This window comes from Pithys albifrons, chromosome 4, assembly GCF_047495875.1.
Source record: "Pithys albifrons albifrons isolate INPA30051 chromosome 4, PitAlb_v1, whole genome shotgun sequence".
Taxonomy (NCBI): Eukaryota; Metazoa; Chordata; class Aves; order Passeriformes; family Thamnophilidae; genus Pithys; species Pithys albifrons.
The window spans coordinates 69,093,684-69,165,772 of NC_092461.1; the positions used below are offsets into that span (position 1 = coordinate 69,093,684).

General features: G+C 39.4%; 2 protein-coding genes across 3 annotated transcripts in view; one reads left to right on the forward strand and one right to left on the reverse strand.

Moving 5' to 3' along the window:
* Positions 1–3,140: 3,140 nt before the first annotated feature.
* Positions 3,141–32,199, forward strand: TCEA1 (transcription elongation factor A1). 2 transcript variants are annotated; one of them, XM_071554534.1, is made up of 11 exons: positions 3,141–3,280; positions 10,100–10,162; positions 15,235–15,340; positions 23,089–23,176; positions 23,637–23,696; positions 24,126–24,274; positions 26,114–26,170; positions 27,018–27,172; positions 28,708–28,854; positions 29,762–29,833; positions 30,869–32,199. In XM_071554534.1, the coding sequence occupies exons 1-11, from the start codon at positions 3,212–3,214 to the stop codon at positions 30,875–30,877; spliced, it is 975 nt and encodes a 324-aa protein (XP_071410635.1). In that variant the 5' UTR covers positions 3,141–3,211; the 3' UTR covers positions 30,878–32,199. The 2 variants fall into 2 exon arrangements, with proteins under 2 accessions (XP_071410635.1, XP_071410636.1); XM_071554535.1 differs by lacking the exon at positions 23,637–23,696 and having other exon boundaries at positions 3,145–3,280.
* Positions 32,200–36,728: 4,529 nt separating this feature from the next.
* RGS20 (regulator of G protein signaling 20) overlaps positions 36,729–72,089 on the reverse strand; it is a 39,194-nt gene continuing 3,833 nt past the window's right edge. The window contains exons 2-6 of the mRNA XM_071554532.1: positions 57,553–57,909; positions 44,099–44,247; positions 40,395–40,481; positions 39,377–39,611; positions 36,729–38,153 (exon numbers count right to left, since the gene is read on the reverse strand). Coding sequence (XP_071410633.1) covers positions 37,965–38,153; positions 39,377–39,611; positions 40,395–40,481; positions 44,099–44,247; positions 57,553–57,909 — 1,017 coding nt within the window. The 3' untranslated portion in view covers positions 36,729–37,964. The remainder of the gene's footprint in view (positions 38,154–39,376; positions 39,612–40,394; positions 40,482–44,098; positions 44,248–57,552; positions 57,910–72,089) is intronic.

Consider the following 72,089-nt stretch of genomic DNA (forward strand, 5'->3'; position numbering starts at 1 on the left):
AGGTGACTCAAGAAATTTTCAGAATGTTTGTTAGTTAACTTGCAAATGTGATTCTTTGCAGATGAATAGTTGTAAATCAGATTCCCCCTTCCTGCCTCCCCCTTTTTTCCCTTCCTTTTCATTGCTTGCCGCTCTCATCTTACCACTATTTGCCTTTGGGATAACAGGTTTTATTAATTCTCTTTGAGTTGAACAAGTGTCTTTGATGTAGCTGATTAAAGAAGTACTTGTATAATTTAATGGACATTCACAAAGCGAATCAGTAGATTGTGTTTTTCTCCTAGTACCAATTACTAGAAAGGAGCAACCCATTGCCTCCTTTTTTATCTGTAAAACTTAAAACTTCCAGTTTGCTGGGATGTAGTGAATTTGCTTCAGGCCCTGAAGTGGGAGATTTAGCTACTTGGTGTGAAGATGACTTCCCTCAGGGGTCATTCAAGATTCTTTTTTTAAAAGGCTATTTCCTTTCATTAAGAGATGGAACAGATGGAGTCTAAAAGTTGGAGTCTGAATGTTCCTTAGTTGTGAATACCAGCAAACCCTTAAAGTAGCTTGTGTTTGAAATAATTTGCTAACTCTGTTGCAGTATTTAAAATTATTGGAGAGGACCATTAAAAGGCTTAAATATTTGCAGCCTATATAGAAAAAAATATGTAAAAGTAGCTGCAGAATCGAGAAGTCTTAATAAAATGAACTTGAAAAAAACCCAAAATATTTTCTTAGTATTTTTTTAATATTTAAATGCCTCCAGTTGCTAGTTTTAAGTTTTAAAAACTGAAGACATTTTGAAAATGTAGGTAACATTTTGGAAAAGTAAATTAAAAAAAACCCAAACCCACCTGTTGAATAACCATAGAACAACTAATCAAGGTCCATAATAGTGTTTCAGAAATTTTTGAGATAAATCTTGTTATGAGGAATTAGAGCTTCTCTTTGTTACAGCTTCCCTTAGGTGTCTGTGGACTCATTTCTTCTGCAAAGGCTGGGGACCACTTGGCTGATTTGGACCATTTGAGATTCTGTTTGATAGACCTAAGTCACTGTTACACTGAGGGTTCCAATAAAGAGAAGAGGGATAATTGGTATAACGTGGTTACATTAAACCTTTTGCAGTGCTGTTAATGTTTTATTTTGCACAGTTGTGTTAACACATGATTAGAGGAGCTTTTTCAATACAGAATGTTAGTCCTGAAAATGGAGGATTTTAATTGCCTTGGTAGCAGTTCAGAATCCTTCACTACAAACATTGTGTGCTCCTGTTTACCCCTCCTGCCCCAAATTGCTGAAGAGGCTGTTTCATGCCAAATGCAACTAGTCACTAGAAATGTATGTTGTTTCATTTATGTACTCTCTTAGGAGGGCCATCTCTTCCTGTTCAGTGTTTCTATTGTTGAGGTCCTGTGGTCCTGGAAATGAGAGGCTCTAGCAAGTTGGACGTGGGCTCTTGGCATGAGAACGATGTGATTTGAGTTCAATACCATTTAAAAACTGTTGCAAAAGAATGGAGAGAATATACCTTAACAGGTAAATGCAGTGCAACAAACAGTGTGTTGTTTCTTCTTTCTAATGTGTTTATTTAGGATAAAACAGCTAAACACAAAGGAAAAGGTTGCATAGTTTAACTTTTGCTTGGTCTATTTTCCCTATCCTACTATTCTTTGCGGCTGTTAAATGCCACCCTGACACTCAATCCTGTCAGATCTCGGAATCTAAGCAGGGTTGGGCCTGGTTAGTATTTGGATGGGAGACCTCAATACCGGGGGCTGTAGGTTCTGGTCCTGAGGAGTTCACTGTTACCATCCAAGTTCGCTTAGCCATGACAGGTGAACCTTAGGAGTTAAAGGGTAGGGCCAGTTCTGCGCACGCTGTGCCTTACGTAAAATCCACTGTGCAGGCTGGAAGGACACACCCACGTGGGGAGAGCCCTTCCCAAATCTTTATTCGTGAGGCTGAGCCCTGATGATGGCTGTTCTTAGGGCTTGCAGTGGGATGCTATAGAAGAGTTTGATGCTGTGCAGAGCTGCTTGGTTGAGAGCCAGCTAAAAGAGGGACAATCATGCAGAGTACTATTTTTTCAATAGAAGATTGCTGTCCCGTGGGTGATAGAGCAGCCAATATATAGAATTTGGTTAGCACTGGTTCAGTTCATTGCTGTAGTTCTGCTACTGTCCTGCACAGTACACACATGCTGGGCTCTGTGTTACATTACACACGCCGAGCTGTGTGTTGCATTACACACTGTAACAATTAATTTTGGATATATATCCAGAACAAAGCTAATCACAGTCATAAGATCCACAACCAGCATTTATTGCAATAACAACTAGCAAAAAAGCATTAAAAGGATAAGATACTAATTGCAAAAGAGAATAGAAAGAATTAAATACTTAAAGGTTACAAAAGGATACAATATAGTTGAAATATAGTTGATGCTGCAGCAGTTGCTTCCTATCTCTGATGCTTACTTGAGCAGACAGGTCAGGACTACCAGGACCAGCAGAAGCTGGACGGCACTCATGCTTAGCGGGCATCCCCACGGAGCTAACACGAGCTCGGTGGAAGGATGGGTGTTGCTCAGCTCTCTCACTCCTGGTGTTCCTATTTATCAGCTATCCATTGTACTGTGTAGGGCCAGGACGCAGTATAAGGTGATACCTGAGAGCCAAACACCGCCTATTAATTACATAAGTGGCAACAGTCTGTGTGCATGCTCGCCTGTTGGGTAGTGGTCGTAGGACCCCTGCCCACCTATTCTTCCTCTCATCATTAGCTTCCTCACCCCCTTGTACAACCTTCACCATTGTGTAGCCAAGTCAGAGGAACATGGCTTTGATAATGAAGAACATCTAGTGTTTGTATACTATACAACTCTGCCTAGTTTCCCAGCACGTACTTTCTCACCCATGCTCCACTGACCATCTAAATTAAGAGTAGCCTCCTTACACACACGCTAGGCTGTGTTACATTACACATGCTGGGCTGTTACACACACACCGAGCTGTGTGTTACATTACACACACCGAGCTCTGTTCTGTCCCGTGTCCCGTGGCTGTGTTGGTCCCGCCCGGGGGCGGCGCGGCTCGGGCGGGGCGGGGCGGTGGCGCGATCGTGCTCTCGGCGTGCCGCAGCGCTGCCTGGCGCTCCCGTGGCCGGTACTCGACGCGCGCTGCCTGGCGCTGCCGCCGCTGCCGCCCGGGCCGCCGCCGCCGCCATGGCCACGGAAGACGAGATCATCCGCATCGCCAAGAAGATGGACAAGATGGTGCAGAAGAAGAACGCGGTGAGCGGCGAGACGGGACGGGACGGGGCAGGGGCGGGAGGCGAATCGGCGCCGGCTCCGCGGGTCCCGGCCGACCCCGCCTCCCTGCTGCCAGCGGGCCCGGAGCCTTTCCCTTTCCCGCCGCCGCGTCTCCCTGCGCTGCCCGACGGCCTCGCCCCCTCCCTTTCTCCCTCCCTCCCTCCCTCCCTTCGCCCCGCGGGGCTGCCGCGGCTCCCCCGGCCCCGCCGCCGGAGCTAGGGGCCCTCGGCCCCTCGGCCCGGCAGCCGGCCCTGCTCGCCGGCGGAGCAGCCTCGGCCGGGAGGAGGTTCCGGGGCGGGCACCGGCTGCGAACGGGCACGGGCGGCCCTGAGCGGCTGCGGCCCCCGCTCCCCATTCACCAAAGTCGCGGTGTTGGCTTCGCTGGAGGGGGTGTGGGAAGGAAGCCCGATCCCCTCGAGGAGATGCCTGTGGAGGCGGTCCCCTCCAGACGGCGCGTTGTCGCTTTCAGGGGTGAAAGCCGCAGTTTTATGTAGAATGTGCAAAGTAAGATATGAATGAAGAACCCGAATCCGAACTCTGCTGCGGCAGAGTGGCCAGAGGTGTGTGGGTAAACTTCAGAAACAGATCGGGAATGAGAATCTCTTTCTTTCTTTTTCCTAATAAGCACAATAAAGTGTTTCAAGTTAGTCTAGAGAATTACTTGTGCCTCAGAAGGGAGGTAGAATACAGGTTGGTAGAACTCAGCTTCACTCAAGTGTAATTGTCACGTATGCTCTTCATACTGAACTTAGATAACGTATCATGTTTATACTATGCCTGCAAACAAACACTTCAAAGTAAAACCAGAGTGTTCAGCAACAGCCAAATAACTGATTATGGCTGCACATAAAATAGCACGTAAGTAAGTTGTAAACTCTGTTTCCTGCTTCTTTATTGGGTGAGTATGTTGTTATTTTCTGGATTTGTGTAATTGTGGTTGTTGTTCTTCCTGTAAGCTACTATTAGAATACATGAAGTTAAGGGGATTTTTTCTGTATGTTGTGACAGTGCATTAAATGCTTAATAATTCTTCTGAACTCCACAGTGTGGAATTCCACTTTATAGGTAAAGTATTGTTGTTGTTGTTGTTTAATAGTGGAAAGTGTAAACAGCATTTTTAATAAGTCTTACATATTTATAGAAATACTGACTGCATTTTCAATAAGATGTACATATTTATAGAAATACTGACTGCATTAAACCAATGAAATTAGTTTAGAATACAGTCTAACATATTGCAAGTACACAGGAGCCATGATTCAAAATCCTTGATGTTCTGTAGTGTTACCTGATTTAGCTCCGGTACATCTGAACCCTCTACTGACTTATTGTGGTGACAGGAACCTTGTCTAGTTGAAAAAATGTTTTACGACCAACATTTATTAATTTTTTTTCTTCTTTGTTTTATTTCTATTCTCTATGCTTTTCAGCATAAGCTTTTCACTGTTTCACCTTCTCTAAAATTGAAGGAGTGGCTCTTACCTGTGAGGTGTTGAAAGGGTGGAATGTTTAAATATTGTAGTAATGAGAAAGGGCAGACAGTTCAATTGTATTTGTAAAACTTCTGACAGCAGAAGGAAAACGACAGCTCCCAAGTAATATGGGAACAACTGCTGATCCTGGGGAGCAACAAGACCAGGGATGCTGCAGGTGACCACAGGGTGTTTCTCTGTGACCTGGGAGGCTTAGGAGTTTGGATAAAACTGGGGACATGTATTCACATGCCAGTGTGTAACCTAAATAACTTTCAGAGCTCTAGGGAGGGTGAGGTCACTTCTTCTCTGGGCTCAGCGTGGGTCTGATGTGGCCGAATGCAGCATTCACAGCTGGGCTGGGCTGGAGCCAGTGCTGGGCCTTGATTTGTCACTTCTGTCCCAGGAGTGAGAGCGTGGGCAGCACCTGAGGCAGTTGTGCTTTCGTGCTGTATTGGAACAGAGCTCATTACTGCACAGGAGTAACAGCTCTGCTGTTGGCTTGACACCATCTCAAACCTTCTGAGGCCGAGGGCCTGAGCTGCTCCTGTGGCCAGGAGTGGAGATCTGACTGTTTGTCTGAAATGCATGTGTGAGCCATGACAGAAACCATTAGTTGTGTTGCTGTAAAAGTCTGTAAAAAAAAGACTCCAAGCCAAGTTTTGTAGGAGATAAGATAATGGGCAGGCACTTTAATGAGCAACCCCGCTCATCCAGGAATACATCGACGCGCGTGCAAGCAAGCTCTAAGTTCTATAGTTTTTATAATATAACCTGTCCAATCACTACTGTCCACATGTCCAGTTCCACCTCTGTCCCCTCCCAGTTCCCACCCCTGTTGAATTGGGGCTGGGGTCGTTGGGACCCTCTGTCTTCATCCACCTCCTCTTCTTCAGCACACAAAGGTCTCTTGGACGCTCTCCAGGGCTTCGGGTCACACTGCTCCATGTTTATGTTCTCTTCTGATATGCTTTAATCAGGTACCTTGAGGAAGAGACTAAATAGCTGGCAGATCTTAGCTGCCTGTTCTGGAGCAGGGGTAGAGATAGAAGGACTTTATGTTACAAGCTGCTAAATATTAATTCACTAAAATCTACAGCATTACATCTACTGTGTTCCTAAAATCTACAAAATATGAAAATTGAAAAATTAAAAAAACCCTTTCGGCATCAGTTGTATGGTAGGTGAGGGCGTACATCAGTATTTAACACAGGAGGTGTCTCTGTTTTTCTTACTAGTCTTTGTCATTTGTATGTTTCTTCCCTAATTACACAATGTGATTTCCTACTGAGTTCTGCCCTGCAGATAAAATGCTAACTTTAGCAAAATTATTAAAGTAATTTCTGTCTAGAGGTACTGTATTGTCTCACAAAAATGATAAAGAATTGAGAAACATTCTTGCACAAGTACTCACTGGATAATGATGCCCTTGACAAAATCAGGTATTCCTTTCTCCATTTTTACTCATCAAGAATAAGTGTTTGGTCTGTGTCTCTGAATGAGAAATCCAACAATAAGAAAAGAAAAAAAAAACTTTGATACTTTTTCACTCTGAATTTGTCAAAACTCAGATGGGAAGAGATGCTTCATGTCTCATACAAAGGGCGACTCTGTGTCTTGTGGCAAAGGGCTCCTTGGCATTCCTTTTGAAGAGCTGAAGAGGAAGGCCATGCAGAGATCCTTTCTGAGTCAGACTCTCGGTGATTGACTAAGGATTTAATTGTAGCTGTGCAGATTTCATAACTATTTTAGTGATGTGATGATATGTGCAGTTCTTTTGTTTTGAAGGGGTAAATAATGGGATGTGGTATTTAATGTACTGTGAGATACATATTTCTGCTGTTTCTTCAAATGGAAATAGATACTAGTCCTCCTTCGAATACCTGCAATTACATTAAAAGCTGCAGTGTCTTCCTTATACCTTTTGTTGTACATAAGTACACTTTATTAAGCTGCTGTAATGAACAGGTATGAGAAATAAGGCTGCACCCTTGGATTAAAAAAGTCAAGAACAGTTGAATAAGTTTAGAGAAGAAAGTGTAAAATTGTTCATGTTATTAAATGTTTACTTCCATAAGTAGAATAGAATTACAGCTGGACAGCTCTGCTGTGTTCAAGAAGGCACTGCATTTCCTATTGCCTGAAGCACAGCTCTAAAGTATGAATATAGAACACTGTTGTGTGGTGTTGTGATCTGGTCAGCTGAGAGAAGCTGAGAGGAGTAATCTGCTAAATCTGCATGAAGCTGACTTGTGTTAATTTAAGTAACAAGGTAAACAGGAACCCAGCCAACCTAGTACTAGGGGGTATTGCCTTTCATTTTCTGTAAAATTATACAAATGCTTTTTAAGAAAGATTAATAATAATGGTCTTAGTGGCTGGCTTTTTTGTAGACAGAAAAGTCTTACATTAGAAAAAAAGGAATTGCAGGTTGTGCTGTGCAACTTCACTGTGGTTATGAGAAAAAGAGGGGATTTGACTTTTATGGTAAGAAAAGTGGTTATGAAAAACTGCTTAGTTGGTGTGAGTTTAAACTCCATTTAGATTTAAATTTAAAGTATCTAATTCTTGCTGCACAGTATTATTGAAGTGTGAAGGCTTTGAAAGTATTAGTTCATTAGAAATTTCAGTAATTTGCTGCAGAAATTAATATGAAATGTAGGTAATATCTGTTAATCTGTTTTTTGGTGGTTTTTTTTTGGTTTTTTTTTGCTTATTACATGGTTTGTTAACCTCCTGTGTATCTAAAACTAGTCTTAGAAAATGTTTACTCTGGGAATAGTAAAATTGTTCTTACATGTACAGTTGGAAAGGGATATAACAGAGGCAAAGAAATTTTGACTAGATTGTTTCTAAGATGAGGTGAGGTGAAGAGAGTGCTCCTTTGCTTTACAGTGTCACTTTCATACTGAAGTTGAAGAATACAATAACCAGTGTTTATTGAAATTACTGTATAGAGGTTGCTAATAAATCCATTGGCTTGGAGGTCAGTGTTACCGGATTTTTTTTTTTAAATGGCACATTGAATTCTGTCATTAGTTTTGTTTCAGCTAAGAAAATTTCCTTGAGTTTGACTTTGTTTTGTAGCAGTGAAGATAAAAATTAACTTACTTTACCTGGATCTGTGTTTGCACAGAAGATCCTGTGCTTATGGTTGTTTAGAGAAAGCAGTGGTTTAGTGTGCTAACTCAATTTAGCACCCGAAAACACCACACTGTTTCTAAGTCTTGCATCATTGCTGCTAAAATTTTATGGTAAAAACTGGAGAAGTTTTATATATCACAAAATTTAAATAAGGCTTTTTGCTATCATGGCAAAATGGTAAAACTTTAGTTTTATAAGTGAATTCAATTTGTGGAAGGTGAGATTTACTGAAACGTTTGGGTTTTAAGTCAACTTTGAGTCAGAAGTGTTTAGGAAACAGTGTTTGTAGCAGGTATTTGAAGGTGTCCAAAGCTGTGTTTCTTTGGCTGTGATACCAAAGTTGTGCTTTCATCTTTCTCAACCTCTTGGTCATTATTTTATGTGCTGTCTTCAGTGGTTAGAAGTGGAAGACCTGCGGGTGCAGCAGATCACAAGTTTCCTTGCAACAGGTGTCATATTAGAAGCTGATTTGGGAGAATTTGAAAATAAATGCAAGCAAACTGCAAAACAAAATAGGATGAGTTGAGAGAGAGGTAAGGCGGGAAAAGGGATCCAATTTCAAAGATCTGCAAGGTGGAAATTTTTTGGGGTTTATTTTCAAACCTTATGAACTAAGGAAAAAAAAAGGTGGAAGGTAATGAGCTGAACCTGAGTAGATTGGCTTCTTAGATGCAAAGGCAGTTGCCTTCTGGCCGTTCATGGCTCAGGGTCAGCACCACATGCACTTGAATAACAGCCAAATCATCTCAGCCGTCAGGAGGTTTGTGCAGTCTGACAACCCACATGCACAGTAAGAAGTGGATGGTGCAGAGCTTTGCTGAGGTAGAAAATCATCAAGTTTGTAGAAGTTAAAGAGAATTATGGAGTTCACATTTATGAACACTTTTTTTTTTTAAGACCAACATCGCTAGGAATGAGTTGTTAGAGTAGCTGCGTGTAGGCTTTGTTAGTGCCTCACAGTACAGTCTCTGCATTTGACTCATCTGTCTAGAAAGTTGCTGCTTATGCAAAATTAGTTGGTCCTTTCCTTATTTCACTTAGCAGGGGAGAAAAAAACTAATGTCATATGGCTTTACCACACCACTGCAAGTACAGTTCGGAATTATGTTTATATATGTTATATATATATATATTTGCGTTATTGATGGACTCTGCAGAGCTTCTCAACTCCAAGTTCTTGCGCTAAAACAGGTGTGTTTGTTCTGAACTGAAAACTCCTGCTGTTGTCTGGATTATTTCTGATGCTGTTAAGTGAAGTGGCCTTGAAGATGTGTGTTGGTTAGTAATTGTTGTGAATGCCTTGACTGGCATTTGAGTTACATATGTTATGGGTTTAGCCAGGTGGGCCTAAACTTAGGTTTTAAAGTTCAGCTAGGCCTTGGATTGTCAGCTGATTTAAGCTGGGCTGAGCTAGCTAACAGCTGACTTCTTCAAGCCAATAATATTGTATTCCATACCATACTACATCATCTCAAAGGGTGTAAAATCCAGTGTGTGGGAGTGGCTTGGTTAGTTCCATCATGGCTGCACTAAGAGGAGGACATCTAGCAGCTCCTCTGCTATGCTAGGCCCTGCTCCTGTTGCCTCTGCTTGCATTTTGTTTGCATTCAGGGACGTAGAAATATTTTGTTGTTATACTTTCTCTTTCTTGCTGAGTGTCTTTTCGAGTGCTTATGAATTAGAGTAATGGGCTCTGTATTAATTGGGGAGTGGGAAGTTATTCCTTGTTATATATGCATAACTTGTGTAAGTGTGTGTTATATTGTAGTTCTCTCTTAGTTTTCTCTTCTCTGTATAAATACATGTAGTTAGTTTCAGCATAGACCTGGTTCTGAGGGTTTTTTTTTCCTCTCCGTCTTCTTCTCTTCCCTTAGCTGGTTGGGGGGAGAAAGAACCCTTTTTCTCTGTCTTGGACAGTTGGCGTTTTGCCAGCTCAACCCAGGACAATGGGATAAAACTTGCCTAGTCTTTGAGTGAATAGTTAGATTTCCAAGTTAAGACCTGTTACTGCTTAGAGTTTGTGAAGCAGAACATTCCTTACAGTTGTTCTGTGAATAAATAGAGTGATGGTTTGCATCCAACTTACGACCCTGAAGGCAGATAAGAGCATATTGTTGACATTATATCTGAAGTTCTGGATTGCTAATAGGTTGACTTCTATTCTTTTCTTTTTAATTTCTTTCAGGCTGGAGCCCTTGATTTATTGAAGGAGCTTAAGAATATTCCCATGACCCTTGAGTTGTTACAGGTATGATTGTCTTATTGTTGTTAGGTTGCAAATACTAATTTCATAATGGTGAAGGTGGAGCCAACAAATTTGAAAGGAAGTTGTGCTATTTAAGTAGATTTCTAGGTAGAAAGTCCTTGGAAGCATCAGTTTTGCTATATAGTAAATTGGTCCTAATTCACCCTAATGTAGGACACTTAAATGTTTTCTTCCACTAGCAAGTTATTAAAACTTACCTTTCAGTTTATGTTGAAAGTAGTGAATTTTGGCATGGGAAGAGCTGCTTATGAATTTACTTTACATAGAACCTTGTGTTCTTACTCTAATGTGATGTGTTTCCTTCCTCCTGAGGGAGAATGCACCTCATTATAGCCAGTACCATCTTTTCTTATGTAGTTAGTTCTGGTTTTGGATTGTAAGTGAGGAGAAGCAGACTTCATAGCTTCAGGCAAGTTGTATTTGACGCTCTGTGCCCCTAACTCTTGAGTGCTGTGTTTCTTAAGCTAATTACTCCTCCTGGAGAGCACTCTGGACTCAGAATCCCAAGGACCTGAGTTTGAGTCTCATCAGGGACCGTCCCCTGGCAGTTCAATGCCTCCCTGACATCCCATCCTGTCACATCTCGGATGCTCAGCAGGGTCAGCCCCGGTTAGTACCGGGTGCTGTGACAGTCCCGAGGACTTCCCTGTCATTGTCCAAGCTCGCTCGGCCGTGGCAAATGGACCTTAGGACTTACACGGTGGGGCCAGTTCTATGCACGCTGTGCCTCACCTAAAAAATCCACTGTGCAGGCTGGAAGGGCACGTGGGGAGAGCCCTGCCCAAATCTGCATTTGCAAAGTCTGGCCATACATACATACATACTCCTCCTGCTCTTTTACTCCCCTGGTCTGGAGTGATAAAGTGCTACAATCTCTCCCAGCTGCATGCTTGCTCTCACTAATGTTGCTTATATCTACATTTCTAACACAGTATTTATTTATAAATTCTTGAAAAAAGTGCACTGAGTAAACTTTATTTGCTTGTCAAGTTTCAGAGTTTGTCACATAATTCATCAGTGAATGGCATTTGTTTCAAAGTAACCAGATATTCCCTATCTATGAAAATTTTCAAATGGTGAAAGTAGATCTAAGACCTGATTTGCTGTGGTAGCCACCTAAGTTGGAGGAGACTAAAAAGTAACTTTTTTCTAGGTGTCAATTGATGGTCATAGATACAGAATTAGCCATAAAGTTTAAATCTTAAAAGCATCAGTAGCAATTCTTGATTCCTGCATCGTCAGTAATAGCTGAGTAGGTTCTTGCTAGTACTGTTTGTGACAGAAAATAGGAATTTTAAAATGCTGCCATCATGCATGAATGAGCATGGCTGATAGAACTGAGACCATCTCCCCTGTGTTCAACCTCCTTCCTTAAAAAAACCCAAACTCAAAACCCCACAGGAAAAATGCCCCACACAAAACAAGTACAAAACCCAGAAAAACCTTCTGTTAACCTAATTCTTTGGAGTTTCTTTGTGCAGGTCTTAATGCAGAGTGTTTGTGTAATAGTGGGGGGGTTTGGCTTTGAAGTGAAAAATCTCTGCAAGTGCTCTGGCAATTCTGTAAATGCTTCTGTGCAAACCTGTTCTGGTTAATGTGAAGAGTAAGACTAGAAGGAGTCGCTTCACACAGAAAACCAGAACAATTTTATCTGAGAACCATAACAGTGTGAAGAATATACACGTAGATAACTGATTCTATTTTAGTTACAATAACAACCCTAGTAATGTTATCAACAGAGGAAGACTCTTAGTTCTGCAAAACAAACTCAGTTGTCTTCCTTTTAAAGTACTTGTGTGACCCTGATTAATTTATGTAGGGCTGGATATTAATACTCTCCAGTTTTCTGTCATACTTGAAGGAGGCTTATTTGTTCCCATCCATAAGACATGTACCTGTTTTTTAGTGTGAAATATCTGCAGTAAAAGATTGTTTTTAATCTGCATTAGAGCGGCACCGTATGAGTTTGTAAGAAGATCTCTTCATGTTGCATTAAGTCTAAAGGGATCAAGTATTTTAGCATAATGTGCTGATTGTGTTAGGACTTGGGAAGTTTTTATTAAATTCCTACTACTGTATTCAAAACAAGTCTGCTGCATAAGATTGCATTTAGCCGCATGTTCAGACTCAAATTTATTTTATTTTTCCTGAGAGTTATATAGATATGTAAAGCCTGACGTAAACTTTCTGTGTTGGCCTCCCAAGTTTGTTTAAGCAGGGAAGGACTTGGAGCAAGAGCTGAAATCCAAAGTAATCATACACATTGCTCTGGTAGTGGATTATTAGTGTGCTAGTGTCAGGAAGGGTGAGGATGATGAGAACATGGGAACACTAACTTCTATGTGTAGATGCAGGACAGAAGGGAAAAGCATACTTCTACACCCATTTTTAAGAAGTTTTGGAAGCTGGCTACATTGAGAAAAGCACTGCTACCTGATGTGATAGTTTTGTTATTCCTCTGTAATAAAGGAAGCAATGAGTTTTCATGTGGCATGGCTGCTGCTTGTCTGAAATGGTGAGTCCTCTGAACAGTCTACAGGTACATGGAGTAGGAAGGTGCATATCAGTAGTCTGGACTTGTGCTTGTGTCTTGTGTCTTTCTTGCCAGATTTCTTTTCACAGAAAGCTGAAGTGGTTGTAGACAATAATACAACTGTGTTGTATCTAATGAGTTTATGTAAGCGAGTTGATCCTTGCCCAGCTAGGCAGGGAGCCAGTGGCCTTCCTCACACGTGACCTGTCCAGTGGTCTGAATTGCAAATCTGTTTAGCAGCCACGCAGTATTAATGTATTGTGGGTAGTGTGCAGCTCAACAGCAAGTGAGCCAGACAGGCTTTATTTTAACAAACAGGTTTTACCGGAAATTACACACACGTGTGTGGAATGAGGCTGATGTGCAGTCCCTGCCAATGGCTTCATGCCAGTTCACTGCCAAGCTGGCAGACTGGAGGTGGCTGTCCTTCAGTGGCTGATTCAGCTCTGGCCCACGCTGGTGACACCTCTGCTTGTTTCAGTGGTTGCTTTTCTTCCCCAGCTATGTTCCTTATATTTTCTCATTTTTTCATGTTTAGAAAAGACTTGCTGCCACCGTGTGCTTTGGGTTGGGTTCAGTCATAGGATTCTTCTGCTCACTGTTGCTCATGCCCACTGAAGGCTGCTTGTCTTACAGCTTGAATCCTTCAGGGGTGAAAACACCTGTCTTGTTCTGTCTTTGGCCATCTTATGCTATCTCTGACTGTCTTTATTCCATAAGCAGATGTAAAGTACTCTAGAGTTTGAAGTGGGGAAGAATGGAGGTTTTCGCTTAAAAATGACTCTCACAAGAACAGCTCCATAGACAGGAAGACTGAGGAAATTTCAAGTGCTATCAGCTGGTTTGTCATTAAAACAGTCATTTTGAGACTATAACACTGATGTTTTGCAATTACTCATGTTGCTTAGCAGGCAAATTAGCAGATCATTCCTTCCCCTCTCTTCAGGCAGACCAGATCAAGTGCTCTATGAAAGCAAACAAATGAACTGTTTGTATGTACTGCCTTAAGCAAACTGGCTGTTTAGACAGTAATCATAATCTTTCTTGTATGATAGAAGAATAAACTAATATATCCAAATTATATCATTAGTTTTGAGTTTCACTTGAGTTTTTGAGTTTTACATACCTAGGTAAGTCTGTAAGATTCCGTGTTTTCTCTGCTGGTGAGCATAGGCTGTACTTGTGCCCAGGTATCAGTGGAGGGTTGGACTTTCTGTAGATACCTTTTTCTCATTCAGATACAGTATTTTATGAACTTTCAAGGCCGTGTTACTCCTTATTGTCTGAACATAATGTTGAGATTAAGTGTTCAAAATTTCAAGAGAATTGGCCAGTATTGTTAATCTGAGTGAGCAGAGTCCATCTTGAAACACTTTGGTTACAGGTGAGTAACCATCTGTTTTCTTTAATTCAAGATACATGTTTAGATCTAATGCTTAGACCTGAAGTTATTTGGTGTGTTTTCTTGGCTGAAATAGCTACTGAATATTTCAGTGTGTTTCCAGTCATTTAGCACATCCATGGTGCCTCAAAAAGTGTTGTGTGGGTGGTCAGAAGGAATTTACAGGAACAAATCTTTTCCATTTTTAGCAAGCCACAAAGATTTAAATTTTCCTTTAAAGAGGAAGGAAATTTATGGTGATGAACTATCACAAAAGTAGGTAGAATAATTTATATCTAGTGAATCTTGTAAGTGGTAATGCCAGAAAACTGAGTATCTTACGAGCAACTAAAAAAAATTTAGTCATTGACCAAAATATTAAATAACGTCCTTATTTGTACTGTTAAAGGCTTTTCTCTTCTTGTGAATATAAAAGTATGGAAATTTTCTACTTGTTACATGAACATGTTAGTCATAACTCTTCTAAGATGTTGCTGTTGAGCTAAATTTATGTTCTTATCTTCTGAGACTTTTAAAGGCTTGAATTGTGAATTACTCTTCTGTTTGCTCTGTAGATGGCAGTAGTGGCAAAGGCTTCAAGCCTTTTCAGAGAGAGGCAGGCTAGGTCATTCTTTAAAATCTTAAACACACAGAGTTGTGTTACTGTCTAAAGGCAGAACTCTGCGCTAAAGATTTTAAAGAATCTCAGTATTGCCAAAATTTTTAGGAAACTGAAATGTGCTCGCTCCCAGCTAGTATTACAACTTCTTCCACAGGCACTACTAAATGGGAATTCTAAGAGTATGGTGTCAGTGAAGGAGTTAGGAAGCTTCTGTTCATACTAAAATATAAATACAGTCCTTAGCCCTCCTGCCCACTACGACCAGCGCTTCCCCTCTGCTCTTCTGTAAGGAGACAAATGGTGATACTGTTGTATTTTTTTTGTAGAATGTGTTGTTAAAATAAGTTATATAAAGGCTTGCAGCATTTCATCCTGATAATCTTAAAATAAAAAAATCACAAAAGCAAAGAAGAAAAGATACTTAAAAAAATTATGCTCAAATACAGTTTTATATATGTTTGCTTATTAAATTATCTGCGTGTCACTTTCTGTGGTATATATTTCTATTTCTTTTGCAGTCTACCAGAATTGGAATGTCAGTGAATGCAATACGCAAGCAAAGCACAGATGAAGAGGTTACATCTTTAGCAAAATCTCTTATCAAGTCTTGGAAGAAACTGTTAGGTATGGTGAAACAAACTTCCCTGCTCTTGCATGTTTTTGAATGTCTGTAGTCTTGATGCACATCCTTGACACTGCCTTGCTTAAGATACGTTTGTGCTCCTGTGTAAGTGCTGAAACTTTCTGCACTGATGTAACTGGCTTTTACTCTTGGACTGTCACCAGTGCATTACTGTGAGCGGGTATTCAGAGAACAGTCAATATATTTTATTGAAGCTGGGAAGCAGTGGGAAATCAGCTTCTCTGATGTGATTCATATCTGAAGTCTCGTTGCCTGCAGTTGTGAGTGATGTACTGCAGTACTAAGCACTAACAAACCTGTTCTTGACTATTTCCTTTGTCAAATATAACAAGTGCTCTGAAGAACTGGTGCTAAGTCTCACAGGGGAGTGTGGAGGCTTTGAAGTTTTGTTATGAAATGATTTATGAAGAGGAAAAAAAAAGTAAAAATGATGTTAAAAATCTGTTAGAACTTACAGGTTGTGAGAAATAGATCTGCATTTTCTAAAACCTTCATAATTTTAAACAGCTTACTAATTAGTGAGTTAATACATTTTGTTTGATTTCCCCTAAGTTAATGCAGTTAAGGAAACCTTTCTGTTAGGGTGTTTTTTCAAGGGTGTTTGGTAGTACTTAATGTATTTGAAAACATTCAAATCTCAAACTGTGTCCAGATATTTTTGTTCATACACTGTGCAGCATTGTATTTTGTTTATTTGTATCTAAGTTTGGGTAAACTAAGATTTAGGAAGTTGAAAATTTTGAAATTGAAAATAGTTTATGTTATGAACTAAATATTTACCATTCTGTCTAGAAAAATATGACAAATATCAGGAGGTGTTGGTGTCCCCTGCCACTTAACTTAGCCTCATTTTTTAACTAGTTATGAAGTATTTTATCAGATACTTTATTACTGTCTTGTAAATGATCTAGAAAATACTCTGACTATAGAAATGACTAATTTGTCACAACTTTTAACTTCCATGTTTCTAGCAAGAAGCAAGGGCCTCTCCAGAAAACTTTTTTTTAACTTACCGTAAAAAAATTAGAAATAGTAATGATGTCAGTTTTAGAAGTTTAGTTTAGCTAATAGTACACATGCTGATAAAATATCTTTAAAATCATAATGACTTTATTATAAATTATATGCGTATAAAGGATCTTTATATAGGATCTGATCAGAGTTAACTGGTAAATGATGAAAATAATATACATTTTATTTTTAAATTTCCACTGGAATCTTGAAGTCCAACCTTATTATATCAGTACCTAAAAGTGGTAAGATACATAAGGGGTGAAACAGACTTGCATTTTAACTTCAGTTACTTAAAGGCTTCTAAAAGTAGCAGCTGGATTGAGTGATCTAGCTCTTAAGTTATTAATCTAAGTTTAAAAACATACCAAACCCCTATCAATATTTTGCAGTTTACTTTCTTTTTTCCCTCTGAAGTTCAAATTTTTGCTACTGCAGCTTAGTTTAGGCAAAAAAGTAGAGGAGATAAGTCTCTTTTCCAACAGAATTATCAGCTTTGGGGAATGTGCTCAGATGCTGCTCTTTTTAAGGAGTGGGGGACCTGCCTGGTTATTGCTGGTGTGTGACCAAGTAATTTGCTATTTATTTGTTGAGATAGTAAAAATAGTTGTCTCAAATTTTTAACACCTTAAGTCAGTCAAATTTGTCTTATTGTTACTTTGAGCTGACTGATGTTTAAGTGTTCAAACATTGTGAAACATGGGGAGTGTTACTCCTGCCTGAGGAGCAGAGGGTGTTCATAGTCAGTAAGTCTGGAACAAGAATGTGTTGCCTGATGGTCCCAACAGGTCAATCTGGGTGTAGGCTGCTGCTGAAAGGGGTGGTCCTGCTTCCCTTCTGCACAGGGACCTCCTTGCTCCCTGTGCTACAGTTAGTTCTTGAGTGGCCATCCAAGAGACCAGAGCTGGGAACTGACCAGTTGGAAACTCATTGTCTTGTTTATTTTTTCTGGCTTAAATTTCAACTATCATTTTTTTGGTCCAGCCCGTTTGCGGTTACTGTTTTCTGCAGAGGGATTGCAACAGTAACATACGGCTGGGGCAAGGTGGACTTTCCCCTTTCATAGCTTGCCAGACTCAGATTGTTTTAACACAGCTGAGAGACTCTACCTAAGGCTTCTTGCAAGAGCTGAAGTCAAACACGTGAGTAACTGAAAAGCAAATAGCAAGTATTTGGCATTAATCAGAACTGAGTACTGCTCGTGGCAGTGGGTATGTGGCCTTTGTTCATGGACTAATTTTTGCTACAGCATGGATATTATTGTGTGTACATTGTTGTGCCAGGTCTATTATAGTTGTGGGAGTGCACTTATTACATAAAATCAAATTATTCCTGAAAATATAGTGCTCCTTGCATTCAAAACTGAAATAGTTAAATTCTCCTTGGTTGCAATGTAGACATTATAATAAGCACAGTAGGGCAAATGTTTCACCCCTTGTATTACTACTCAGAACTTAAATCTCATAACTGTGAAAGGTAGAGTATAATATGGGTGGGAATCTTACAAAGAACTCTTATTCTGTTTTATCATTAGTTTTGACTTTCTCGGAAGAATACGAAATTCCATATGTTGAGCTCCTTGAGAAATCAGTTTCGATTATGCTGTTTATAGTGCATGTAAAATGGTATGGATCAAAGATGGCAGCAGAAGCGGACAGCTGTTAATCGTACCAAGCATTGTACTGAGGTCTGAAGTCTTTGTGAGTTATTTTTATAAATGACATTTTGAATTTAGGCAAGAATTGTTTACTGTTCAGGCTGCATGTACTGTTTCAGTTCAATGCTATCAGAAGTTAGTTTTTAGGAGTGCATGGGAAGCATGAGAGGAAATCAGAGTGAGTTGTGAATCACCAGATCTTTATGGCTTGACTAGAGCCTTGACAGGTTCCCAGTGGCTGTTCAGGGGGTTGGGGGCTGCGCAGCACGGGGCGTGCAGGCGTTGTCTGAAGTGACTCACTGGGTGAGCCACAGTGCAAGGTGGCTCTCAGATATCCTTGTAAAAACATTAAACCACACAGCCAAGGGTCACAATTTGCATGAGGAACCAAATTTGGCTCTCAGAATAAAATACTGTTCAGTTATAACATGGGATTTGCAAATAAGGATTGTTTTGCCAAGTAGCTGAGTATACAGAGTATGCCACGCAAATAATGAATCTATACATAGTCATTTAGGTTGTGAGGAGTGTTTTTTCAATACTAAAATATCAACAGAAATTCCTTAAGGAATTTAACCTCCATCACAAATCATTACTTGCTGAACTGTAAGAGTATGCAGTGAAAAAGAATGTCCAGACCTGTAAGTAACCTTATCTCCAGCAACTTTATGTACTGAACTAAAAATGCAGAATCATTGTACAATAATCTTAAGTGATCATCTATTGCCAGTATTGAAAAGTAAAGGTGATGTCACAAACATTTTGAAATGCCTATTTCAAAGAAGGACATGCCTGACTAATCTTAAAAGAATGTTTCAGTGTTAATAATACAGGCCAGGCTTCACAGAATTGTTTTACTTGGATTATTTTGTTAATAAAATCCTGTGTTGTTTCAAACCTGAGTTTGATTCTACTAGAGCAAGCAGGTACAGTCTAGGGCTATCTTACAGGTTAATGCTGTCAGTAGGTGAAGTTGTTCAAGGACATCTAGAAACCTACTGGCTTTGATCCAAAAAACATTTCTGGCAAAACAAGTTCTTTAAAATTAGAGTCTAATAGTGTTTAAAAATGTTGTTTACTGTTGAAAAGAAGAGTACATGTCTTTATAAGACATCAAGTGGGAAAATAATTTCAGTAGTTTCATTTTCATATCAAGTATGAGCTGTGGAAATAACCTCCTGGTGAAATGTATATTTGGAACTGTTCATGTACTGGTAGTAGATTTGTAAATTTTTAGGATTATCAGTGGCAAGATAATAACACATGATGCAAATTAAATCATCCTTTATAAGAGTAAAACATACATAGTGAAGAAGTCCATGTGTTATGCTTCTCTGTAACCGATGATTAAAAAAATCTTCTAAAATAGCAAATAATTCATGATTCTGTTACTTATTTATAGATCTTAGTTATTCTTTCCCCCAGTGCTACAACTAGGAAGAAACTTCACTGATCTTACCTTTATTTCTTACTACATCTTGTAGTGGAATTGCTGACGAGCATAGCTGCTTGTGCATCTCAGGATTATTTTGGTCAGAGTCTGCAAAATGGAGCCTAAATAATTATTAAATATGAGGGTCATTGTTAAATTAATAACCATGCCATCTGATACATGTTGTTGTATCTTTTCTCTTTAACTTACTTTGAATATTCAGACAACTTTCCATGTTCTGGTGGTGCTTCTTAATCAGTAACGTACAATATCCCATTAAATAAAATTCTCATGTGCTCCCAGGGAATAACTAGCACCTTTAATTAAGGAAAAAAATCTGGAAAAATTCCTACTTTAAAAATGTTCTTAATTTAGATTTATAAATAAATAATATTATATCTTTATATTTTCTGTTATTTTCTTGTTACTAGCAAATGTCTAGTGTTGGCTTGTAATATAGTTAGAAGAATCAAGAATGAAGCTGTTAACGGTTTCTAACATTCAAATTAATTATGTTATCTGGCTCTATAATATTACATTAAAATTTTTATTTGGATAACAAAACCCACTATCATGTCATGTTTGACCCTGAAGAGATTATTTCCCTGGAGAAGCCAGAAGTACCTTTCAAAGTAGTTACAGGTACCAGATAGAAACTGCATTGCAGTCATCAAACTTTGATGGTCTCATTACAATGGTTAATAGTAGATTCATGTTACTAGTGTGTTCTTTGGATTTTAAAGAAACAGTATTAATATAGACTATCTTCTCTTACAAACAACAAAGCCTTAAGATTTTTTTATAGCTTGCTAAAACTGTGAAGTTATAGTTTTCAATTCTAAAATTGATGACAATTTCAAGTTTTTTTTCTGAAAAAGGGGATTTTTAAGTTTGAATAGTGGTATGGAGTTGGAAAAAAGTCTCTTTAAAGCAACTTGTAATTTATATTATGTAAATATTTAGAATGTTCTACAGACTTCCTGAGGTGAATTGGAATTTTTAAAGATATTTCACAGAAGCGTCATTTTTTTCCATCTTACTTTGTTAGAATTTCTGTGGCTCGTAGTTCCCATTTGCTGTCATTCTTCCTTTCCATTAGAGTGTGGCCACTGAAAGTAAAATAAGTTATTTAGTAGGGACTTTTAATTTGTCAAGGGCATTTCTTTCCTTTCCCCAGAGGATAGTTGAAATGGAGGCTGTTAATTGCATTCTGTTCTTGTGTCAATACAGTATTTCAATAAAATAAGATATTAATGTCAGAGGTTAAGAATTAGTACAGCTTGACAGTGGATCTCCTCTCCTTGGTGCTTTCAAACGATTAATAAGTATGAATAACTTAAACACTTAGGATAATATTGTTAGCGTTATTTTCAGATTTCTTAAACTGGATTTAACAAAAATATCTGTAGACTTTTAAGTGCTTAAAGGAATTGTAGTTTTGAAGACCTACTTGCTGAAGATGGTCCAGTTGTCTCAGCTGCTGAAGAAGTTTGACCTTGGTTGCATAGGCTGGTCTGCAGGTGTTGGGAGGAGCTGTGCTTTTACCTCTGGCTTTATCTCTGTGCCACACACATACCCTGCCCTCCATAAAGGAAAGAAGCCATTGAAGCATTGGGAGGTGTTCTCAGGTGCCTGCCTTCTTTGATGAAATCATGCTGGGCTAAATGACAGTGTTTGATAAATGAACACTGGGTGCCAGCTACATCACATCATATCATATCATAGCGGTGTGTAGGATGAGCAGGAGATACATCGGTCAGCTCTGAATTAGACAAGTTGTGTGCCAGAAAAAAATGTAGAAGTGAATGGGCTGAAGAAGAGATACCTGTTTGATCCATTAGTTTATTTTAAAACCTCTGACAAAGATGACCATGTATGTACAACATTATGAGGGTAAATGAGATAGTGTGCATATTTAGAACATTTTTAAAAATCATATATCATGTAAGCATTTGTTGCCATAGAGAGCAGTCATGGGAGGATGCATGTGAAAAATGGGACTTGTTTTCTTTTAGTATCACGCACTTCAGGTGTCATGGCAAAGAACTTGTGTGATCCATGTTTACAGCTTCATTTGCTTTCTTAGTGAAATTACTTTTTAAAAATAATATTTGATAAATTGGTATATTTATTAGGATTTTTTTGCGTAACATCTTTAGCTTATGAAAGACAGGCAGTCCAAGTACATCATCTACACTAAACACTACAGTGTTTAATTTTTCTTTTTTTTCCTTAAATGGAGAAATTTATCAAGGATTGAATACAGTGTTACAAACAGTGAGTGAACTCTTGAAGGCTGGGGAAATATTCTGGAGAAGCATCTTTGTTTGCTTTGCTGGTTCCTGTACTATTTTGTAAAAGGCATATCTTTTTAGATGCAGCTGGAGACAAGGTGGTAGGTGGGTGCCTCGTCTCTGGTTTTCTTTTTGATGATGATGATCCTTTAACAAAGTGATATTTGATTGGCTATATCCCTTAAAAGTAAGGAATATAGGAATATATCAAAATCATGTTCAGTTTAATGTTCCTATTAAAAACCACCAGTACGGTAATTTTCTACTGTAGGAAAATTTAAAAAAAAAAGTTCGGTATTTAATAAAGAGACTTGAATTTGTGTGTTACGTTACCACCAAGTTCCTCTGAGAAGTGTGGGGATGGGGCTCTTCTGGAAATAAGGATACTTTTTGATGCTTAAACAAGGATTTACATGCCTAGTTCAGGACATCTTTCTGTGCAAGACTGAGCCTTAACAGATTTCCTTCCTTTTCTTAATTTGTTTTTAATGATTTTTAAAGTTTTTAATATGTGCTTATTCTAGTAACATAGGCTACGAATTTAGAAATGTAAGTAATGGCAGCTTTATAAGGGTTTAGAAGGAAGAATTCACAAAATCTGTCAGTGAGTGATACCAATCTCACTAGGCTTTCTTAGTAGATAGTGGAGAGCCAGCCTTTCTAGAGAGCAAATCAAAGCAGGAACTCCATTTAACTACTCTGAAATCCTCTGTACAATAAAAGGGTTTATGTTTTTTGCTATGCTAGAGTTAAATGTTGTGATTGCCCTTTTTCATAAAGACTTAAGCTTTTATTATTTATAAAATCATAGTGAAACAGGCTGTATGGGAAAGGCAAATTCAAATATATTTAAACACTAAGGCAAAAAATTTAAGATCTGTTACAGAAAATACTGTCTGTGTGTCTGGAAAACTCCTTCAAAAATATGAAAATTATCTTTATATTTTGGCAACCCTGCTAGTTTTCACAGTGTAACTAGAAAGAATGGCATGTGTTTACTCCAGAGACTTGATGAGAAGTTACTGTGTACCTACTACAGCAGTTTTGGCAAAAATAAATCTTAAAATCTACATTTTCATCGTGTCTTCACTGCCAGTTTAAGCAGATGCTGGACTTGACCCAAAGAATCTGAAGTGTTGCGGTGTTTTCATTTTGCTGTGTTGGGAGGGTGTTGCGGAGTGGAAGGCTGTGCTGTGAGAGAGGGTCGAAGCAGAGAGTGGGAGCTGATAGCATTTCCAACTGGTTCAGGAGAAGTCATGAAAGATGTTTTACCACTGCTTTAAATCAGTTACTATTTCTGGGTAGAAGAGAGTTTCCCATGTTTTGTATTTCCAGATGGACCTTCTACTGATAAAGAATCTGAAGAAAAGAAAAAGGAGCCTGCCTCTTCCTCACAAAACAGCCCCGAAGCCAGAGAAGAAAGGTGCTTGATTCTTCATGATTGTGCAAATAATCTCACTAAGTATAAAATAATACTAAACTATTTGGTTCAAATTTGTCATATTAGAGACAGCTACCATGTTCTTTTCTGAAAGTCATAAGGTTTTCTACAAGAAATGGTGTGTTGTTAGGGAAGTAAATTGTGCTACCGTTGACATGAAAAATAAAAGAAAGCCTTAGTCAAGATACGGCCAGATGAGTTTATTGTTTATTCCATCTGTCACATCTGTCAAATATTCTGTCCTCTCTCAGTTTCTAGCACTGAGCTTTGAGAACTGTCAAACAACTTTCAGTTTTGGGGTAATTGCATATGCTGGAGGTTTAGAATACTTCTTTTCTCTGTTAGCTTTTATGTTTAATAAACAATCTGCACTTCTGTTGGTAAAACCCAAATACATTATCAGAAAAAGGATAAAGCCAGTTTCTTCTACTATACATTTCAGGTTTTCAACAGCCATTTTCAAATTGAAATTTTGCCTCTATGTCCAGATGGAATCTGAAAAGTTAAGTTTCCAGTTTGCAAAACTACATTAATTGGAAGGAGGAGGGATTTTGACCCTTCAATATTTGCTGCAGAGTGAATGTTGGTGCAATGTATCTTCACTGTTTTTTAAAGTAAAGTTCTGTGGGAGGAAAAAAAAGGATTTCATGTTAATGTAAAGAACTGAGAATTAAAGCTTATATGCAACATAATGGAGTGAAATAACCTGCTGTGGCTCTATTGTGTGGAATACCCTGGTGAATAGTTAAAAGACACTTTAAAAATTGTATTGAGTCTAGAGCTATAAATAACTTTAAAAAGGTGGCCTGTGTTCTTATATTGGAATACCATCAAATGGATATAGCAAAAGACCTGTGTTTTGCCCAGAAACAAAGTTATTTGAAGAAGGGAAAAAAAATGTTAATGTTGGTTTTCCTTTTGCCCTTTTTAGCAGCTCAAGTAGCAATTCCAGCAGCAGGAAGGAGGAGGGTAGTGCTCCCTCAAATTCTTTCATCCCTTCTTTTCCCCGAGCTCCAAGCACTTCAGACTCTGTACGAGTGAAATGTAGAGAAATGCTCTCTGCAGCTCTCAGAACGGGAGGTGAGCTTTGTAAACTACGTTTTCAAGGTTGTCTGTTTTCTTCTGCTCTATTTCTGTCTTTACCACTCCACTTTTCTCCTCCCCTGCAGGGTGGAAAAAACCCTGTTTATGTGTGTTTGTGTGCATATATCCATAGACCTGTTCATCCAGTTGCAACTAACGAGTAACCTGGACAGCATGAGCACAATGTCAAAATACATTTTTGTTGCTGATGATACAAGACATTTTGTGTCTCAGCTCATCTGATAACTTGCTGATAGGGCAGCTTCTTTTTCGGAAGGTTATTGCCTCTAATGCCTCATTTAAATAGTGTTGTGGAAGCTATTTTATTTGTCTCTCTCAGTCCTTTTGACTGGGAGACTGCCACAATATACATGACTGCCTTTCTTACACCAGAGGTTCTGGGAACCTTTAGATTTTGGTTTGTGAACATTGCCCTTCTGTCTTAATTTATTCTTTACATTTTATCAAGATACTTGGATTAATTGATTCTTGCACTGCTCTTATCTTCATGCCTTTGGCATCTGTAAGTTACTTGACAGTTTTGATCTTTTTTTTTTTTCATCTCTCATGTGCCTTTGGATGTCTTTAAACTGTCAAGTTGAATGATATACTAGATAAGAAGCAAATTGAATGTTGGACTTCTCAGTATTACCTAATTTTTTTCTGGTTGGTCATTCTCTTCTGCGAAATTTATGACTCAGCTCCTGTTTCTCTGTTCTTCACTTAGTGTGACTTGACCCAGTGTAAGTAGACTTCTGAATCATCCATGTTTACCTCTTTCACTCTTTCATTCTTTCTTTTAATTCATATAAATTCAGATACAGACAACAATGAAAGCTGACTAAATACCATGAATTTGCAGTCCTCTGGATATGTAGTTCACAGACTTCTAAAGAGATTTGTGACCAGAAAGTTGCATATAGCATCTTAGTATTCATAATTCTATGTAATCTTAATTTTAGCTAGTTTTCCAAGAACCCTTTTTGTTGTGTTGCTTTCTACAGCACACATAAACTTACTATCCATGGTCAAAAAATAAGGTAATTTTCTGGTTTTATGGCCTTTGGCATGAGATCAAAGGAGAAATGGTGTTTGAATTAACTCATTGAAGTATGCCCATGTTGGAATGAGGAGGAAAACACTGTCTCTAATCTGTCCTCAAGCTGTCTTGGAAACGCAGCTGTCTTTGTAAGAGTTTTGGTCAGAAACAGTAAACAATTATCTTGAGACATTATAATTCAAGTGTTGCATTGTCTTCAAGACTACCATGGTCATTTCTTCTAATTTACATGTTTTAGGACACATTTCTGCTTTCAACTTTTAAAAAAATCTAATAATAGTGTTTATGTTACTTAATTGCTATGTTCCTAATAAAATCTTCCTCTTGGTTGCATGCAAAACGTTTATTTGCTTATTTTTGTATTGTGTGGACTGAAACAATTGATTCACCAAAATACAAAATGTTTCCTAATAGTCTGTTCTATGCACAGGTATGTTATAGAGATGGGTATTTGCCAAGCCTATTAGAATATTTTAAATTTTTATGTATAGCAATTTTTTTTGTTTCTACTTGTGTTTTCAACTAGATGTCTGGCTTTGTGAAAGCTTTTTAACTTTTTTTAACTTCTGTTGTACTTCATTTCACTCACTGTTGTTCTTCCAATTAGTACCTTTTGAAAGGATAAATATGGAGCAAATTAAACTTAGCTATACAAAAAGAAGATTCGCTGCAGGTGTTTCATAATTTGCTGAGTTTCAGAGTGCTGAATAGGCTCTCAGGGATATGGAACACTGAGAGTGTCAGGTTGCTAATATTTTAGTATTTGTTTTCCTCAGATGATTACGTTGCTATTGGTGCTGATGAAGAAGAGCTGGGTTCTCAGATTGAAGAAGATATCCTTTGTTGTATATCTGTGTGCTCTAGAACAGGAGTGTGTTTTGAAAACACTGATACTTTTAAAATTAACTAACTTGATCTATATATTGAGTATTTTTTAATTTCATGTAAAATAAAAATAGCAAACTGTGTTCAGTACATCAGTACCTAAATTTAGTGTTTAAAAAAGAGCCCAGCTGAAATGATTTGCCTTAAAACATGTAGCAATGTGTGTAGGTGAGTGTGTGGGGGTTTTTTCAGCTCAGTATGTTTTCCTTGCAGCAGCAATCTCACATCTTACTGAAGCATTCTTACATAAAATGCTGGGCTCTTCTATGTTATTTAAAAATATTTTCTTGTTACCAGTCTTAATCTTCTTGTAATATCTTCCTTTAGTTTTCTGCAAGGTTATTTCTAAATGAATTTGGAGTTTTTGAAAGGGTGGTTCTGGTAGCAGTATTTGAATAGTTCCAGAACAGAGGTCTGGGTTTCTTTGTTTTGTTTTTCTTTTTAAAATGTGTTAGTGAGTTGTCATTGTTTGAATATTTGGTTTAGAAATCAGTTAATTCTCAGTATGAGGTCCAAGAAACTGGGCATAAGCTTACAGATGATTTTTCACAATTTCAGTTGAGGTCCTACTACTGAAAAATTCAAGTTTCACTGATCATGTGCTAAAATACAATTAGGCATCAGAAGGACGTGAAGTCTTCTGTGTTGAACAGGAAAGTTACTGGTTGGGGTGAAAGGGAGTACTTGATCAAGAGCAGAGAAGTACATTGCTTTAGAAAAGTTGCCCCCCAAAGTGAATCCTTTATAATGCTCTTGTTTTGCTTGTTAATATTTTGTTCCTTAAATCCAAAGCACCTATTTTCCAAGAACTAAAAAACACCGATATGAAATACAAAAACAGAGTACGAAGTAGAATAGCAAATCTCAAGGATGCAAAGAACCCTAACCTAAGGAAAAATGTATTATGCGGAAACATTCCTCCTGACAAGTTCGCCAAAATGACAGCAGAGGTAAGTAAAGCATAGGTCTTGAACTGTTTCCCTATTGGACTTACATCCTAGACTGTATTTACTAGCCATAAAAGTAATTTATATAAGCTGCCCACCTGAAAGACTGTGGCTTGTTTGTGGCTCTCACAGTTGGAATTGCAGGGCTTTGTTGGGGCAGAGGCCATGAAAGTGGTGTCTGTTACTGGATCCTAAATGTCTGATTCTTGTCTGTAAGTCAGGAGACAGGTAAGCTGCCTCTTGAGAATTTCCTGAAAGGTAGATTGTTGTGCTTTTTTTAAAAGGCTACACTGTTATACTGGTGATAGTGTTTTAAGTGTAGGAAGATGTAAATATGCCTGGCTGGTGACTCCAAGCTGCTCATCCATTCATATTTCTGGATAACCATTAACCTGTCTTGCCAATTGTTTTTCAAATCCTGACCTCTGTTGTTACACTCCTATGCAAGGTATTGCTCTGTGGTTTTAAGGATCTGTTCGTTCTCCTGTTGGTATTTTCAGTGTTTATTTAAAACTTACCTATTTCTTGAATATTCCAAGTCATTTTGAAGGAAACTCATAATGATAAATACAAAAAGCCATAAATGACAGGGGAGAGAAGCTAGGAGAATTGTCCTTTAAGTCAAAATAAATTTTAAGTCATTGAAAGAACATTTTGGACACTTGAATAAAAATTCCCATTCAGATGATTGCTGTCCTTGCAAATCAAAATAAATCTGGGAAGTCAAATGAAAAATTAGATTTTACAGGAGAGGAAAATGAAAGTGCAGTTAACATTATGTTTTGGTCTTGTAGTTCTGCTTCTATATGTTGGATTCTACCCCCAAATCAGGTACAGAGGAAACTGAAAGAAATTAAATTTATGATCAACTAATGAAAATCGTGATTATTCTGAAAGTAAATTTTTTGTGGTGTTTTTTTTTTGGTTAAGTTTTTTTTGAGGAAAAATGGAACAAATTGTTTTCTAGATTACTAGACAGTGTGGAGATCCTGTGCACTTAGAAGGAAAAAGAAAACTGATTATTCTGAGCTCTTTGGTTAGTGTTTTACATGTGGTAAATTATGCCTGTACTGTATTTCTCAGTACAAATATGGAAATAGTCAAAATAGTGTAGATTTTTTCCTGTAATAGTTGTATGTAGGGCAATCAGATAATTATCCAAGGATCTGACCTAGAGAGGGGATTTTTTTTTACCTCTCTGGAGAACTTTTAAGTCCTCTGCTCTGTTTCCCATATCTCTGAACTCAGGAATGCATTTGCATAGAAATGTTTTTAGATGTTTGACGTTGTAACTTCTACTGATTTTTTTTCCCCAGCTGCATTAAGAAAAAGAACATTTTTAACTTTTTGTAGCTTCTGTGCTGTGAAATATTCCAACTTAAGTCATGTAAAATTAAAAATGTGTTGAAATTCATTGCCTTTCAGTAGAGTTGTTGTTCATGGATTCTAAATAAAATATGGTATTGGCTCGCACAGTGGTAACTTGTTTTAAAGATAAAACTCTCTAGTAAACTCTGCCTGCTCTTTGTCCTTAACAGGAAATGGCAAGTGATGAGCTGAAAGAAATGCGCAAAAATCTGACCAAAGAGGCTATCAGAGAGCACCAGATGGCTAAAACAGGAGGTACCCAAACTGATCTGTTTACATGCGGCAAGTGCAAAAAGAAGAACTGTACATACACCCAGGTGTGTGGTTATTCACACTCTTACTTTTTAAAGCTCAAGGCCTATATAAAAGATTGTCAGAGGAAAGAAACCGGAACTACAGAATGAACTTTTAACAAAATGCTGGCAAATTACCAGATGTAAAAGTAGCTGCATGTACTTAGGTGTGCTTACATAAAGAGTGTTTGTTGTATTTATTTGTGGAAGATTTTATGTACATTGAAGCAGAGTATCTGTATAGACTGAAACTTCTGTTTCTTTGCAATGCTGAGTTTTTGCTAATTCTTATCACATCTTATTATTACATTTTCTTGTGGAGGAGAGATAACTTATGTTTATAATGTGTGTAAACTTTTTTTTACTGAGGGACTAAGTAGAAGAAAATTATATATATGTATATACATGTGTATATTTTTATATATATCTAATGTACCATTTGACTAACCCTAGGCCCTGATTTACAGTCATTCCTACAACTGCAAAAAGTGGGGCTTGTTTAACAGTACTTCAGGGAATCTAATTTTCATTATAAGATCAGCTACATTTATAATTTAATATTGTGTTTGAGATGCTTTAAGTAGAAAGCTGTTTTGCAATCATTAGACTTGTAACCCTTTACATTGGGAAATACATGTAAAGCTGTACTGAACATGTAATTTTAGTGCAGTCTTTTCCTAGAAATACATGCACAGTTTCAGTGCTGAAATTGGTATTTTAGTGCTACTGAATCTCAAAATCTAAGTTTATGATGGCTTCATAGTTAGAGAAAACCCCAGTTTCAACTGATGCATAAAGTTAACTGGTATTTTTTTCAAAATTTGCTTCCTTAATGTAAAACTTTAATTTAAACACTTGCATTGAACACACACTAACAGAAGTTGAAGATAATAATTTTTCTTTTCTGCTCTGGCTCTTGCTTTTGCCAAAGGTTCAAACCCGCAGTGCTGATGAACCCATGACAACATTTGTTGTCTGTAATGAATGTGGAAACAGATGGAAGGTAAGACTGTTAGACTGCTCTGCATATTTGGTAACAGGCAGCCACGCTATGTGGTTAATTTTGGTTTACCGACTTTCTGTTGACTTTTAGTTATTTCTTAGCCCATTAATGATATTACATGTTGTTACTGCAAAATATCTTTAAATTAAAAATGTATTTTTGACTGAAGGTGTGAGATCAAACAAGTAGGGCAATGGCAAAGGGGAAAAGAAACCAGGATGTTGACCTAGTCCTTGGAACATTTGCCATACAAAGTAGTGATAAGTTAGTCACTGTTTGTTTTCTCTTTCTTCACCCAAAGATCTTCTAACTGGTTTTAATATCTGCATTGATGAGTGCAATAGGCCTTTTTAGGCTTTTTGTTGTTGTTGTTTTCCCTGGTTTTTCCTACTCTGAAAAGAAGGGCGGGGAGGTGTGGTGGATTATAAGAAAAGAGATGACTCCTATCATATTCCTGTGTCAGCATAAGTGTAGGGCAGTGATAACTTGATTTATTTTTCTAATGTTCAGGAAATGGGAATTTGTAAAGCCTTTGAGGAACTCTGGTAGTCCAATAAAGTGGTGAAACATTGAAATGCAGACCTGTAATATTTACAATTTAAGATGTGGTAGCATGCACTAGGAAGCATGATGCCCTCATTCTGTTCCCTTTGTGTGTTAAGAATGCTGCAGCTCTGCAGAGCCACAACATGGCATCCATTAAGATTGCCACATTAAAAAAATACTTTGTTCATCTTGTTTTACATACCTTATTACTGAATATTGTTCAAATTGATTCCAAGATATTCAGATATAGAGCTTAGAAATTGTTAGATGCAATACCTGGAAAAGTTAATTTGTCCTTAAAACCTTCCATAATGTGGCAGTTACAGCAGTGTCTGTATACAGGTGCCTGAGTGAAGGATGGGCTACGATATAAGCAAATGCTTTAACTTGTAATTTCCCTATCCTAAGTATGGTGTCGTATTTCTGTTTCTTCACTATTTAGAACTAAGCTGTATGAAGATCTCATTAAAAATTCTTTTCTTTTGACAGTTCTGTTAGAAGAAGAAATTGTCAAGACATCTGGACCAGTATGAAAGAGGATTTTGTAATTAGCTTTAAAAACTAGGCTAAGCATCTAGCTTCCTGCAAATGAGAGGGTTTTTTGGTTTGGTTTTGTTTTGTTTTTAAAGCAGCATAAATGCCTGAAGTTAGCCTTTGTTTTGACAAAACCATCATTTCCTTAAATGCCTTCCTATAGCTGGTAGTCAGTAGGGCCAGGTTACTCAATTGTATGGTGAATTTTAAAATATTTTTTCATTTTTATAAGTAAGTTGACATTAAACTTTTACCAATTAAACATTTTGGTAATTGTCTTGGGTTTTTTTCTAACTCTGTGAATAATGTACTGTGTTTTTTGTGTTCTGAAATATACATGCTCCTCCCAGGTGTATTTTAACTCTCCACATTTGTTCAGTTGTAAGAATGGAATTTGTTTCTTGCTGCTGTGTTTACTAGCTTTGCAAAGAGAAAAGTTATATAAATTCTTCATTACATTAAACTCAGTTGTTGACTAAATCACAGTTTAGTTAACTCTCTAGCTTGTATGTATTGCTTCTGGACTAGGACTAAATTTGTGGTCATGGGGTTTGAAAACCTATTAGTAGATATGATGACCTCTTTTGCAGCAGTTGGTTAAGCTTGTTTATGTAACCAGCTTCGATCAATGCAATATATTTTATTGCCCAGAGCATGTATTTTAGATTCTGTCAGTAGGTATTATTTCTAGGAATGTCTTAAAATAGTCAGTCAAATCTGATTTGAGTATTCAGTCTTGCTTAATGTGCTTGACAACCAAATTTGGTTTAGCCTTTGCAATAAACAAAGGCATTGTGTGTAGACTGAGACTGTCCTATTAACACCAACTAACCAATTCATTACGTTATAAACTGGCTGGGAAGGTTATACTTTATTCCCTTTATATAAATGGCATTTATTTTGTTCATGAACTGGATTTTGAGATGTGTAGGGTATCTCATGTCAACCACAGAGCTGCAGGTGGAAACAAATTATTAAAGTTATGATCTTTTCCATATGTGGAATTACATATATACTGCTTTTTTAGAATTTGCTTTTTAATAGTGCACATGTTTAGAAATGCTTTCAAATGTGTTTGGAGGAAGGAAAAGAAGGAAAAACATGTCAACATCTTTACAAGAGATTAACTTCTTTCATTATACCTAATTTTATATTACTTAATTTATTGAGGAGGTCTATTCTGGCAATGTATAAAATACTCATGAGGGGATGGGAAGAGTATGTGTGGATCCTGGAGAATAAATTCCTTAAGTATAAAGGGAAAACAAGATTTTCTATGTTGAATCTTTTTTGTGTGATGGCAGTTGTAATGAATGAGTTGGAAATACTGTGATGACACTTGAGCTTTGTGAGACAAGCACTGATTGGTAATACTTTATAGAGCAAGCTTTTCCAGTCAGCTTGTGCAAGGAAGGAAACACGGCTTTTCTGCTGAAAGGAAAAATTATTAAAGTAGAAAAAGTTTTGTTACAAACCTTTTTCCAGGCAGAAAATGTCTCAGCATTTAAGGTTTCTTGGATAACTTTTTATATATAAACATTTTAACTCAACTTATATTAATGCCCTTCAGTAAACATTCTTTTTTTTCTACTTAACAGGATGAGTTTATTTTTAGCCTGTGTGTAGATCCTTTGGCAAGTTTGCTTCCTAGGAGGTACTTAAAGATGAACAACTGATTTTTTTATCATGTTGTTTAGAACTACAGACTAATGACAACACTATCCATTATAGTGCTTTGTGTGGGGACCTTTTTAAAGGAAAAAGTCAAAAAAAATGTGTCAAAATGATTGCAAATTGAATGCCAAGTAGACCTAAATTTCCACAGCTGTTCACAACACATATACACAGGGCAGGCATAGGTTGGTTTGCACAACCTTGCTTATGTTACATGTCCTTTAATCTTTATGCCTGATTGTGATGCTAGGAGGAATATCTTTGAGAAAACTTAATAATTGTATTTCTGTACTCAGTTGTATCTGGACTTCATGAAAAGAATTAGAACTGTGGTAGCACTTTCTGTAATGTAGGTGTATCCAATTGGAGTTGAATAAAAACATGGTTTCAACTTATGTTAGCTTATGGTTGAGCAGCAGCCTTCACCCCTTTCCTCTTCCGTCCTCAGGGTAAAAAGAACAGTTTCTTTTGCCCGGTGAAAGATGAAGTCCAAGAACTAGATCCAAAAATACTTCTATTCTATTCATGCTTTATTTTGGTTAACCAAATTCAAAAAGAAAACCCTCCAATTCTGAGCTTTGGATATACCTCTGCTCAACAGTTGCTGCAGCTTTCCCAGCTGCCCTCCTCTACTGGAGAGGGTGCAAAGTCTGAAGGATGTATAGGAAAAGGATGCAGAGGTGGGAGTGGGACTATGTCTCTTTTCTTCAGCTGGCTGGTTTGTTGGCTGAACTGCAGTTGTGCTGTGACTGACCCAGTACATTCAGGTACTTTATGCAGTGAAACATACCTGCAAAACTGGTGATGAATCTCTCCTGTCTGAGAGTAGCAGATTTGGTTATTACCTTTATTGATACTTGAATTCTCTCAGATGGAACATAGTTAGCCTATAAGTTAAGCTAGTTCTTACACTAATCTAATAGAGAGAAAGAGGGCGCCACATTCCTTTTAAAGCGTGTGTGTGTGTGTGTGTGTGTGTGTGTGTGTGTGTGTAGTTAAGGATCCCATCTTTCTTCTCTAAGCAAGGCTAGAGGAATCCTGCTGCTCAGAAGACACAACTTCTGTGTCCTTCGTCAGAAGACTTTTCCTTATATATAATACATTTCCTCATAGATTCTGTTACCTCGTTCAGGAGAAAGTATGGGTTTCCAAATACCTTGTACTGACTGGTACTTTTTGACTACCACTAAGTAGAAGGTAAGTATCTGCCCAGTGATCTTGGCTTTTGTGAGTCCCACTCTGCAGTGCTGTTGTACTTTCCAAGCATTGTGAAGGAAGTATCTAGTTTTTATCCAGGGTGCTGGATTGCACTTGGGGTCATATACGTGAATTTTAAATCGCAATTTACAACCCATACTAGCCTGGGCAGAACTTAAATTCATCAACATGAAATCTTCCTTCATTCTGCAGAATGTGGTTGTATTACCTTACAAACACATGTCTTTGGAAAGAGGTCTTGAAATAGTAGTCATTCATATCAACAAACCCAAGGAGTTTCACCTCTTTAAGTACAATTTCACACAGCTGTATATTAGCTTCTGTTTCACTAGATCATCACTAGTCTTGAATTGTTCTACTGTTTTAAAAGGTTTGGGATAAATTCACTTACAACATTATGGATGTGCCCTTCCAGCCTGCACAGTGGATTTTTAGGTGAGGCACAGCATGCGCAGAACTGGCCCCACCGTTTAAGTCCTAAGGTCCATTTGCCACGGCTGAGTGAGCTTGGACAGTGACAGTGAAGTCCTCGGGCCTGTCACAGCACCCGGTACTAACTGGGGCTGACCCTGCTGAGCATCCGAGATCTGACGGGATGGGATGGCAGGGAGGCATTGAACTGCCAGGGGACAGTCCCCACTGAGACTTGAACTCAAGACCTTGCCATGTGGGGAGAGCCCTTCCCAAATCTTCGTTCACAAAGTCTGGCCATACAATACAGGTATAGAAAATCTTTCGTTAATGTCATTGAAACAATACTCATAGCTTTTATAGCAGAAGACACATGTTCTTAAGACCTGCTTAGAGCAAAGTTGTTTAAAAATTACATAACATTGTGATAGTCTTTCTCATCAGTTTATCTTTTTTCAGGTATTATTTGTAATTAGAAGCTGCATAAGTATATGATGGTGTGATAAATTTTAACTTTATATAGTCGAGCCCTTCAGAATACATATATGTATGTTTTTTTTCTTCATTTGTGTTGTGCTAATGACTTTGGAATTTAAAGGTCACTGTAAAGCACAATATGTTGGCTGAAGGAGCCCATGCAATTTTAATAGTGCTTAGTAGGCTAGTGAAAAGAGCAATCTTTGACAGTATGCATGGTCTGTGGGAGTTACTGCTTTATGATGTGCAGACATTGAAAGAAGAATGCCAGTGGACTGGAAAGTTGTTAGAGCTTAATGATATACTGCAGTTAGATAAATGTCAAGGCAAACCAACCATGCTCATTTTCAAGCTAGGATAAATTGATTTTGTGTTAATGTCTTACTTGATTAATTATAAATAATATCCTATGTCAATAAAATTATTTTCTCCTGCTATTCATGTAAAAGCTTGTCTATGGTAACTTCTCCCTTTCCAGTGCATCTCGCTTTTGCTCTGAGAACCTTGTGCATCATGAGCAAGTATATAGTAATGAAATGTAGTTAAAAACCTGTCTTCTCTGTGGATGGTTTTTTTGTTTTCTTCTTCCCCCTCCTCCTCCCACCTCCATGCTTTCTATTAAATCCAGCATTATATAGCAAGATATTTAGGGGAGTGGTTGTTTGGGTTTTTAGGAGATACTCAGAAAATCTAGGAATCTGCATTCTGCCATTGGTGCAAACTTAAAACACAGAATTAAAATTCGTTAAGATATTTCAGGAAAAGTATTCTTTGCAAATGTCAACATATTGTAATGGAGAAATAAAATTGCATAGAGAATTTTAATTGCTTAGAATTTGTAGCACATGAAAAATAAGCTTAAAAATTACTACTCTCTTATTTCAATAATTTAATATTACCATAGAACTGCCCAAACCAATATAGTTTTCTCTCCCCTCTAATTTCATTGCATCTTTTTTCTTTCTTTTTCCTACAGAATAATAGAATTTATTGTTTGTTATGAAGTATGAGTGTTTGTTCTGTCTTCCAGCTTTTAGTGAAGTATCTTTTCAGGGAAGAGAGATAAATTAAATCCTCCATTTCATGAGATGACATGCTTTGAAGTTTTTGTGATGCAGGCATACGATCTTTCCAACAAGCTGAATTTGACCTAGATAAACTTAATTTGTCAGCTTAGAGTTTAGAGCACTCTTACCCACCCTGATTAAAACTACAGCATCATTAGTTTGGCTGCAAGCTCCCCATGAATGCTGCCTTATGGGGAGATCTAGTTTGTTTTGTTGAAGTTACGATTTATCACGTAATACTTCATGTAAGCTGAAATTGTATTGATAGTGCTTTGGGTGTGTTTAATAAAAATTCAGCTGAGATAACCAGCATTGATAGGTTAAGAAGTGGCAAACACTAACTGAACTGTGTCTTAAGCTGTGGTATATGGAAGGGTTTCCTCTTAATTTAGTCATCCAACATTGTGCTACAGAGGGCAAAAGCACTGTGATTTGATCTGTCTCGAGGGGTTTTTTGTTTACTTTTTTGTGCTGACATGTTGAATAGTGTTTTGTTGTTGGAAGATGATGAAAACTGGTTATGAAATCATAGATGATTTGGGTTGGAATGAACCTTAACCTAGTACCAGCCCCACTGCCATGGGCAGGAACACCTCCCACTAGACCAGGTTGCTCAGTGTTCCATCCAACCTGGCACTGAACTGGCTGACAGTATTGTTAACTTACCATGTATTGGGTCTTCTCCTGCGGTGCTGTGTAATGAAAAATCTCATTGTTACTTGTTTAATAATGCGAATGCAGGAAGGGGAGAATATGTCTCCTGCCAAGTGTATTGAGGAAACAATTAAATAGATATCTTAAATTCTATTTTGCTATTCCCCTTTGTGTTTTTTAGAGAAAGTCCCCATTTTACACTCCCCATAGTGTTGGAATAAGGCAAAGAGTAGGTTTGGAAAGGCTACAGTACACGTCATTGCTATGCATGTTTTGTTCTTCCCTTCTAGGGTTTTTTTTTCCCTTTCTGTTTCCCACATCTTTTCCTAACTATATGTGTCAATTGGTTCACTTAAATAAATATACAGGAAAAAATTACAATTCAATGGAAGTCCACTATAAACTCCAGAGTTTAATATAGTGGAATTGTAGTGAATCTTGTAATTTAAAAGGAAAAGACATTAGAATAACACAGATTATGTGGATTCAGCTTACTTTCCTCCTAGTATTTCCAGTGTTTTCTGATTTAGAGATATGATGAGAAATGAAGTGATACTTTCTCTGGTGATACTGTAAATGAACATGATTACTGGATAGAGCTGGTGCTGTCAGACAGTCTTAAAATCGTGCTGTATCAGAACACAATAGTTCAAGCTTCCTGCTTTTATTAATTAAATGGTGTGTTTATCTCTAATAGAAACCTTACAAGATCTGTCAGATGATGGGAGAATTTAATATGTACAAAACCAAGATAGCTGATACTGCCATCCCCTTTGGAGGTAATAGTGTAGGATTTTACATATACTTACTGAGGGAAGAGAATAATATCTGACAATTCTTGTGCTTTATTTTGGAATTTGAATGCCCAGGCATGTCTTTATCTGAAGTAAAGTATTCAGCTTTATAAACATCAACAATATGAACTTAGTGGTTTCAGCAGATTCCAGTAGTAAAATAACAACTCTTCAGCAAAAGTTTTTTTTATAGGCAGCATTATTTTAACCAGTAACTTTCATAAACTTGAGATTGCCGTGCTGATTTCCATCAGCACACTGTGCTCACATTAAATATACCAAAACAAGTGGAGTGTACCTATGCCAGGTATGATGGTATGAGTAACCCAGTATTGACAGGAATATTTTTACTTTGGTCACCGTGTAGATGGGGCAACTGGTTTGGTTTTCAAGACAATTCTAACACTCCTCTTAAAAATTAGTTTTTATGCTCATTTGGCATTTGTACCTCAGGCATACATTTTAACAATTTTCCATCTGAATTGGTTGCTGTGTTTGAAAAAATGCTGCATTTTTTGAACAACACTTTGTCTTCATTCTCTTCATTTCCTTTTGCAAAGTACCACTAAATTTGATTAGAAACTGTATGTAGCTAATTGTGACAGAGCCCGTCACTGTGGATTGAAATAATTTGGTCTGTAGTAAAACTTGCCTAAGTTATTTTCAGGTAGATATCTGATTAATTCTAAATTCCCTGTGGATTTGTGTAGCCCAAAGTTTTGTTTGTTTTAAGATAAATATATTTAAGAAAAAATTCTATGCTTCCATGGGTTTTTCAGATAAGGACTGAAGCAAGTCCTTATAAATAGCAGAGTTCATAAACCGTGGGTAAGAGTCTCTGTGCATTAAGGTGTAGATTTGAAGCTGTGCATCATCAAAGGTGTGTTGTGAGGGTTCCAGCATATTTCGGTTAATAACTTCTCTTACTCTGGAGTCCAGACTGACCTGTATATTAAAATAGAGAGTCATGTAAATAATAGTGTTGAATAGTACAGGTGGGGTTTTAGGTTTCTTTTATTGGTTGAAAAAGCCATCTTTTTTAACCACTTCAGCTGGTGTCCTCCAAGAGTGTAAAAACTGCTAAATATACTTAGGCAAAAAATGACAGTGTTAAAATTTGGAAGTAGTAATATCTTGAGCATGGGTAGAAAAATGTCCTCTCTAAGGTATTGTTTGAAGGCTGCTTGCAATCCCGCTATTACTGAAACCCAAGAGAGCAGTGGGTCATTTCCAAGCCAACTTCCTGCTCTGTGGTAGAGAGAATTTGTAATTTTTTGTGGCGGTTCATTTCCTGGAGAGTTAGTGCTGTTGTAAAGAGACTGAATTTGGAACAAACAATATGACGCAGACGGAAAATGTGACCTGGGAAGCTGGTACTTAATCAAATTCCTGTTAAAAAGCCGGGTGAATTGATGCAAACCACAGTATGGCTATGTAATGATTCCATACAACATACAAGTAATGTAACTTTCTTTTCTACAAGCCTCTAGTGTCTGTAGAAAGACATTAGCATTTACAGGAGTAGACTGACTAGATTTAAACACGATTTTTAAAAGTATGTAAGTATAGTTTGCACCAGAAACAACTGGTTACAGTTTTGCAAGGATATTGGACGGTTTACAATTGTAGCCTGCTTGGCAGGACTTTTATCAAACTGAACTGAGGTGTCTGAAACTTGACATTTGCTAATGGCAAAGTGACAAGTAGTTTTGAAAATTTTCAGGAAGTCATTGTGTTTGTTCTGTGCTATATTTTGTCAGCTGCTCTTTGAGCAATTTGTGCTTTGAAAATAATACTTTATTTGTGGTTACTGTGCTTTTGGAGAGACGCACACACCCCCTTCCTAGTGCAATGAGAAAAGAAACTGATTTATCCAACAAATAAAATTCAAGTTAAGCAAGGATAACATGATCATCTGTATATTTGTGCCTCAAACTAAAGATTCCATGTCAGCATGCCAGGGTAGCATAGGAAGTGCTTTCTTACAATCAATTAATGTAGTTCTGGCCATTCACCTCCTCTTGTTTCACCTCCCCTAAACCTCTATTTGATGGAAGTGGAATGTGTGTGGCAGGGAAAGTTCTCCCTGAGTACTGATGTAGCTTTAAAGAAGTTAGAACTAGCTGTGCAAAGTAACATCAAAGAATGTATTAGGGAAAGTAATATACCTCTTTTGGAGAAAGGATAGAAATATAATCTTCATAAATTAGTCTTGCTTTTTCTTCAATGACACTTTTGTTGGATTCTTGCTTTAGTTCCTCACAGGCCATCCAGAAAAGCATGTTTTCCTCACTGAATTCTGTTCGTAGAAATTCTCGAAAAGCATTTCTGCCAGCTGGCGTAAGCATCAACTTGTCAAATGACTGAGCCCAGGCATTTACTTCTTCAAGTGTAGGAGCAGGGCTTGAAGAGGATGAAGAGGACAAGAAGAGAGAAATGAATGATTGTTACTCAAGCTATTTGCAGCTGGCAAGAGGCATCTGCCATCATGATGGAACAAAATTGTAAGGTTCATGGGGCTCCGATTCCTCACTGGAACTAACTAAGTGCAAATTCTAGTAGATACATTTATAAGGTATTTTTTCAAAGTGTGCTTATCAAAAGCTCTGATGCAGATGATTGTCAGTGCTTTGATGCAGAAATTGCAGTTTACTGCTCAAAGTAATTGCAACAAAGAAGTACTTTTGCAACAGCTAAGCATTTTTCTATACCTAATAGTCCTTGTTGTTAAAAATTGGATGAAAATATGTACAAAGAAGCAATGAATCAAACTCTATAAAGGTACCCACCTGTGTATTACCATTTTACAGGTGCTTTTACCTGTGGAAGCAATCCTGAAAAGACTGTTGCCTGACTCTTGGAAGGATCTGAGCTCCTTTTTATACTTAATTATTTTTGTAAGTCTTAGCACTGCCAGTTAACCTCATTACATAGCTGCTGAGCGGGAACAGGATGCATTTTCAAATTGTTTTAGAAAAAAAGGAAACTGTTTACAATGCTGGTTTTGAAGTGGGGGTGTGGTTACATGCTGGATATAAACTAAGTAAATATTATAATCAGACCTTTGGAGCTAAAAAACTGATGACAAGTTGTAACAGTTACTTTCATGTTTCAGGTAATTCACTGTAATTACTTAGTTTAGTTTGTTTCATTTTAGTTTGACAGAACACTTAATAAAGATCATACCTCTCCTCACAGTTTGGAACACCCTCTGCCTGGAGTTCATGAGATGTTCTCCTTGCTCTCTCTTCATCTTGATTTCTAACAGTAAGACTGCATGGTAGCAAACAAAATTTTAGTCAACTTTGTGGAGAAAAAGGCTGAGCATAGATGCTTTTCCTTTAATATTTAAAACAAACCAACAACTAAATGGACAAAAGCTAATGATAGCCACATTACCCATAATTATACTCTGACCTTAATTTTACAGTTGTATAAACCTGGCAAACTTGAATGTAGCTGAATGCTGTTCGATGTTGTGTGTGTGTGGCTCGGCTTCACGAACGAAGATTTGGACAGGGTTGTCCCCATGTGGGTGGGCCCTTCCAGCCTGTGCAGTGGATTTCAGGTGAGGCTCAGCGTGCGCAGAACTGGCCTCACTGTTTAAGTCCTGAGGTTCATCTGCCACGGCCGAGCGAGCTTGGACAGTGCCAGTGAAGTCCTCAGGACTAGAACCTACAGCACCCGGCATTTCCCAGGAGGTCTCCCATCCAAGTACTAATCCAGGGCTGACCCTGACTGCGCAGGCTGGAAGGGCACACCCACGTGGGGACAGCCCTTCCCAAATCTTCGTTCGCGAAGTTTGGCCATACATACATATACATAGTTTAGATGCCTCTAGTATGTAAAAATTTCTTTTGTAGTTGTAGATGATTGTTTTTCATTTGAAACTGGATTTGAGAAAATGCATATTACTTTTTAGGGAATGGAGATGACATTCTAGTACATCTAGGCCATAACTTAGTAAGAAATGCATGTGCCTACATGCATGCATTCATATAATCTGTGAAGGTGCTTAATATATGTCAAGCAGAAAACCTTCCAGTGAATATGTATGAAATAGGTCCTTCAGCTGAAATATATCAATACAGTTATTATAACTTCTAGGAAAATATCCAGCTTATTTTCTTCATTTGTATCTTACCTCTCATCTATGCTAATATTCTAAGTTTGGTTGCCTTAATCCTTAAGAATCTCATTCGTCTCTAATGATTTTTTGTTTAACTAGTTAATTTTTCTACCCTTTCTGCCTTTTAAACTCTTTGCTAAGCCTTGCTATTTACTGGGTATCTTCTCACACTTTGTCTGCTGTTAGTCCATAATCTGTGGGGACCTGGTTTTTTCTTTGCCAAGGCAGTCCATGCACTGAAGAAGCAGGAAAGGTTTCCTATTGGAGAGCAGATATTGCTAACACTTTTTTTTGGAAACATCTGAACCATACAATTAACTATTTAAATTTATCTTTTCAGGAAAAAAAAAAAGTAAAGCTAGTTCTCTATTCTTTTAGGTTATATAAGTCTCAAGCATTTACTACCCTTTTTACTAGCCTTTTTTGAATATGTGAAATGATCTATTATGTATTCCTCACATACAACAAGAAGTGTTATTCTTGTCAGAGCTATTTTTGGATTGAGGGGAACCAACAGATCCAAAAGAAAGGATTACAGTCTTCATAGGAAAATGCACACAAGGGGAAAAACACAAACGAAGTAACAAAAACTTCCCTAAGAGAACACACCATGCCTCAGAAAATGACTTACCGGCAGGCTCTTTCCCTAGAAATGTACAAGTAAATAATAAAAAGACTAGTGCAATTCTGTATCCTCCCAGGATTTGGAAGAGAAACAGTCTGGAGGCTTCAGTTTTGACTGTAGGGATGAACACAGGCTCTGAGCATCCAGCTGAGGAACTCATTTAACTTCATTCTAAGTCTACTATTAAGAGTATGCTGAATATTGGATGTTCAGCAGCTCAGCTGCATGACTCATGCAGACTGTTATTCATAATTTTTCTGTTCCAAGTGCATAGGCTATTTTGAGGAAAGAGTCTATGAATAGGGAATATAAATAGCTTACTTGTGGTTTGTTTTGCATTTCTTGCTACTAGAAAACAATTGTTCTCAAAAAAAAAAAAAACAAAACAAAACCAGGAATTATCTTAAAGCTAAAACAAGCCGCTCTATTTCAGAGCCTGTATTGGTTTCCCAGATGATTCTGAAATGCAAATAAGAATTTTAAGCATCATGAAATTTGGGTACTTTCACACACCCTATTGAGTAAATTGCTTTCTTTGAATTGTTGGATTAGTGAGGTGCACAGAAAATGAACATGCTGGAAAATATTAGATAAAATGGCAAAAAAGCACTTTATCAACACTTTAAAAGCGAAAATGCAAATTTTGTGTACTCTGACTTAATAGATAAATGTGTTACATTTTTTCCTTTTTTGGATACACGTTTGTGTAATGAAGCTCTATACTGAGCCACTTGCAATTGCACTGAACAGCTGTTGAGATGGCACTGGAATTCATATGGGATGCTTTAACATAGATGGCATGCTGCAAGGTAGCTAACTCGGATCCTGCACAGGCACAGTACTTTATTTCTCTTTAAACTCTACTTTAGTTTACCTCTGAGTACCTGCTGAAAAGCTTTTTAGGATCAGAGCCAGACTACTTGGCATTTTGCAAAAGAAAACCTCCAAGCAGCCTTTTGTCCTTGCAAAATATGCACTATTTGCATTAGGGAGGGCAGAATTTTGGGTTATCTTTGCTTCTGCTGGGCTGAGCAAAGAAATAATCATCTTGCTCTTCCCTTGCCTTCTAACGGTGTTCTCCAAAGCATTTGCCACAAGGTGCTATTGGAAAACAATATTGGTGCAATAGATTCCTAGCCAGGGCTCTAAGGTTATTTATGACTTCTTTCCTTCATCTCAGTGCCAGGCTTGCTTGCTCTGAAGTGGTTGGGTGGTGGACAGTGAATTTATAAGAAGCACTCTGGTTGCTGTCAGTGTTTTGGTTGAATTCCTATGGCTGTTTAAGGCTTTTTATTTATTTCAGTGTGAGGTCTGTCTCGCCCATTAAACAGATACAGGACTTTTGAGTATGGGAAGATTTACTTCAGTTTTGAATGAAATCACTTGGATCTGGAGGAGCTGGTAAGAAAGTGAAGGTGAACACATCATTAGTTTAAGGAATCAAGTGATTCCTTCTCCCATTTTGCTTTGATTTCCTGATAAATTTTATTCCTTAACTCCCAGTAATGGGAGTTCTTCTGAATTATTTCTGCTTAACTCCTCATCTTCAGCAAGTACTGGCAATGTTTAAAGTCTCTGATCCCAAGGATTATCTTCATATGAGTTGTAGATGCCATGTGTTGGCAGCACTAATTAATAACAACAGATCCAGTTGCCTTTGAGGGGAAAAAGAACAGTGCTGGGCACCTGTTTATTCATTTTCTGACCTACAAATTCTTCCACCTTCTAACTCCATGTAACACTGTTAGTGTTGTGTGTTAAGTCCCAAGTCTAAATTCAAAGCTGTGATACATTGAGGTTTTGCTTTCAGTTTTTAGTGGAAGCCTTTGTGACTCTCCAATGCTGGGGAGAACCAGGTTCTGCACAAAACAGATCTTCCATGACACAGTATTGACAACAAAAGTACAACAGAGATACTGTGCAGATATTTTTTGAAGTCTGTTCTTTCAGTGGCAGGGGAAAGAAAGAGTAGACTGCAGTAGATGGTTGTGTCTAGTAGTAGAGCAGTCATCTCTCCTAGACCCAGACTTGTAGAATTATACAGGTGGGTTTTTTGGGCATGTGTTGTCCTCTACAGTAGCTATGTGTTCCTTCCCTGCTATTCTGTTCCCCAGAGGCTTTAAGGAGAGGGGTTACCATGAGCAGCTGCAGCAACAGCACCAACAAAAGCAGCAGGCATTGGACCCTTGATTTGCTGTGCTGCGCTGAGCCTGTGCAGTGCCTGAGGTATCCTGGGTCGTAGACATCTGCCGTTTGCGTATCTCCGTCCTCTCTGATCCCATGGGCTGCAAGACAGCAAAAGAAGTGGGAAGTAAGAAATCTTTCTCTTTTTTTTCCCTTTTGTTTTCTTTAGAAGTCTTACCAAGAAGTACAGAAGGCCACAGCTCCAAACTGAAAAGCTAAATGCCTGATTTTCCCCCATGGAAACTCTTAGGTGTTGAATCCTTGGGAAGATTCACTCATTTAAGTGCTGTGCTGGAAGGCAAAGGGCTAATGGGTTCTGCACGTGGGTGGGAATACAATGAGAAGGGAGTGGTGATGCAGAGAGCAAAACGTACAAGTCAGGGATCTTGAAGAGCTCTTGGCACAGTGGTATATAAGCCTAGGAGTTGAAAAGATTTTCCTGAATTTTTTACTATAAGGCCAGTCCTAAGGAAAATGGTACAGAATAGAGGTAGTTGAGGCTTTCCCCCCCCCCTATTTTTTCCTCTCTGTTTTTTCTTTTATTTGACTAGCCAATGCACAAGCAATGATGCTTGAGTGACACACCTGAGCTCTCCTGAAAGGGCGGCCTTTGGTGAGTACTGAGGATGTCTCAAACCTGCTGGCTGCCCTTGCAGCCAAGGAGGAAGGGCCAATGCTCATTTGTCCACTGTAGATCTGACTGCCAATGTTTTTTGAAATGTTTTTCTCTCAAGAAAGAATAAAGTTCTTGTGTGACTATGAGGAGAAAACACACAGCTAGATGATGATAATTACTGTTGACCCCCAAATGAAGACAGCATGAAACAATTTTTAGTGGATGCACTGATTGGGGTTTTTGCACTGTTCTAAGAAACCTTTTTGGAGACTGCATTTTGCAGATTGTGCAGAGAGTTGTGTTGATAAAATGACAAGTTCCCTTGAAGTCCCTGTCCCTTTCTGACCTATTTGTCTTTGAACTTCACATTTGCTCTACAACATTTAATAATGCTTTCCCTGTTATGCTGAGAGTTAGGCAATATGTAAGTGACAGGTGTCTTTTATATATGAAATGCCAACTTGTACAAAGATGAGTATGTCTTCACTTTATTTGTATTTAATTTTTGAATAAATACATAACTAGTCATCCTCCTATGTCACGAGATCCCTCTCTGTGTAGGTTTGTTTCAGGTTGCTAAACCTTCTTTTGAGGTAATGACAGTTGCAAGGGAATTAAAATTAGCTGCTACCAATTTTGAGTTCTTTTTTAAATTGATAATAGAATATCAGAATCTAATGAGATGAATACTAGGGGGTTAAAAGTTGCCTTACTGTCTAAAATGTTCAGCCAGGTTTAGGAAATACTGTTGTAACTTGAGAGGGAATGTACAGATGTTTTCATGGACTTGACAGAAGTGTCAGGAGAAGAAAGTAGATTATTTTAGCAGAGTGCAGCATTACATTTTGCTGCACTTTGGCTACTGCATGTGTTTTTTTAATGGTGAATTTCTTTCTGTCTTATAGAGCTTAATAGTTTTTGTATTTGTAAGAACCACCCACTCTCCCAAGAGACAAATGCCTGACATGGTGAGCAGAAGATGCACCTGTTTTGCAGGAGGAATAAAATACAAGAACAATACAGATAGAAATTATAACCCATTTTGAAACTCTGTAGACCCAATAGGACAAGCAATGCCTAAATGGCCAGAAATATAAATTCAGGAAAAGAACATAGCTTCCAACATCTCCCCCCTCAAAAAAAAAAAAAAAGTGGAAGAATAAATATGAAATGTAGAGTGAATTTGTAGATTCAGATCTCTTTCCTTCAGAGTTTCAGATTCACAGGAATAAAGAAAATCTTAAGTATTAATTTCCTTCCAGATACCTATACTTTTTTAATACAGCATTTCACATTTCAATTAGAAAATGATACCATAATAAAGCATTATTGAAAAGATAATATATCTAACAGTATTTCAGACTGCTTTGGACAGTAAACAATTATTACTGAATGGAAAAATGCAACTTGGATTCAGATGTGCTGTTTATATAGCCTAATCCATACATTGTTTCTTTTAAGATGTTTTATGTAGATAGTTCACACATTCATATCTCTAATCCATAATTGAACTGATCATGGTCTGAGTAGAAAATTTGGTTCATGTTGTCTGCCTTTTCCAAGGAGAAAGGTATAGGATGGGGAAAATAGGAAGAATACATTCTTCCTCCCTGCCTCATTCTGCTGTGACTTAACAGATCTTTCAGGATCTAATCTTACCATTTCAGGCAGTTCTTTGGAATTTTCTTTGACATCTTTAATGAAAGGGAGGAATGTGTAAGTACCTGTATGGCAAAAACTGCCCAGCAGATTCATGTCTTTGTTTCACTTCTGAATCACTGAGCATCTAACTATGACTTGTACAGAAAAACTATAGGAGTTTGTGTTGTTAATCTAGACAGAGGAACTGAGAAGTGTATTGATCTTCTGATCAGCAGAAACTTATGATGTTTTATTGCCCTCTCTTTCATTCAGATATAAATAATGAGTTAGCCTGGGCAAAATACAATCTAGGCTCAATGTTATATAGTGGCAAGGTAGACAGCTGAGCAGTGGTGCGGGTTATTACAGAATTTTAGAAACTCCTTTGGAGCAAATAGTATTAAAACCATGTCAAGACGCTTCAGATTCACAGAACAAGCAATGAATAAGTGATCCATCCCAGCACTGCTTTTCTTAGCTGTATTCTTCCCTGCTTTTATCTTTTTAATTTTTCAAATACAATGCTGGCTCTATCATCAAGCACATTGTTCTATATACATCTTTTACTACATGGACCAGATCCCATTGGGCACATACGAGTGATTAATCTGCAGAATTGGATATCTTGCATCAAGTGTAGTGTTTTTTGGTTCATCCTCTAACTAGACTTGCAAAATAAAGTTGTGCTTATGTTTGCAGCATAATTTGTTGCAAATGTATAATCTAGTTTTGTAATTCCAGACATGAGGCCTGAACGCACAGTAAGACAGTCTCTGCCTAAGGATATGTCAAAATTTCTTACCTAGATTTATGGATATAAACTGGCTTTGTAGATTTCTTTAAAAAACAAACAGACAAACAAACAAACAAAAAAAGAACAACAAAAAACCCAACAAACCAAAAAACGGAAAAGGTAAACCAGGGAAAACCAAACCCTGCAATTTTGCAGCTGTAGGTGGTGATACAACTCCCTGTCTGCTGCTTTTGCTCTCACATAACCTGCTCCTTGGCTGAAATAGAGGCAAAGGCACAGATTCTCAGTTTGTGTTAAGTCATCTAAGGATTCATTTTCAAATGAAAGTACTAAGTATGGAGGCTATCAGAGTATGACTGTACACAAGGAAGCATAATGGTCTTGGAAGTAGTATGGGAAAAAGAGAGATGAAGCAAATTGAGATGCAGTGAGCTAATGACAGCCATTAGCAGGACACAAACAGAAAAGCCTTGTTTTATGTATGTAGATGTCTTTCTGCTACTTCTAGTATATCCTGGATGTCACTACGGGATATGGAAATTTTCCATCACACTTTGCTGCTTCCTGCTGCAACCACCATAGCTGTGTAATGAGACTTGCCAGGCAGCTCCTCAAATTAAACTGTTCTGAGTTGTGCTGTGTGCAGGAATGGGTAATAGATTTATCAACAACTCCAGTGAATATTATTTGTAGGATTTAACAAAATTGCTGGCTCCCTTTTAGTACAACCCACATTAGCAACAGTTTAAACAATTGCTTAAGTGACTTGTGGATCTGTGGGAATTGAGGTGGTTAATTTTTTTGCCTTCAGTAGACTTTAGGGTGCCCAGGGCAAAAAGGAGAAGGTATTTTTAGGCCTTCTAGTAAAAAGGTCTACTATTCATACAATTATCTGGTTGTTAATATGGAACGTCAGGTGGTCTGATTGGGTCATGCAATAATTGTAAAACCAATTAGAAAATCTTGTACCTGTGTTCTTTGCATCAGTGATAAGAAGCCCAATATATATTAGTTGAACAATTATTCACCTCTGGCTCCTGCTGCTATAGCACATGGTACCAGTGATTGGTGACCCCTTCAAGTTTATTATCCCACAGTACTAGACCAAAGATTACCAATTGTAATCAAAGTGAGTGAAAGTGTGACTCCTAATTTTGCAAGAAGGCTTTTCTTACTTTTTAGGCTGATACCGTGGGTGATCGGGTGGTTTTCATAATTAAAGGTCTGAATTGTCAACAGCATTTTGATCTAATTGTTTACCTTAAAGTTGCTAAAGCAATGACATGTATTGATATGTATGTTTAGCTAAAAAGTTCTCTTTTCTTATCCTGTCTGAGAATACCTTCAGCAGACCCACAAACGGTAGAGTGCAGAAGTAGCATGAGGGACATGGCTGTTGTTCCTTCTCGCCAGCTGCTGCATTTCATAAGGAGTGTAAGAGGTAGCCTAAACTTCTCTCTACAACCTGACTATGATGCTTAAACAACCATCTCTGTTTACTTAAAATAGTAGTGCCATGTTGCAAAGAATGCATGTATAGAGCTAAGCAGAGAAAACATTAATTGCAGCAATCAGCAGGAAGACTTTGGAGCTTGAGGAACCCTGAGAACTGACGTGTGTATGAAACTAAGTGCATTCAAGGGTGAAAAAGGGTTTAGACCAATTATTTGGCTGTAGAACAAAACAGTGCATTTGTGAGGAAAGCAAGGTGTACAGCCATCCTCCTACACCTGGAACTGTGAGGTAGATTGCTCAGATCTAACATAGGACTGGTTTTTAGTCAATATGGCATTGAAGTGGGAAAGAACCTGTGATTAAACAGATTTTACCTTGTAGAGAAATTTTATAATGCAGTTAGAAAATAATTAATTAATTGGCTCCATTTTTTGTAAACGGTGCAAATGTTGCTCTACCACTTTGTTAGCAGGTGTGCATTTTGAAACTGGCAATTGGTAAACATGACTTCTTGTCACAGCAGCCTCCCAGTTGCTTATTTGGTCAGCTGACACTCTGAGATAAAAGCCAAGATGGAGATATTCTTTCTAGGGTTTTCGTTATGGTATTTAGTTTTAAATGGATTTTTTAATGACCAGTGTCAAGTATTTTCTTTTCCTTTCCCTGGACAACCAAATCTAAATATGTCCCAAGAAAGAGGATGTTTTCTTTGGAACATCAAGATCTTGTTGTGATGAGAGAAAATTCCATCCTAGTTTTTATTCATTCAGTTTGAAAATATTACTCCTAATTCCATACATTGTACATTAATGCTAATTATATGTACATGGTTGAAAAATGGCATTTTTCAACTGCTGAAAAACTAAATCGCTTCACTATGGCCAGTGAAGACAAGGGAATTTTTACCAGATACCAGCTGAGAATCTGATCTGGTAATGTGTTTATGCTGCAGAGAAAAGTGATATCATATCTTGAGTTGGACTAAGCAGAGGTGTTCTGAATTGTCAGAAATACCTTTCTTCCAAATCTGTTGTGGGTTTTTTTTTGTTTTGTTTTGTTTTTTAATAAAGAATCCTTCTTCTGCTTCCTGAATGCGTTTAAACATCTGGTTACAGTGAGAGTTTTACTGTATCACTGAAAGTGACTTTTCCATCTTACTAAGGGAATGCAGAGTCAATGCATATCGGTGTGCATGAACTATAGTTCTCTGTTTCTGCTCTCACTGAATAATTTTGTATTTATTCTTTGGAAGAACTGCTAAGTTTCAACTATAAAATCAATTTTAGGGGTGAATATTTTTATTTCTTCCAAGATAGTTTAAGAATGTTTAGATTTGTAAAGATATCTATTTAAACGATTAGAGATACAGATCTATGAGATGCTGTTCTTGAGATCCCTGCTAGTTTAGGAAGATCAATATTTCTCAGGTTCAAGCTCAAATCACTGCTCTGCTTTTGTTTAGGTTTTGGTCCTTTGGTTTTCTGGGTTTTTCTAAGTCACTGGAGTAATTATCAAATATTGCTTGTCTTTCTTTAGAGTATCTCCTTCATGCCAAAATAGAAATTTCACTGCTCTAAACTCCCTGTACCTCCTTTATTCTCTCGGATTTCCAGACCTCTCAGAAGGTGCTATGAGAACAAATTGTATGAGAACCGTCTGTGCTGGGTGTTCTCTGCACTTTGAGAACTGGGGTCTGCCTTCCCTGTTCCCACCATCTGGAACAGCTACATGCCTTGTTTGAAAATGGGTTAGAGAAGAAAACACAGAGGATTAGAAAACTGGAGATGGATCGCTATCGTGTACATGTTTTCTAACGAACCCAAAAGTACTTTTAGACTACTGATGGAATGACGTGAAATACGTTTAACAAAGGACTTAAACCTCTACCATCTCATACTCTGTTTGAACTCATCCTGGGTACGGTTATAGGCAATAATAGCTGGATATAACATGAAATATTACCTCCATGTTCAATTGTCAGTTTTGACTGCCCAAAGTAATAACAGCACCCTCAAAGACACCTATGTCTGCTTGCTGAGGGGTTGGGTAGCCATAATTTAATAGAAAAAAATATTCCTTTCTGGTTCATGTGGATAGGGAAGGGCTAAAAGGCGCTATTCTGCTGGTTCTCAGGTAGTCAGTGGGGTCCGATATTGCTACTATTGAGTCACTGTGAGGAATCAAATCCTTGAATGGGACAGTCAGTCAGTGTCCAGATGGCAAGAGAAGTTTCTGTTGCAAAGGTCCTCACAGTGGTGTTGTTGGCTGGACTGGATGAGACTCTGAATCATGAGTTTCTGCACAGTTCATACATCCAGTTATCTCATGCTCTATGGGGCTGCTCCAGCACATGCTAAATCTATCCCTAGTCATTATCTTGAGCTACATACAAAATATCTACCTACCTAAATTGTGTGCACAAATCTGTCCTATGTGGTCATTTCTGCATGTGCAGGAAGTTTCTTCTGGCTACTTAAGTTTCCTCTGACTACCTGCAATTTATGCAGAACTGGACTGATTCTGGAACCTTGGAGTCTTTGGATATTCTCCACCCTAGGTGTTAATTAGCACCTTGAAACATGAAGAAACTTGTCTAGCCAGAGCTGGTCCTGCCTGGAGGAATCCACAGAACTGTCCAAATTCTGCATGGAAAGCACCAATTAGGGGACTAGGAGTTGAGTTGATCAGCTTGTCTCCAGTTGATTCACTGTTTCAAGTCAATCTAATGTAGCATCTATGCAGATGCCTAGATGCAAAGTTTCTGTACCTTCCAGGGAAAGAAATGTCCTTCTCTATGTAATGATAATAACAAATAAAGACCAGTGAAACAAAAATAGAGGAAAATTAATGGCACATGTTCTTGCTTCTTATTCAGCAAGATAACATCTGTGAATCATATAAAAAAGTACCTGCTCATATTATTGAATGCTAACAAGTAATTAAAAAAAAAGTCCAAAGATGTAAGAAAGCACCTGAAACACTACCCACTTTTGACAACAGTGAAAAACTACTGTATGCCTTAAGAATAATGTTGAGGTTGTGAAATAAACATATCTGTCATGCCTTTCCATTCCAAAGCATGCTTATCTAACATTCAGATTATGAAGCATTACTGTATGTAATCTTATAAAAGAGTGTAAAGGTCAGAAGTGAAAATTATTTCCCGAGTTAAAAACAGCTCAGATGATATTTGGCTTAGTTGTAACATTTATAGTATTTGCTAATCTCTCAGCAAAAAGGTGGGCTGCCAAGAAAATAGCATTCCCAAGGGAGGAATATTTAAAATATAAGCCACAAATGTCAAATTTAAAAACAAAACAAAACCTCAAACAAATAATAAAAATAACCAAAACCAAGCACAAGAATACACAGAATATTGTAGTCAACTTCACACTTTTATCCCCATTTTATGCTAAAGCACAATGTCATTTTCTCAGCTCAAAGTGCAAAGATTCTATCACTTACACATAATTACTTAAACATAATTACTTAGACATAATGTTTCCTTCTTGTATGTGTTACAATCAGGCAGGTGTGCAAGCTTTTAACTTGTCCCCAGGGCTGATTTGCATGGCCACAGCATGAAGCTTTCGCAGGAACTCCCCAGCCTGAGAAGCCCTGTGCTATAACACTAGCTGACAGCCACTTGGAGTGAGTGCACAGATCCAAACTCCATTAAAGCAATGGAAACCACCTACTGGTGTCAGCAAGCTTTAGGTAAGCTTATATATCTCTCACAATTGCTGCTTTCTCTTCAGATCCTCCCAATAATGATAACCAGTGAGTTGGAAGAGAGATTCAGTCCTTATCTAATGTTATAAGAGACTTGCAACTGGGGTCAAGCTCCAAGTAAATCTCTGAATTTATATTTTAACAATTCAGATATATGTGGAGCTGTAACATACTCCCACTGAAGCCTGTGGCAGTTTGTTGTCAACTGAAATATGAACAGGAAACTTGATGCTCATGCTTCTTCCTCTTCATTGACAAATGTGACAAGCAGGCTTTCTGCATCAAGCAGCATACTATTTTGGATAGAGAAGAATTCTAATATATGTTAATGAACTTGCCCACACATGTGCACATGCTTTAGGCATAGTTGTTGGATTACCCACTTAGTAAGTTAAGAACAAGAGCTCTTTGAAAGTTATTTTCAATTATTTAAGATTTGGCTTATTGTGGTGGAGTGACTGAGATGGCTGAAAGTTTGTGAATAAAAACCAGAAGTTAGCAGAAAGGAGACTGAGAACCACATGGAATAAACCTTTTTATGGAATAAAACTTTTTCTGTCACTGCTGTGCCCAAGTCTGTCAAAGGCTTAAGTGGATAAACTTGCAAGAGTGTTATTCTTCTGTGAGTTTAACTAAAAATTCTGGGATGCTTTTATCTCAAATGTCCAGAAATTGAGCGTCTTTACTTGTTTTACTTAATTTATTTTTCCAGAGGAGCAGCATCTCAGAGAAGCTGAATTTATCTATCCAGTTTAAGACATTACTTTACACTCAAACTGAATGGCTAGAAAGTGTACCACAGTCACATAGTAACAGGTAATGGTGCCTTTATCATGTCACCTCTAACTGCGGTATTTTTTCTAGCAGTGGCTGAGATGTCTTCTGCTCTTTTTCTCTGGTATTCAGCACTGCCCAGTTGGCCACTACATCAGCCCGCTGTCTACAAAAAACTTCCTGCACTAAAGTCTTTCTCTGAGTAAAATCTGACTTTCTTATTAAGAAACTAGTTACTTGAGGTTTCAGTGGGATTTTTTTTTCTTAGAAGGAAAAAAAAAGGCCCTGTATCTCCTCTGGATAAAGAATTTCTTTACTTTAGATTTTATCACAAGAGACTTAATTGAAAATGTTACTTTAACATGTAATTAGCAGAGTCGCTCTCTGCCATTATTTTTCCTGTAACATGGGAAAGGCATAAGAGAATTCTGTACCTGCTGCATAGAAAAAGCAACCTGTTGTTCCAGTCCAGCCAATTATGTGGATGCTATGACAATGGAGCAGTATGAATATAAGTATGGATATAACTTTTTCCCATGCTGAATCCTTTCACAAACTAGGTCATTGCAAACTGCAGTTAAATCAGTGTCAAGTCCTTCTCTGCACAACACAGGCTATTGGCTTTCTTTGCCTTGTCTTCTGTGGCATTTGGAGTTGGCCTCTGGATGTATGTCAGTCAGACTGGCTGATCAGCTCTCTTGGAAGCAAAAAAAACCAAACGAACCAACCAAAAAAACCCCCCAAAAAACCCAAAAAACCGCAAGCCCAGGCTTCTCCAGTGCTGGGAGTTTTACCACTGCTTCAACCCTGCTTTTTCTGGCTGTGATGTCGGAGAAAGTATCTGCTTCTAGTTATTTTTAAGCAGCTTGCTTAAAAAAAAAAAAGTCATTCATCCTAATACTTTACAAACCTCTCTACTATGCAGTGAAACTGGTGCATGTAGAAGATTACTCTGCTCACTCCCATCATCTCCTACTGAGCATTTGGTTGCATTGTGCTTAATTATGAATGGTCTCCGAAAAGCCCATTTTACTGTACTATGAAGTGACTCATATCACACAGAAGCTCTGACAGCTCACACCGGGTACTGGAGGCACATGGTGCTGTATTAGTTGGTGACTCATTTCATGTTGTACTCGTTGAGATCTGACTCATACTGAACTGTGTGAGGAGCTGACTGATATTGTACTGGTCTAAAAGCTGGTTTGAATTGGGATGACTCACCCTGGAGTGCATCAAATGGTGATTCACATACTGTTTCCTATTGATTCCGATTGTCGCGATTCACTTCAGATTGTACTACTCTGGCATTTGGCTTCTCTGGAAGAGCAGGCACAGTCATAGTGACCCTCTACCTTGTGAGCTCAACTATAGTGCCAACTGGCACAGTGTCAGCCAGGAGCAGTGTTACTAAAGTCAATTTAAAGCTGTAGTAAGATCAGCATTTGGCTTAGCACACCTTCCCTTTAGCCATGACACTTTGAAACATGTACAGCTAGCAAGTGAGGAGTCATGAACCTCCAGCTAAGAACCCTTCTACTTCTGAATGCCAGGAGATCTGCAGAGTATTTCCAAGATTGCTGCCTCCTTTGTCACTTTTCTTAGTGACAAAAAGATGGGATGAATTTTTATAAGTGACTGAGTACTGGTAGTTTCTTCAACACTTCATGTTCATCAGCTTGAGACCTGGACTCCAAGAGCCACAGGCACCTTATATATACACTGAAAACTCCTTCCTGGTGCTTTAAGTTCAGCCATCAGACTTCACTATTTACTCTAAAATATGTCCACTGTTCTATCCAAGGGGTAAAGAGCTGTGTAATAGCCAAGGTAATGCTTCCATGATTGACTATTTGGGACCCAGAATAAAGATACCAAAGTAGATGTGGATGTGAGAGGTAGAGAAGAAACTAAAGGGGAAATGAAATAACTGTTCTCTCACCTTTCAGCATTTTATAAAACATAGTGTTAGTTTTACGTTCATTTGCTTGAACATGCTCTGAGTTTAGAAAGACGCTCCTAATTTTAAACTGACTGCAGCTAGGACTTTGAGCTGATGCTGATTCTGATGCTCAGTTTAGTTGAACTAGTGGTTACTGGGTTTTGATCCCATAGTATGGCAAGGGTGTAACTAGCACCAGAGTATGTGGTTCTGGAGAGCACTGAATCTGGTGCTGATGTTCTGTTTGTGCAATGGGCACAGAGGTACAAGGAGACTCCTCACTGTTATGTCATAGCAACAGTGTGGTATGAAAAGTTCTGATTTTACATTTTTCAACAGCAAAAAGGAAATAATGGAACAGTTGCATCAAGTAAATTACATTGGTATTAAATTACTGTAACTCTTATTAGAATGTACAGGGATAATCTTATTTCACTTTCTGCTTCTGTGTCCAATTTTCATTACCTGCTTTTTCTTACCCACCAACATTACCTAATGACAGAGCTCAGGAAGAGCTCTTTCTCTCTCCTGAGGATGCATGATGAAGCAGGGTGATATTGGAAGAGTCGCTATGGAAGCACTCGCCTGTTGCTGCTCATCTTTCTAACTTTGCAGGGGAGCAGAAAGCGCCGAGAACGGACGCACCGCGGGACTTCCTTCACGGCGGGATGCGGGGGAATGGATGCTGCTTTATCTTCGGTGGCAGGAGGGTCCCTGAGCGTATGGCGGGGCCCGCGTCGAGGTGTTACCTGCCCTGATGCCAGGGAGGTGGCGGGGTGCGGGGTGCGATCCCGCCCCGGGGAGGGGTCCTGCCCCCGCTCCCGGAGCCGCGGTCAATCGGGTGCCACCCGGGCTCTGCCCTGGGGACGCGGTGGGAGCCACGTCGGGAGCCCGTGGAAAGGGACCAGACGGGACGGGATGGGGTGAGGCAGTGCGAGCCCGAGCGCCGGGCGTTCCCGTCTTGCAGCCCTCGACCTTCCGAGAGACCAGGGAAGCGCCTTTTGCGCCGGCTCCCTCCGGTGCCTCCCAGGGAGGGTGACCGCATCCTCTCTCTCGCCCTCGCCGCAGGGGCCACCGCCGGCAGCGCTGCCCGTCCCGTACCATCCCGTCCCGCTGCCCCCGGAGCGGACCCAGCTGCGGCGCGGGAGTCGGCGCCTGCCGGATCGAGGCACTTACGAGCGTTACTTACGGTGTCGGCGGCGGGGCCCCGCTGGGCGTCCTCGCCCGCTTCCCCTCCGGTCCCGGCGGGATGGACGACCGGGAACGGCGGCTCGCGGGCCCCACGCATGCGCCCGGCCCCCCGTGGGCTCGTCTCACAGTGCCGGCCGCGGGTGGGCTCCGCTCGCCGTGGCCGAAGCCGGAGGGAGCGAGGCGGCAGCCCGCGCTCCCCGCCCCGGCCCGACGGGGAGGGCTACGCCGGGCCGCCCCTGCCGCGGCCAACACCGGGGGCCGCTGCAGCTCAGGGCCGGTTTGCAACGCGATTAAACGCGGCAGCGCCCGCACCGCGGCGGCGGACTGAGGAGGGCGCGGGGGCAGCCATGGGGCCGGCGCCGCGGGGAGAAATGCCGGGGAGACCAGCGTGGGAGTGTGTGAGGGGAGTGTGCGAGAGAGTGTGTGTGTGTGTGTTTGTGTGTGTGTGTGTGTGTGTACTGACGGGAGGGGGTGGGAAGGGCTTGGAGAGGCGGCGGTGCAGCCGCGGGGCTCGGTACTGGTGCTTCAATGTTCACAGATGCCTTACAGGAGAGCCGGGCTTCTCAACCCGGCGCTGGAACACGGTCGCATTTTAAGTGACTGCAGGCATACACATCTTCCCATTCCTCAGCTGCCTCCAGCGGCTCACAGCTCACCGCCGCCGGGCTCTCCCGGGCTGGCTCTCCCGTTTCAGCGGGGCAGCTGTGACCCGGCTGCGGCAGCCGCTGCGCGGGTGAGGGCGTGTGCCGGGCTTGGCTCTCACCCCGCTCCTCCACGGCTGCCCTCTCAGCAGCGGCTCCCTTACCAACATCACCACGTTTGGGGGGATTGTCTCACCAATAACGATCCGCCGCCTCCACTCCCCGGGCAGTCCCACATGCCGTCTGCCGGGACAAGGGTTAAAGGGACCACTGCGGCTGGCTAGTGCCACCGCCGTCCCCGGGCAGGGCGACAATATCTTCCCGTGAAACCCAGACTGATCCGGTGCGTGAACGCTCTGAGCGTTCCCGGTTCCCGGAGCTGGACTCCCGGTTGCCGTCGGGGCTGTTCTCTTCCCGCTCGCGCACCACAGGAGCCGCCTCGCTGGAGCCAGCGGACCCGGGAAACGCTGGGGGCGGCAGACGGGGAGCGGCGGGCTTCGCCTGTAGAGCCCGGCGTTCTCAGCCGCGGGAGCTCGCTCTGCGCCCCCGAGACTCCCACGCCGGTGCCGGCTGGGGGCACGTGGGCGGACAGCGGCTTCCCTGGTGCGGGGAGGAGGAGGAGAAGGAAGGGGCGGACGCGGCCCCACGAGCGGTACTCACGGCGCCGGGAGACTCGGGGGCAGCGCGGGGCTGCGGCGCTGCTCCGTAGCACGCTGGGCATCTCCGGCGCTCCGTGGGGAGGCGGCTGGGCGGCGACGGCGCCGGGGCTGGGGCGGGGGCCGGCGGCGGCTCAGCCCAGCGGCCCCGCAGCAGCGCGGCAAGCGGACAGGGGGCGGCCGCCCCGGGCCCGGCCAGCAGCGACGCCAACCCCGCGGGGCAGTAGCGGGGCCCCGGGGCGTCTCGCCGGGCCGCCGAGACGAAGCGCTGGCAGGGCCGGCGGGCGGGGAGCTGCGGTCGCAGGAAGGGGCTGGAGAGCAGAGCTGACAGCGGGGCGAGGGGCCTGGCAGGCCTTGGAGTCTACAGTGTGCGGGGGAGGTGTGGGAGCGGGGGTTTGGGGCGGGAAGAGAGAGAAAGAGAGAGAGAGAAACACAAAGTGAGCATCACCCGAGGGGGCAGGAGGGGACCTTGCACAGCCCAGCAGAACCGCGGTGCTAATCCGAGGGCTGGAGGACTGGCAGTCTTGAACACCCACCTCCTGAACCCGTACTCCCCGCATGCATGCTCTGTCTATTTAACTTTTCTAAACCGGCCATTTAGGTGGGGGCTGAAGGAGACCTCTCTTACCCAGACAGTGCCCCTTGGGGTTCGGGGCTGGCCACAGTGTCAGAGGAGCACGAGGAAGATGTTGGCCACTTACTGCCTACACGAAAAGAGCACCCGCAAAAACAACCCCCACCCAAAAAGCCAACCGCAGAGGACGGACGGAGCTGCGGCAGCGGCAGACGGCCGAAGCGACGGGAGGCGGAACGGAGCAGAGCCGCTCCGCCTGGCCCTGTCCAGGGTGCTGACCCTGCCCCGCCTCCTTCCGCGGTCCCCGGGCAGCTCAGCGAGCCCGCCCGGGTCTGCAGGCGGCAGGGCAGCGTGACCTTGCCCTTCTTCGCTGAGTGCCACTGTCCTGCAGAGTGGGAGCTGCCTTGCTGGAGCATTAGCCCTGAGCAGAAATGGACAGAAATCACCGCCATGTGGGCTCTGCCTCTCTTTTTTCTAACGATTTCTACTTGTTCCTGTTCAGGGCTTCATTTTTTCAATCGGGGTCCAGCCCTTCCCAAAACATTGCCCCTTTTTCTGGCCTACAACCAGACATGAAAGAGACAGGGAGGAACTGAAGTCTGCACAGTGTGAAGAAAGTCCTTCCCACAGTGTTGGCACTGCCCTTGAAGGCCAAAGGCACTGCCACTGCAGTGGGATAACATGGCTGTGGTGCCATTGATGCTAGGGGAAGATGCTTGTTAGAGCTGAGACTAGCAGAAAAAGCTAACATTCCAGCACAGAAGGAGAGTTTGCTGTTGCTTAGCAGCAGAGAGTTCCTCTAAGTCTGTTTGCAAAGGTGAACTAGGGTAGAAATTGGATGATGTTCCCAGGAGAATGGATAAAGTAGAAAGGTTTATTCCCACCCCACGACCTCAGTATTTCTCCATCACAGTGGTAAGGACCCCTTATGGAAATCTCTGCCCTTTTGGTCATGGCATAAAGCACACAACTGGGATGTTAAATAGTCGATGCTGAACCACAATTGCCAAGGCACAGAGAGAACCTATAGAGGTATTACAGGTTTGATAACTAGGGTTAAATGATACTACCTCTTTCCTTGGCAGAGAAAAGGGAAGAAAGTCTCAGTAAGTGTACCAAGGTGGTTGTTCATGTGACTTAAGACCAAGTTCAAAACACCTGATAACACCACTGGCCTTTAAATTCAGCTCTTAGTCACTCTAACAAGGAAGAACAGTAATTTCATTCAGTCTGGTGAGTAAATGTGACTCCTCTAAGACCTCTCTAAAATACTGTCCTAGATAGCTTTCTAAATCTTAGCAGGAATGCTTGAACAAGTTCACGTTTAAAATGCTGGGATAGTGTGACCTCTTTGGAATGTGTGCTCTTGCTACATCATCCTTTGCATTTCTCTCAGGAGAGTCATGATCTCTTGTCGGCATTTGGAATAAGACAATCTTTAAGGTCCCTTCCAACCCAACCATTCTATGGTTCTTACTAACACCTTAATAAAGACGGATACTTTTTTTCAAAAGTTAATGACATGTAGTGATGGTGCACAGTATTGTATAAAAATATGCTACTTATGATCTTAGCTTAAAAAGTGTTGGATAAACAAAGCCACCTAAGCTAGCTGTCTTCCAGTGATTGGTGCCTGTAGGCAGACATGTCTAGCTGTGTAGGCAGGTACCTCTGCATCACAGCATGTGTACACAACCACCTACATCCTGAAACAGTTGAGTGGTGTGGAGGCCTAATATCCTTATGAAATGGGTAACATAGTCATCTTTTCTCCCTGAATGACGGATGCACGCTGAGTGACACAGATTGAAACCCTTTCTCTCTCTGAAAGGATAGTGAGCATGCATTTCTGATGTACAAAAGAAAACTCCCTTAATCTTCAGAGTAGCTTGCTCTGCATGTGTGTCTGTGACCTTACTCTTGGTCACCACTACTGCTCTACTTTGGTCAGGTTAATTCAACTTCACTAGGACAGAGAGAAAGCAAAATGTGGACATCTTGACATTCTATCTAGGCATGGCTTTTTCTTCTGTTCCAAACAATATATTATGGAAAATGGAGCGTTTACATGTGAACTGTGTATTTAATAAAGTTATCCCATGTAGTGGCACGTTTGTTTGGACCATACAAGGTAAGTAATACATCAGAACTCAATTTCAATATTGATATTATCTACTATTTTATGAGGCATTAGGAAACCCTCCTCCACCATTTACTAGACTTTCCTGAACATTTCACATTGGTCTACATAAGCTATTGATAAACTTTTAGCAGGGAAGTCTACCAGAATGCAGTAGTTTTATTTTATTCTATATCAGAAAGGAATGTTTTTATCTGACCTTGTCCTTGCTATTTAATATTGTCGCTTTGTACATTTCCTAGACTTTACCCTCCCTCTTTCCATAAACTTGTCGTGTTAATATATTTTCCCAATTTTGCCTTTGTGGAAAGGAAGAAACCTGTTATTGTTTTTATTTATTTTATTTTTTACTGAAAGCTGATGGCACATTCCCCCTCCCCCCCCCCCATTTTCTTCTCATGTTACAAGAAAGGTAATATGTATCTGTATTTTAATAACATTATATTCCAACATTCTTGCAGTCACACTTCAGTGGGTGACATAATGCACATATTAGCTATTTGGGGCCTGTTTGGCTTTAAGGTGTTAGGGCAGATTGCTGACCCTCATACCTGAACTTCTGCTCCTTGCCCGAGGAGAGATCATACACATTTGTATGGTGACTTATGGTATGAGTTTATTTCAGTATTTCCTGCTGACTTAAACAGAGAGTTTCTAGACTGTTGAATGGAGCTGATTCATAGTGAATTAGGGAGCAATTCAAAGAGAGTAAGAAGCCATTTTTTACTTTTTTCATTGACATGAAAGTGCACTTGTTACAAATCTTTTTGAAGACTGATAGGCTTTTCTGAGAGATGAGATATTTTCAGAAGGAGAATGAGTTTCCAGGGACATTAGCTGAACTTCAATTTTCCATATATATCAGCAATATTCTAGTATTTGCTTTCTTTTATCCCTTAATAAAAACTAAAAATGTAAAAAGGAAAAATAAATAACAGATGCATTTAAATAGCCATATTTTGAAGTGAACATAATACCAGTGATATTATGGGAATCAGTTTTATTGAACTTTTAAATATTTGTATTTTTTTCAACATCAGTTTCTTACAGAATAAATAATTTTTCTTCACAGATCTATTAGTAATTGCTTTCAAATAGAAGATGTATGTTCAATGTTGATGGGTGGCAGAATAAACTGGAGTCTTCAAACATGTAAGACCAACTGTAGAACAGCACAGTTCCACAGAGCATTAGCTAATTTGTCCTATATGCAGGGATGCCTGTTAGTACTTAATTTTTCATCAACATTAATAGTGATGCTTTAATTCACCAGTGGAATTTATTTTGTGTAAGCCCAAGTGTGAAAGTTCCCCTGTGAAGTTCTTCCCAGTGCCACATCATTCATAATGTCACAGGGTGTCTCTTAGCCTTTTGCTGGAGGATTAAGTTTCCTCAAGATCTGTTGCTAAAACCTGTGATTGCAATTACAGTAGGACTAACACTTAAAAAGTTATCATAATGGTTAGACTTGGTTTAGATCTCAGTTCAGGCAGAATCTTTTGCAATTGGTGACCCTGCTTAGTGCTTTGATATTTATTTCAGCACCATAAGGTTATTTTCTAGGGTGATTTATTTTCTCAGGGTTGTCCAGTACCATATGTATGTTTCACCAAAACTCTTAGCTTCAGTATTTATATCAGTCAGCCTCTGCTCCGAAGCTGTGGGAAGTCTGGGAATCGGCCTCTGATGTCTCCACTTACAATTCTGTTGCTGTTCCACTCCTACATACCACATCTTTGTTACTTCTAAGACAGAGGAAACTTAAAGAGAAATAACATTTGAGATGGAATTAAGTATTAGAAATAAGGGTATGTTTTCCAGTAATAGGACTGAATGTTGTGTTTCAGAGCATCAGACTCAGCTCAGCAACAGTTCTACTCCCCATTGTGGCCCCAGTCCAGCTGATGGGTGCAGATTCCATGGGGTTTGTGAGCCCTCAGATGGAGCTCTGTGGCCCAACTTATGTGCTTAAAATCCTTGGTGACTCAGAGTTTCTGGCAGACTGACAGACTACCCAGGAAGACGGTGGCTTGGTCAAAGAAGGTCTAATTAGAATTGCAATATGACACATACAGCAAATGAAATATTTGCTGAAGTGCGACTGCATTGAGAAACTCTGTTTTTCATTTCATTTGTCATTTTGACAAACTGAATCTTCACTATATCCTGTCTGAGCCTCTCACTGAAGTGTGAAAGTAAATAATTAAAAATGTAATGCCAACTACATTTTTTTTTAAATCATGAGGTTAACATACACCTCTAATCCTATTGTCTTGTTTGTTTGTTTGTTTGTTTGTTTTCCCCAGAAACATTTTATTTATTTGGAATCATTAAAAATCCTTACAGGTTAAGCCTGATTTAAGAAGAAATACATCTTCCATCAAGACAACTTTCTGTTAGAGTATGTACAAGTGACATGCTAGATCCTGTCCCAAATGTCTGAGCAAAATATTGACCAGAAAAAGATTAGCTTCTCCATGCAAAAATTGTTTCCAGACGACAGAGGAACACTCATTACAAGCTTCCAGAAGGTGTCGCTGTGCACCTACAATTTGAATGGGGAACTTCAACGTAAGGATTAGCGCCAAAGCACTATTCCTCCTTGTGCTATTAGGGCTCCTTTTCTCTGTCCATAATGGAAATTAAATGAACAATAGAGAAAACTATCACTCTTTTTTCATGATTAGAAAATTAAAAATATCTTCACAGTACATCTGTCACTTAAGAGTACCTATTCAATCATTGCCTACAGGAATATTCCTGGTATTCTGGGTCAGACATAACCTAATTTTATCAGAATTGCTACACACATGTGCTTGGTGTAATAAATACAGTAAAATTAAAGAAGAAATCAAAACTGACATGACTGCAATTTTCAGGTTTATAAAGCAGTTTGTAGTTACATTCCAGAGCTGATTCAGAAAAGGAGATGAATGGGGCAATTTGGAACGAATGTTCCTGAACAGAACAAGGTTTCAGAGTAGTTGAGTAGTTCAAAATGAATCTGAAAGTCTGTTTGCACAATGTGGCTGCACGGTAATATTCCAGCTTGACAAGATTCCTGAGGGAGGCACTGTGATTTCATCATGCTTTGGACCTTATAAAATATGGATGAATTTGGAAAATTATTCAGCCATGTTAAAAGCCTAATGGGAGAAAATATAGCTCACTTATAGGATGTGGTGGAAAACATGAGAAAAAAGAAGAATAAAAGAGTAAAGAACAGGCAATGAGAAATTGCTAAAGAGTACAAGGTTAAAAGGCAGTATCAGTAATGAGCATGTTGTATGCTGATAGATGCTGCCATGAAGAGCAAACTCTGTATTTGTCTCATTGCAGACTAGATTCAAGTGGTGACCAGAAGTATTTATCCAGCATCTTAAAAAGACATATGAATTATGATGAGGGGAAAAGAAGCTGATTTGATTAGGCTGACAGTGAGGAGAAGGTGTGAATACATTCTGGAAATGGGAAAACTTCAAGTGATATCTATCCGGCATACTGATTTATCAGTGGTACTGAACACTTTTAAAAGAGGTCAGGTTATCCCTGTTATGTGAACCTGAGGCTTTCTTGCAAAATCTAATACTAATATTTCTTTCAGAGATGCCCATGTAGTACCCTCCTGGATTAGAGAGACTGTGATTGCAGACAGCACAAATTACTGACTGAATGTCATGTGTGGGGTGATGGCCCCTGATAAGGCCTGATGGGTTGAAGGAGATGTCTCAGCCCCCTGGAGGGATGCTCCAAGCAGAAGACAAAGGCTTTCAAACTGATAAGATTAACATAGGGTGGAGTGTTAAGAAATAGCATGGTCTCCCTTTGTGATATCTTCTATGACTGTTCAAAGGAGCCACATCCCCTCAGGCATCTGCATCACCATCACCTCCCCAGTAGATTGACTTTTAGCCTCACAAATCACATGAAGGAAAAAAAAGGTATAAAAAGTGTTTGGAGTTTTAAACTCCAGTAGGAGAGGGAAAAATGCCAGTGTCTCTGTGAGGGTAACTGCTGCAGCTTCTCCTGGAACAATGCAGGGGTGAGAAGACCATGTGCTTTCTATTTTTTCTAACTTTACTTTCTTAACTTTATTTTCTTCCTTTATACATTACTTTGAACAGCTACTTTGATTCTTACTTTATAAGCATTTCCTTTACTAAATGTGTTTTGCTACCTTAGTACTAATAACAGCAAATTGCTTCACACTTTGCTACTTTATATTGGTTATTGCTTTTTGCTATTCTTACTTTATAAGACTAGCTCTGTTTTGCAACTACAGTAACTTGCTTTACTTTCAAGGTGCAGTTTCTTTTTTTTTTTCAACATGTATGTTGATAAGAAGCAGCTCTGCTCTTTCCTTTTGCTTTGTGTTACAGAGAGAATGGTATGCAAGATATTTTATTGTCTTATGTTATTGAGAGAGTGTCTGGATAAATGTTTTAGGTGGCTGTGTTTTTAGTTAGTAGCTCTTTGTTGCTAGTTTCTGTCGTGAAAATGGGATACATTGCTGTATTGTAACTTGAGTTTAGTGTGTTTGTCTCTGTAAAATGTGTTTTGTGTTGGTTTCTTTTGGGGTCTTTTATTATCAATTAAATGCAATCTTGCAGCTGAATGTTATCACCGGCAAAGCAGAACCCACAATAACTGTCACATATTTGTATTAATAAATGTTATTTCGGGAGCTATTGTGAGAACAGTTCTTTTCTGGCTTAAGTGTGGCTTCATATTAGAAGTCAGAAACCCTTCCAACCTGTGGGCTGTCCAGTAGTTGACAGACAGTGTTGGGGAACATAAGGCTCTGATAGTCTAGAAGCGCTTATTGCTAATAATTTTCTCCCTGGCTTAAGTGTGGTCCTCATATCAGGGGTTAGAATACCTTCCAGCCTGTGTTCTGTCCTTGTTCGGCAGGCAGTGCTGGGTTCATAAGGCTCTAATTTTTCTGAAGGCGCTTATTGCTAATATTTCTCCCTGGCTGAAGTGTGGCTTCATATCAGAGGTCAAAACCCCTTCCAACCTGTGGGCTGTCCGGTAGCTGGCAGACAGTGTTGGGATACATAAGGATCTGATTGTCTGGGAGCACTTACAGGTAATAACTTTTAATTAATACAGTTAAGACTAGAAATCTTTGTATTTCTGTCTCACTCCTCCCTTTCACGTGACAGTCATGGTTGCTTTAGTCTTAGAAGTAGACTTATAAATGGTATCAGTATCCAGGTCTCTCTTGACACCACAAATACTCAGTTACAAGTTAAAGACAGAGAGGATCTCAAATAGATATTCCTGTGAAACCACATTTCTCCTGTTTGATGCACAGAGAGACTGACACTCCTTTCTGCAGGCTGGGCTTTTTCTCTGGCCACTCTGGGCTGTCTATCATCTTTCCCTGCACTGTACTTTGCTGCAAATTTTAGAATTGTCCTGAGAAAGGGAGAACAGCACTCTGGATGCATAGAATTTTGGACATATCTATTTTTATATCCCATCTTTATGCATCAGTGTTCAAAACAACTCACTGACAGGCCACATTTGTGGTGGTTCCCCTCCATTACATTACTGTTTTTGAAAAATCATGTCCTCCTCCTGGATGGACAAAACATCCCTTCCAACCTTTCAGTTCACTGCAAACACACCTTCTCACCAAACACAGAAAAAACTGAAAGTCTCCTGTTTGCAATAGCCTGTATCTTTTTCTCTGATCTGTAACACCTCTGACTTATTTCTTCTGATTATTTGGAAAGGCTGGTAAGAATCTGGTAGAGTTTGACTTTTTGTTCTATTTAAAATGTTCTCACTTGGAAACCAGTATGATGCTTTAAAAATCACAGCTTTTTTATGAGTCTGAAACAATTTTATAGACTGAGCATGCCATTGTTGTCCACGTAAATCATTCAAGAAGATGCTATTCTGTACTGAAATGAAGTGCATGAATTTATCTGCACAGGGTCTGTATGAACAGAATAACTGCAGTGCAGTGAGGAACACTGTCATAAAAATAGCAACCATCTTTCAGAATCGAACATTTCAGTGAACATTAAGAAAGCCAGTTTGCAAAAATGTCCTTGGCATTTAAGGGCTGTGACTCACTTTGTCAGTCTTCTCACTGTAGAACTATCCTGTGTCAAACCATCCAGAAGATTTGGATGTAAACTGAAAAACACCTTTTAACCCTCTCATTAAGAGCCCATATTCAATATAAATGTTATGGACATGCAGAATTCAGAGTAATGTGAATCAGTAAATGGAGCAAGAATTTGCAAATGAAAGGGTCAGAGAGGAGCAACCAGGCTGCTTCTCCAGTGCACCTGTGCAAATTTGTGCACAAATTCCAAGCACCAAAAGGCACAGAATGTGAGTGCCAAAGCTTATTTGGGATACTAAACTCCATCATGGGCAAGGAATCCCTAAAAGGTGATTCTCTTTCCCAAAAACATCTGCCTTAGAAGAATTCTTGAGTTCAAACAAGTAAAAAAGAGAAGAGCATGGTTTTTCCAAAGTCATACACTGCAATGCAAGAAAATGAATACTTAAAAATATTATAATCTGTCTACCTCTCATAATAAATGACAATTGTTATACAGTTTAAGAACAAATGATTTATCCTATTTTGGTCTAAGTTTGATGCACTGTTTTTGCTCTTAACTTGATTACACTCAAAGGAAATGGTAAAGTTGACAGAACAGTTAGAACTGGTTTTTTCTTTATTTAGCTCTAAAGTAAATCACTCAAGATGTCACAGACAAAAATCACACCTACTTCCTGAAATCAAGCTGTGTTCACAACTGGAACCAGATGTACAATGAAAAAAAGTTGAGCCTTTACCCTTATTCCGTATGAATTCTTCAGCATAGAACTGTCACCTCTAGGCTCCTGAAAATAATTTTCATCCTTCTTGAGAGAGTAATTAAGTGCTTGCAACAGGGAACCAGGAAAAATGATGTGACATTTTGTAGGTTCCTGCTTGTCAGGAACCACTGGGCAGCTCCTGATTTATTGTAGCCTGTTCTTACCTTTAACAGGTCATATGGTATTTTAGATGGTCTTTATTTGAGAATTATGCTATAATATTGAGGGCAATTATCCTCCTGATCTCTTTACAACCATATCTGGTGGTAGAATGAAGATCTGTTAAGTTAAAGATCTCAACACCTAATTTCCTGAAAGTTTAATTGGAATCAGTGTTAGAACAGGGAGGGGCTGTGGGAAAGGCCAAACCTTCTCAGACATCCAGAAGAGTCAGTAAGCAGGAAGAAGTCAGGCTTCACCACTTCACCTGTACACAAGTCCTTGCCATTTCACAAGTGTTACCCTTCAGCCCACCTTTTGGATGTGGCTGATGGAAAAATAACATTCTGCCTGCCTTAATTTTAAGTTTTAATGCTTGTTAAAACACATACAGTTACTTCTACTGTACATTAATAAGGTGGCTTCATCCCCAGTGTGGCCTCTGAGCCATGATTGTCTCCCCCTTGCATTTCCTGGCTTGGCAGGGCTTTGGCTTTGACCTGCTCTCAGAAGGATGCACCTAGCTGTCATTCAGCAACGTGAGCTGGATTTTGAAATTAAGATATTTGTGATATTCTGATCTCTTTGTGCATATTTCTTTTGACTGGATGAAGCTGATTTATAAAAAGATGTAAATAAATGAGAGTAAAATACTGTCCTGTTATTGCTCAGAAGGGGCCATCAGAACACAGGACTGAGTATGCATTAAAGGGCTTGAAAGACATATTTATTTCCCCTTAGAATCTTCAAAGTTTTTGTGGAAAGAAATTACTGTGAAAAAGTATGTGTGGAATTTCTGATTTTTGTGTCTTTGCACCACTCATGGGAAACACATACCAGGTAGCATGCATTGTATACAAATGAGCAAGAAGGAGTAAATTACTCTTCATGCTCACTACATATACAGCTAGGAGTAATGAATTTAAACAGCAGGCAGGGGTATTTGGGTTGTTCTTAGCAGCAAAGGTCAAGTGACACTTTCAAACTCCCACCCAGAACTGTCTTTGATAATCTTCATCATAAAACTGTTCAGGTTCGAAAGGACCTTAAAGACCATGTAGTTCCAACCCCTCTACCATGGGCAGGGACATCTTCACTAGCCCAGGTTGCTCAGAGCTCCACCCAGCCTGGCCTTGAACACTTCCAGGGATGGGGCATCTACAATTTCTCTTTGCAACTTGTTCTAGTGCCTCACTACCCTCATAGTAAAGAATTTCTTCTTATCTTATCTAAACCTGTCATCGTTCAGTTTAAGGCCCCCTTGTCCTGTCACTACGTGCCCCTATAAAAAGTCCCTCACAAGCTTTCCTGTAGGCCCCTTTTAGGTACTAGAAGTCTGCACTAAGGTCTCCTTGGAGCATTCTCTTCTCCAGGCAGAATAATCACAATTCTCTTAGCCTGTTGTGATAAGAGAGCTGTTCTGGTCCTCTGATTACCATGATACTACACCCCACCTCACTCTTCTGGTTACTGGAAGGATTTGCTAATTAGAGTGGACTGGCTGATGTCTGCAACTTATGATGGTACTTCAGAATTTCACTAGCACCCAGAAACCCCTGAGAAATCTGAGCTGAAAAAACCCATACCCCAATTCCTCTTTCAATTAGACATGAGGTGCATTGGAAATAAAACAGAATGTAATGGGAACTCTGCTCAGGTGATCTCTAAGATATCATGGCATCTAGGCAAAACTGTAAGTCAAAGGAACACCAACTGCATTATGTTGGGCTAGTGATGCAGAAAGGTAAGTCATTTTAATCTTGTATTTTACTGGAAATCATTTACTTTTATGTCTGAGTGTGAGAGACATATCATGGAGTAAAGGTAAATTACTTCTGACTCCCAGACACCTGAACTAGAGGCCTTTTTAAGAAAGTGTCCATGGTCTTCCAGAGAAATGCTGCTTTTCCCCAATGTCCTTCATGTAAACTGTTAATTCTTGATGCTGAAAGGATATCCTAAATTAATAGATGCGTAAATCTGAAGTTACCCATATCTTAATTGAGTTAATTTAGACTTAGGCTGAGTAGGTTATTTATTAACTAGCATGGCATTTTGTTCCACTTAAAGAAGGTCATTGTATATTGTTAAAAACAATCTCTGTAATTCAGGTCAGTCTAGGATTGTTTTGCTGAAAAACTTCCAGAACTAATGTAGAAACAGTTTGCCTTTTTCTTTTAATATTTATTATATTATTTCTGACAGTAATATCCTAATTAACCCAGGAATCTGCACTTTTCCTATTTCAAAGGTCCATACCTGAAAAGGAAGCTTTAGGACTATTTCAATAGTAAAATAAGTAAAACTCTAAATTGGAAAAATGCATGATTGCAAATTAGTACAAATTATCTCTGAAGACTAGAAAATTTGCACACGATTAATATGCAAATAATCCACCCATTAACGTGCAGTACATTATTATTTTGACAACTTTTACAAAGGAATGCCCTCTGATTGCTGTCTATGTGCCATTACTGGCTCATAGACAGTGCTGGGCAATATAGCCAGCTAGTCTCTGAACAGTGTTTCTGGGTGCAAACCAAAATTTTGTATGAAGTAAAAATATTATTATGCCATATAATTACAGAACAGTTGAAAAAGAAAGATTCTTTGAAAAGCTCTTTGTTTCAGAGAATAGTTGAGATTGGAAGGGACCTTTGCACATTGTCGGGTCCTGCCTCCTCTTCTTCAGGCTTTTTAGATTTGTGCTGAGCAGCGTTTGAATACCTCTGAAGATGGAGACTTCACAACCTCTCTGGGCAACCTCTCCCACTGCTACACCGCCCCCTCAGTAAAAAAGCACACATCTTTTTCTGTCTAATAGAATAATTCCTGTGTAAGGCACATTCATCTGTTCTTGCTTTCATGTATAAGGCTAAAGATTAAAACATGCTGGTTTTAAAGGAGTTTTATATGCCCCTGGTGACAGGTAGAGGAAATATGAGAAGAAGAAAACTCCAAACCCAACATTAAAGGTCTCTGCAAGGCTGCCCAGGGGTAGCAAGCAAGCGGTGAAAATGAGTCCTATCCTCTGAGACTAGATAAGCCAATGGCTTAGAGCATGTCTTTCAGGGCTAGGTCTGCTAAAGGGAGACCCATTCACAGCACATTGTGCTTCTCCATTGCTCCCAGCAGGACCCACAGAGCTGAATCAGCCTCTCCTGGCCAGCTGTCCCCAATTTATATACTGGGCATGACACCCTATGGTATGGAATATCCTTTTGGCCAATTCAGGTCAGCTGTCCTGGGCATGGTACCCCCCCAGTTTCTTGTGCATCTGCTCACTAACAAAGCATGGGAAATTGAAAAGTCCTTGACTTAAGCCAGGCACTGCTTAGCAACAACTAAAATTTCAGCATGTTATTAACATGTCTCATACTGAATCCAAAACACAGCTCTGTATCAGCTACTTGGAAAAACGTTTTTATCCCAGTTGAAACCAAGACAACACTGCAGGTCTCAAAAGGATTGATACAGTCTGCAACAATGTGCAAGAGCAGCCTTTTCATAACTAGTGAAAACACTTCAGGGACAGTATATACCTTTGGATACATGTTAAGAAAACAAAATTAACCACCATAGAAGATCACAAAGATAATGTTCTCCAGCTAGTCCTATAAATAATTTTGCTTATCTTTAAAGCTAAGTGTATATGATTCCATTTTATATTAATCTATACCTATTCAGCAAAATACCCACTTTTTACTGAGAAGTATACTGTAGCATCAAAGAACTTGTCAATAAGACTAGTTTTTCACAATTTGGTGGTTTTAAATGCTCTGTAATACTTCTATTTCTCTCCCAGGATTTTGTCTCCCTTTGAAGTACCACTCCTCAACAAAACAGAGCATCAAATATGTCTCTAATTTTACATCTGCTTTGCAAGAATAACTATTTTGGCATAGATAAAGAAAGCTAACTGCCAAGTGGTTCAATCTACAGACATACAATTGGCATCCCCTGCCCCTCTCAAACATAAGAATGAAATAAAATGTGACTGTTAAACTATGCTTCAGCCATTTAACTATGCACAGCACCTGTTCAAAAGAACAGAAGGAATGTGCTTTAGTTATAAAGTTACTGCTTGGTTTGTTTGTAATACCCTATGACAGAATCACAAGCTTTCAGACATACAAGTGCTACCATGATTATGTATGAAAAACAGACTTCACCAAATAAACAATCCTAACATGAAAATGTATTGGTAAGGATTATACTGAGTAAAGGGGGTGAGTATATTTACTAGTACCAGGACTTCTACTCTTACAAAACATAAAGACAATATCTGACTTCAGAGGGACTGTTAAGAGTAATAGCAATTAATGACTGACAGCACTAATCACCTGAGGATACTAGAATACTTAGCAAGGCAGTCCAATCATTGAACTAGCATATCTTCCTTTGAAAATAACATCTTTTAGGATTTTTGACTTTCCTGGAGTTGTTTGTGAATAGATTTCTATTTTATCAAAGAAATCATGATTCATAGCTATTGCTGAATAATTTAGATGAGCTATGCATGGTCATGAGTGACTTCCACATTAAAAGCAGTTCGTAGAATAATGTTTGACATCTCCAGACCAAAAGGATTCCTGCACACCTGATATTAGCTAGATGAAGGAAAAAGGATGCCATCCTTCCCTTGGGCTGCTCCTTCAGACAGCATGCTCATGGACATTTCTATTTCTTCCTGGCCTCCCACACAGAATTTGACTTGGCAAGCAGAAAGGCCATGCTGATATAACCATCACTATGCCTCAGCCTACAGGTTATCATTTAAGGAGGCTTAATACTTGCTCTCTGCCTCTCCTTGGCACACATC

Coding starts and splice junctions, on each gene's coding strand:
- TCEA1 (XM_071554534.1), top strand. CDS start 3,212: ATGGCCACGGAAGACGAGATCATCCGCATCGCCAAGAAGATGGACAAG. Junction 23,177..23,636: donor CCCGAAGCCAGAGAAGAAAG/GTGCTTGATTCT, acceptor TATACATTTCAG/GTTTTCAACAGCCATTTTCA. Junction 28,855..29,761: donor AGAACTGTACATACACCCAG/GTGTGTGGTTAT, acceptor CTTTTGCCAAAG/GTTCAAACCCGCAGTGCTGA.